The following is a 66979-nucleotide window of genomic DNA, read 5'->3' on the forward strand; positions in this document are numbered from 1 at the left end:
AGAAAGATAAGAGGAGAGAGAAAGAACCAGACATCACTCTGGCACATGTGCTGCCGGGGATTGAACTCAGGACCTCATGCTTGAGAGTGCAAAGCTTTATCACTGCACCACCTCTCGGACCGCTTTTTTTTTTTTTAAAGATTTTGTTTATTAATGAGAAAGATAGGAGGAGAGGGAAAGAACCAGATATCACCCTGGTACATGTGCTGCTGGGGCTTGAACTCAGGACCTCATGCTTGAGAGTTTAGTGCTTTATCCACTGAGCCATCTCCCAGACCACAACAGATTTTTACTGTTGATGGGGAAGGAGCCCTCAAGTGCAATGGCGGGTCTCCAAAGGGGGCTCCAGGTACCTACAGTGGCGTGTGCCCCTGGATGAGCCGGCAGCCTAGCCCTCAGGACAGAGGCGATGGTGTGCAGGTGATGGTTCAACGACTGGCTCCTGGGAAGCTGGCCTGTCGTACTAATTTCAGGATGTAAATACTCCCACCTGGCTGATTTCAAGCCACCGGATCACAGCACTCAAGAAGGAGCTGGGAAGAGACGCACAGTCTGCTTAGCACTGCTATGATCTGCTTCAGGTCAGCACCCCGCTCCCCAAGATACATGGACCCCTTTTCTAACAGTGCCCTAAGGCAAAGACAGTCTCCCAGCCCCCTTTCTTCCCATTCCATTGTTTTGTTGTTGTTGCTGCATCTGAACCGCCCTGGGCTGACTTTTTCAGACAGAGACAGGGAAAGAAAAAAAAAAATACACCACAGCACTGAACCTTTCTCTAGTGTGGTGGGGACTGGGCGCGAACCTGGGTGGTATCTATAGCAAACAGGTGAGTTATCTTGGCAGCCTGACACCGGTATTTTTAACCAGAGCATTGTTGAGTTCTAGCTAATGATGGTGTGGGGATTGAACTTTTATGCGGTCTTAGGCAGAAAGTCTGTTGCTTAGAGCACTATGCTATTTTCCCCAGTCCAGTGGGGTTTGTTTGTTTGTTTGTTTTTCCCTACAGGATTTTCTCTGGAGCTTTGCACCTGCAAGATGCCACAGTTCCTGCTGGAGTGTGTGTGTGTGTGTGTGTGTGTGTGTGTGTGTGTTTTGTAATTGAGGGTAAGAAATGGAGAAATGGAGAAAGAGAGAAAGAGACAGAAGGAGCCACTCCAGCACCACTCCACCAGCACCCCCTGCAGGTTCTCTTTTGCATGATATGCCCATACGCTGGCTGAAGGCTCGAACTCAGGTCTGCGTGCATGGTAGTGTGTGCTCTGCCAGGTGAACTATTTCCCAGGCCCTTGTTTTGTCTTTGTATTGGATAGAGATAGAAATTGAGAGGGAAGAGGGAGAGATGCCTGCAGCACTGTTTCAGTGCTCATGAAACTTTCCCCCTGAAGGTGGGAACCAGGGGCTTGAGCCCTCATTGCACATTGTAACATGTACACTCAACCAGGTGTGCTACCACCTGGTCCCTGGTTTTGTTTTTTGACCAAGGCACTGTTTAGCTCTGGCTTATGGTGATACTGTGTATTGAACCTGGGACTTCCAAGTATCAGGCACAAAAAGCTGTTGCTTAAATGACTATGCTATTTCCTTGCCCGCCCCCCAGCCCCTCTATTTGGCCTAAGCCTTGCCACAGCCTTACCAGTCACTTGGAGCATCTTCCACTGTGGTTCCAACTGCTGTCTCAGGTACATCAGGGCCTGCATGTCCTCGGGGAAGGGCACAGAGAAGGGGCCCAGACTGGGGGGTGCCTCTCCATGCAGCACCTGGGCCAGTACCCCAGCAAACTTGGGTGTGGACTCCTGGGCCAGAGTCAGAGTGAGAAGCAGGGAGTTCCCGGTTTCCCGTCACCCTCCCCACACCACGTCAACCCCCTAACTCACCTCTTCAACCAGGACCAAGATTCGGCCCCCTGCTGGACCTTGGAGCAGTGCAGTCAGGAGTGCAGGCTGTGGACCCTGGAGGCCGTGGGTCCGCCCAAGCACCACCAATGTAAGGTCAGGCTGGTACCCATAGGCCAGGGGCAGCACCAGAGACAGGACACAGTTCAGGAACCCGCCAGTTGTCTGTACGAAAGATACAGTATAGTTCCAGCCCCTCATCTTGGGAGTAGCTCCAAGTCTCAGGTTGGGTAGCCATACCAACAAATCCCCTCAGGAAGCCTACGAGCACAGGGAAGGCCAGGAGCCTGGCCTCCAGCCCTGTGGCATTACCACTCACCCCATGCAGAGGCATGGAGACCTGGAACATGGACAGAGCAGTGGCCTCCTTGCCCCCGATGTGCAGCCACAGACTCCTCCTTCAGGAAGAGATCAAGAGGAGGGGAGGTGGAGGAGAGTTAGGAGGAGAGGTGCTGGGATGGCTGTGCCTCTGTGACACACACCTGACTGGCATTGCACTCGCCAACATAGCTACCTGAGGACCCTCTGCTAAACTCCAACTGCGGGGGGCCCCAGCCTACCCGCCACACCTGGGATTCCAGTCCTGTGCCCATCCACAGCGCTGGACTGGATTTGCACATACCCATCATTGGCAAGGTCCGGGGGCCGATCCAGTTGCCCCATGGTCACACAGAACAGCCTGGAGGAAGAGTCAGCTCCAGGACCTGCTCCCCCAAACACCCACCTGGAGCCCACTCCCTGCTCAGCCAGTGAGGCTCACCTCTGAGTTCCGTGGGACAGGCTTCGCCGAATGACTACATCGAGAGTGGCATTCAGAGTAGGGGCTGGGGTGGCTGCAATACCGCTGCCCACCTACAGGTGAGACAGCAGGGGGAGGTCACCCCCAAGCCAGCAAGTTCCCAGTATGCTCCGTTTGTGTGTGTGTGTGTGTGTGTGTGTGTGTGTGTGTGGCGCCAGTTTACTGCTCAGATCCAGCTGGTGGTGCCTAGGGTTGACCTGGGACCTCTGGTGCCTGATAAATAAATCAAAGTCTGTTGTGTTATCTCCCCAGCTCAGCTTGCTCCTTTTGGTCCCTGTCCATATGGCTGTCACCAGTCCTTCTTGTGCTGACATCAAATTGCTCCATTCCTGAAGATAACAGGTTTAATGCTACTCTATCAGCACACAAAGTAGCACAGTGGGCTAAGTGCTGGACCCTCAAGCATGAGGTCCCAAGTTCAATTATCAGCATCACATATGCCAGACTGATGTTCTAGTTCTCTCTTTCTCTCCCCCTAATAACAATTTTTAAAGATGCACTTTTTTGGGAGTTAGGCGGTAGCACAGTGGGTTAAGCGCATGTGGCGCAAAGCGCAAGGATCAGCGTAAGGATCCCAGTTCAAGCCCCCGGCTCCCCACCTGCAGGGGAGTCGCTTTACAAGCGGTGAAGCAGGTCTGCAGGTGTCTGTCTTTCTCTCCCCCTCTGTCTTCCCCTCCTCTCTCCATTTCTCTCTGTCCTGTCCAACAACAACGACATGAATACCAACAATAAATACAACAATAAAAACAAGGGCAACAAAAAGGAAAATTTTTTTTTTAAATGCACTTTTTTTTTTTAAACCAGAGTACTGCTCAGCTCTGGTTTATGGTGATGCAGGGGACTGAAGACTCTGCAGCCTCAGGTATGAGAATCTCTTTGTATAACCATTATGCTATCGCCCTGGCTCAAAGAGGAACATTTTATTTTTCCTCCAGGGTTATCACTGGGGCTCGGTGCAGGCACTACAAACCCACTGCTCCTGGCAGCCATTTGTTTTCCTTTTTGGATAGGAGAAAGAGAAACTAAGAGGAGAAGGAGATTTAGAGGGAGAAAGACACCTGCAGGCCTCGTTCACCACTGGTGAAGTGCCCCCCCCCCACAAGTGAAGCAGGAACTCAAACCTAGATCCTTGCACGGCACTTCATACTGTGTGCGCTTAACTGGGTGCACCACCGCCTCGTCCCCAAAAAGAACACTTTAAATCATTCATTCACCTCTGTGCCAAAGAGCTTCCTCTAAGCAGGGGAGACAGATGGCACTTGATGATACATACAACATAGTAACACATAACTTAAAGAATAGTGAACCTGCACACTTAAAACATATATACAGCCCCAGCAATAACCCTGCTGCTGGCAAAAAATATTTAAAAATTAATATTAAAAAAGAAAACTGAAACAAGGAGTCACCTCAATAGTATCACATACGTGCAAGGCTCTGGGTTGATTCCCCGGACAACATTAAAAAAAAAAGGGGGGGGTCGGGGGTCGGGCGGTGGCGCAGTGGGTTAAGCGCATGTGGCGCAAAGCGCAGGGACCGGCGTAAGGATCCCAGTTCGAGCCCCCGGCTCCCCACCTGCAGGGGAGTCGCTTCACGGGCGGTGAAGCAGGTCTGCAGGTGTCTATCTTTCTCTCCCCCTCTCTCTCTGTCTTCCCCTCCTCTCTCCATTTCTCTCTGTCCTATCCAACAACAAAGCAACGTCAACAATGGCAATAATAACCGCAACGAGGCTGCAACAACTAGGGCAACAAAAAGGGGGAAAAATGGCCTCCAGGAGCGGTAGATTCATGGTGCAGGCACCGAGCCCAGCAATAACCCTGGAGGGAAAAAAAAAAAAGGGGGGGAAGTCGGGCGGTAGCGCAGCAGGTCAAGTGCAGGTGGCGCAAAGCACAAGGACCGGCATGAGGATCCTGGCTCAAAACCACGGCTGGTCTGCCGTGGCAGTGAAGCTGGTCTGCAGGTGTCTGTCTTCCTCTCCCCCTCCCTGTCTTCCCCTCCTCTCTCCATTTCTCTCTGTCCTACCCAACGACATCAATAACAACAATAACTACAACAATAAAACAAGGGCAAAAAAAGGGAATAAATATTTTTTTAAAAAGGGAGGGGCTGGTGGTGGCACACCTAGTTGAGTGTACACATTACAGGGCCCAAGGACCCCATTGCAAGCCCCCAGTCCCTACCTGCAGGGGGAAGCTTTGTGAGTGGTGGAGCAGTGCTACAAGTTCTCTTTTTTCTCTCCCTATCTCCCTTCCCCCTTTCAACTTCTGTCTCTATAAAAAATAAATAGGGGGTGAGGTGGTAGCGCAGCAGGTTAAGTGCACGTGGCGCAAAGCGCAAGGACAAGCGTAAAAATCCTGGTTCGAGCCCCCGGCTCCCCACCTTCAGGGGAGTTGCTTCACAGGCGGTCTTATCTTTCTCTCCCCCCTCTGCCTTCCTCTCCTCTCTCCATTTCTCTCTGTCCTAACAAACAACAACAATAATAACCACAACAAGGCTACAACCAGGGCAACAAAAGGGAAAAAAAATGGCCTCCAGGAGCAGTGGATTCATGGTGCAGGCACTAAGCCCCAGCAATAATCCTGGAGGCAAAAAATAAATAAATAAAAATAAACAAGTCAGGAGTCGGGCAGTAGCGCAGCAAATTAAGCGCACGAAGCACAAAGCGCAAGGACCGTTGTAAGGATCCCAGTTCAAGCCCCCGGCTCCCCACCTGCAGGGGAGTCGCTTCACAAGCGGTGAAGCAGGTCTGCAGGTGTCTTATCTTTCACTCCCCCTCCCTGTCTTCCCCTCCTCTCTCCATTTCTCTCTGTCCTATCCAATAGCAATAATAACCACAACAATAATAAAACAATAAGGGCAGTGGTAAAGCTTTGGACTCTCAAGCATGAGGTCCCGGGTTCGATCCCCGGCAGCACATGTGCCAGAGTGATGTCTGGTTCTTTCTCTCTCCTATCTTTCTCATAAATAAATAAAATCTTTAAAAAAAAAAAAAAAGACAACAAAATGGGAAAAAATGACCTCTAGGAGCGGTGAATTCATGGTGTAGGCACTGAGCCCCAGCAACAACCCTGGAGGCAAAAATAAATAAGTAAATCAGGAGCCAGGCAGTAGTACACCTGGTTGGGCACAAACTACAGATTCAAGCCCCTGGTCCCCACCTGCAGGAGGAGTGTTTGATAGCAGTGAGGCAGGGCTGCAGATGTCTCTCTCCTCTCTCTCTCTTCTTCCCTTTTTTTTTTATTTTTAAGTTTCAGCATTTATTTATTTGATAAAGACAGCCAGAAATCAAGAGGAAGGGGGATACAGAGAAGGAGAGAAACAGACACCTGCAGCCCTACTTCACTGCTCGTGAAGCTTTCCCCCCCGCAGGTGGCGACCGGGGGCTTGAACCCAGATCTTTGTGCTTTGTAACGTGCACTCAACCAGGCGTGCCACCACCTGGCCCCTCTCTCCTCTATCTCCCGTTTCCCTCTCAGTTTCTCTGTCTCTATCCAAAAAATAAATGAATAAAATAATTTAATAAAAAAAAGAGCAAAAACTTTAAAACAATCTTTAAAAAGAAAAAAAAAGACACTGGAGAGACAGTTTACTGGGGTGCCAAGCACAATCCAGGTTCAAGTTCTGAAAGAACCTAGAAAGTGCTATACCACTGAGGTGTCTCTACTTCTGTGGTATCTATTTCCTTCTGTGGTATCTATTTCTTCTGTCTCTCTGTCTAAATGAAAAAATGGCCCAGGAGCAGTGAAATCCCACATGTTGAAGGCCCTGGCTCCATGAAGCGTGTACACACACACACACACACACACACACACACACATCAGAGAGCACCTAATTGAGGGAACTAAGAAGGGATTCTCCTGAAGTCCACCCTTGGGTCATTTTGGAAGGGGTCCCAGTGCAGACAACATTCATATCCGCGTGGTTCTGTGCCACCCTGCCCTCCCTTGGGCCAGACCTCCTCCTCGGTGGCCCTACCTGCCCATCCAGAATCTTGTCTAGAAGATACAGGACTTGCCCCAGTGGAGTAAGGGCCTGGTCCTGGGTCAGAGACTCGTGTGGCCTGAGGTGGATAAAGCAGGAACACACGAGCATAGAATGGCGTGCAGAGGACAGGTGGGTCCCACGCTGACTCGTGTATGGACAGTTGACCTCTTCCCCAGACCTTCTCCACCCACCTTGTCCAGGCCTGAGTCTCCTGAGTTGACCCCTCCAGATGGAGGATGTCAGGGGGCAGCACCAAGGCAGCATCCAGTGGGGTCAGGGCAGCAGCCGTGTGGACAGCTGACCTGGGGTGGAGGCACAGCTGGTCCAGGAGGGAGCTCAGCGCAGACACTGCATGAGCCGCAGCTGTCTTCAGTTCAAGCCCCGCGGGCAGCAGAGTTGAGGGTCGCCCCTCCAGGGAGTGGGTGCCAGAACTCAGCCTGGGGGTTGCACCTAGGGGGTTAGTTCAGAGTCATGGCCACTGTGTGGGAACCGAGATGATAGTCCTCCAGCCTGGCCTGAATCACACTGACCTTGGAGCTGCAGGCTCTTCCAGTAAGGGGCCTGGGCTGCCCGGACACTCTGGATTGACTCCAGGGCACTATGGGAAGAAGCAGACCAGTGAGGCCTGGCCTTGAACCCTCAGCCCTCCCCACCCTCCTGCCCCTCGAACCTTTGACACGGAACCATGGGCCCTGACAGGGGTGGAGTGGGGTCGCCCAGCAGCGCCTGAACCATCATGCACACAGACTGGGAGAGTGACTCCAGGTGGTAGCCTCCCTGGGAGGAGGGAGGAGTGAGGAGGGCCGAGGCAGGGAGGAGGGAGGAGTGAGGGGGACCAGGCAGGGTGTTACTGGGGTGAGTACTCAGGAGGCCCCGCCCTATGGCCCATGTGGCTGTCCAGCCCATGCAGCCCTCCTGTGGGTCACAGTCACCTCCAGCACTGCACAGACCCGGCCACCAGCCAGCACCTGCAGCAGGCGTGTGAGGTGTGCAAAGCACTCTGGGGTAGCCTGCATCTGCCCCTGGAAACACAGTCACATGTGACATATGACAGGAGATGGGAGCCCAGGACTCATGCCGCCACCCTGCCTCCACCCCCAGGGCAAGTCCTCACCTCTGGGTCTCTGATCGCTGAGTCAAATCCTGCCGAGATGAGCACCAGCTCAGGATCAAACTGTGGACAGGACAGTGGAGAGAGGCTGGAGCAGGATTGGCAGGGGACCCTTCCAGAAACTTTCCCCACCCCCCAGGAAGGAGGAGAGACTCCTCCCCTCTAAAGAGGCTCATCCCCCACTTGTCCCGGCTTTTTTGCACATGCACACTACCACTGTGGAGTGGCCTAAGGTCAACTCGTTCATTCTTTATTTTGGAGAGAGAGAAGGAAGAGGGGGGGGGCACAAAGAGGCCCCAGACACCAGAGACAGTGCTTCTCTACCACTCACGGCTCTCCCTTGTGGTGCCAGGGTCACCCACACAGTAAGACACGTGCTCTAAGGGTGAGCCATCTCTCACTGCCCTCTCTGCCCACTTGCTGTCTTAGAGTGGGATGCTGGTGCCCAACCCCCAGCCCAGTCACCTCGAAGGCCAGCGGAAGCAGCACGTGCAGGAAGGCAGCCACATAGTCAGCATTTCCCATCCCGACCTGTGGCCATGGGGCATTCATGTTGAGTCCTACCAGGGGGCACTGCAGGGCCCTCCCCCTGGGGCCTTACTCTGGGGTGGTCCCAGCAAAGACCCTGGACTACACTCAGGATGCCCAGAGCTGTGGAGTAGAGGTAGGGAAGATGGGGCTTTGGGGAAAGCTGGGCACCTGATTCCAGGGCAAGTTGACAGTGAAACCACGGCCCTGGCCCTGCCCAACAACATCCGCATCAGAATCTCGAAGGTGAGGCCAGAACTGCGCATGTTCATAACGGTGCCAGGAGAAGTACAGAATGCTGCAGACAGGGCTAGGGGTCAGAGGTCGGACCCCTCAGCCCTGCAGCTCCTCACACAACCCCAACTCGCAGGCACACAGTCACATGTCTCCACCCAGATTGCACCTGGCCAGAATGTGCAGACCCAAATGTGGGGTTATAGGGCCGTGTCCCTACCCTCAGCATACCTGGGGTCATCCTCAAAGACATACTGGATGCCCTGGCCGTGGTGGATATCCCAATCAACAATGAGGATCCTGGGGACAGACAGCACAGCACCGTGGTCACTGAGGGCTAGGAGCTCTGCTCAGGAAGGCGCTGGTGGTAGGGGTTCTCTTTGAGGCCCCGGGGGTGTGGACCTGCACAGCCCGTGTTTCTGCTTAGCGTGTTTGGCTGCTATGGCCACGTTGTTGAACACGCAGAATCCATTTGCAGCTGCCCGCTGGCTGTGGTGCCCAGGAGGCCTAGGAGAGAGGGACGTGTCTCGAGCATGTTAAGGTCATTTTGTGCCCACAGATGGGGGTGTCCTGGTGAGGGGGGTACCTCTCACCTCACTAGGGCGAGCCCATTGTGCACAGTCCCAGTCAGCACAGCATCCACCAGCTGCAATGTGGCTCCCACAGCCAGCCGGGCACAGTGGAAGGTACTCTGTGGGGGCAGGGGTTGCTGCTGAGACTCTGTAGGCTGCCTCGTGCACCCTCCGCCCTCTGCCCAAGCCTAGAGGCAGTGAACGGGAATAGTGCACGGCCTGAGCTGAGGTTCCCAGTGTGTGTGTGTGTGTGTGTGTGTGTGTGTGTGTGTGCGCACACGCGCGCTCACGCCCTCTCGAGGGTGAGTGCATTAACCATACGCACTGGATGAAAGTAGACCGCATCGTACTGTCCAGACAGTGCTTGGAGCTCTCCTGTGTCCAAGGCTTGGGTTCCCCGCACCAGGCCCACATATTCAGGGCTGCAGAGCAGAAGGCAGGCAAGGTGGCTCGAACAGCAGGAGCAGGGAGAGGAATGACAAGTGGAAGCAATTCCGCCATGGGCCGAGGTATTGCTATCTCACCCACCCACCCACCTCACTGCGAAGCCTCTCTGACTGCAAAAACGGGGGCTGTGGGTGGTCCCCACACACACAACCGGACTAGGTTGCCCCTGCGGGGATCTGACCTGTGCACCAGGCCCAGCGCTGCCTCGGAGGCCTCTTGGGCTACCAGGCGTTGGCATCTCTGCTGCAGGCCACTCTGCTGCAGGCGCTCCAGGATGGCGGTCAGGCGCTCGGGACACTCGAGCTCACACTCTGGGCTGAAGGGACAGGGGGGTTCGAGCCAGAGTCCCTCCCTGCTGCCTCCCCTCTCACCGCCTCGGCCTAATCACACTTACTCGTCCCAGAGCAGCCTGGCGGTGGTCATGTCCTCGTGGTACACGAGCGCGGTCCCCATGGCCTGGCTGTGGTCGCCCCACTCTGGAGGGAGTGCCCCACCCCCCTCGCAGCCCAACCACCCCAAGGGGTGCGCGGGGTGCCAGGCCGGGACAGAAAGCCCGGACTGATGGGCACCGTGGGGAGCGCAGCTGGGACCGCAGGGCGGCTTCCGGCTTCCTCCGACCCGCACCGCGCGGTCCCGCCCCGCCGTCCCAGCGCGCCCCAGGCCTCACCCCGGCGTCCCGGCCCCGAGCTTTTCCAGGCTCCGCCCGGCGGCGTCACGCCTCCTCGACGCCCTGGCTGCGTCTCCTCCTCCCGCCGCCAGGAGGCGCTGGCAGACCGCCGGGCCCGGTTCCGAAGAGCCGGGAGGGTGGGAGACAGGTGTGAGGGCGCGGGCCAGGGTCTGAGCCCAAACTCCCCCAATCCCACGGCGGATACAGGTCCCGGGGTCTGACGTGGCAGCAGTCCATTACGACAACAATAAGACAAGGGCAACAAAAGGGAATAATTTTTTTTTTTAAATGCAGCTTTTTCGGGAGTCGGGCGGTGGCGCAGCGGGTTAAGTGCACATGGCACAAGGTGCAAGGACCTACCTAAGGATCCTGGTTCGAGCCCCCGGCTCCCCACCTGCAGGGGAGTCGCTTCACAAGCGGTGAAGCAGGTCTGCAGGTGTCTTTCTCTCCCCATCTCTGTCTTCCCCTCCTCTCTCCATTTCTCTCTGTCCTATCCAACAACAACGACATCAATAACCACAACAGTGTTAAACAAGGGCAGCAAAAGGGAAAATAAATAATGCAGCTTTTTAAAATTTTTATTTATTTATTCCCTTTTGTTGCCCTTGTTGTTTTATTGTTGTCGTAGTTGTTGGATAGGACAGAGAGAAATGGAGAGAGGTGGGGAAGACAGAGAGGGGGACAGAAAGATAGACACCTGCAGACCTGCTTCACCGCTTGTGAAGTGACTCCCCTGCAGGTGGGGTGTCAGGGCTCGAACCGGGATCCTCATGCCGGTCCTTGTGCTTTGCGCCACCTGCGCTTAACCTGCTGTGCTACAGCCCGACTCCCAGCTTTTTCTTATCTAACAATCTTATCTGAAAATTTTGTGGAGGCTTCTTGAGAAAGATAGCATCTGCACAAGCAACCTCTCCCCAGCCCCTAATCTCCCTATCTCTTAACTTTATTGAGGGTCAGGAGATGGCACATTGGATAAAGTGCTAAACTTGCAGGCCTGAGGTCCTGGCTCCAATCTCTGGCATTTTATGTGCTATGAGTGGTGCTTGGGTCCTCTCGTACTAATAAATTTTATACATGCAAAATACATACATTGAGTTGTCAGATAAGTCATTTTTATTTTATTTAATATATATTAAAATATTTATTTTTCCCTTTTGTTGCCCTTGTTTTTCATTGTTGTTGTAGTTATTATTGTTGTTATTGATGTTGTCGTTGTTGGATAGGACAGAGAGAAATGGAGAGAGGAGGGGAAGACAGAGAGGGGGAGAGAAAGACAGACACCGGCAGACCTGCTTCACCGCCTGTGAAGCGACCCCCCTGCAGGTGGGGAGCCGGGGTGCTACCGCCCGACTCCCTAAATATTTTTTACTATCTTCATTTATTGTATAGACAGACAGAAATTGAGAGGAAGGAAGAAATAGAGGAGAAAGACAGACACATGCAGCCCTACTTTGCCACTTACGAAGCTTTCCCCCTGCTGGGGGGGACTAGGGGCTTGAACCTGGGTCCCTGAATATTCTAACATAAGCATTCAACCAGGGATGCCATTGTCCTACCCCATGTTATATTTTTGTATGCAAAAATGTGTCATGACTTTTCTTAACAACTCAATATACACGCCCCTCCCCCCCATACACACACTGCTCACATCACTATCTGGAATGTTAAGATGTTTTCTAAGGCTGTACTGGCATCTGATTATCTGGGTTTTTTTTGGGGGGGGCAGACTGGGGAGATAGTATAATAGCTTTGCAAAAAGACTTTCCTGGGAGTCGGGCTGTAGTGCAGCAGGTTAAGCGCAGGTGACGCAAAGCACAAGGACCGGCATAAGGATCCCGGTTCGAACCCCGGCTCCCCACCTGCAGGGGAGTCGCTTCACAGGCGGTGAAGCAGGTCTGCAGGCGTCTGTCTTTCTCTCCCTCTCTCTGTCTTCCCCTCCTCTCTCTGTTTCTCTCTGTCCTATCCAACAACAACGACAATAATAACTACAACAATAAAACAACAAGGGCAACAAAAGGGAATAAATAAAATAAAAACATTTTTAAAAATTAAAAAAAAAAGACTTTCCTGTCTGAAGCACTAAAGATCCTAGGTTCAATCCCCAGCAACGCCATAAACCAGAGCTAAGCAGTGCTCTGGTAAAAATAAAATGTGTGGAATTGGCGTATTGCAACAAAGTAAAAGACTCTGGTGTGGGTGGGGGCGGAGAATACAGATCCAAGAAGGATGACAGAGGACCTAGTGGTGGTTGTATTGTTATGTGGAAAACTGGGAAATGTTATGCATGTACAAACTATTGTATTTACTGTCGAATGTAAAACATTAATTCCCCAATAAAGAAATTTAAAAAATAAAATGTGTTTTGTTTTTTTTAACCAGAGTACTGCTTAGCTCTGGTTATGGTGGTGCAAGGGATTGAATTTGGGACTTCAGAGCCTCAGGCCTGAGAGTCTGTTTGTTTTGTTTGTTTTCCACTACTTAGCTCTGATTTATGGTGGTATGGAGAATTGAACCTGAGACCTTGGAGCCTCAGGCATGAAAATCTTTTTGCTTAACCATCAAGCTCTCTCCCCCCCACTTAACCATCATGCTATCTACCCCCACTTTTTTTTCCCTCCAGGGTTATCACTGGGACACGGTGCCTCCACTACAAATTCACTGCTTCTGGAGGCCATCCTTTTCCATTGTTGTTGTTGTTATTGTTGGTGGTGGTGGATAGGACAGAGAGAAATTTAGAGGAGGGGAAGACAGAGGGGGACAGAGATAGACAATGAAGCAGGTGGGAAGCCAGGGACTCGAACTGGGATCCTTGAACTTCGTTCGCACTCTGCACTTAACTCGGTGCACTACTGCCCGGACCCCACTCCCCCTTTTTTTTTTAAAAAAATTTATATGTATTTGTTTTTATTATATTTTATTTTTTGTTGCCCTTTTGTTTTTTTATTGCTGTAGTTATTATTGCTGTTGTCGTCATCCTTGTTGGATAGGACAGAGAGAAATGGAGAGAGGAGGGGAAGACAAGGAGGGGGAGAGAAAGACAGACACCTGCAGACCTGCTTCACCGCTTGTGAAGTGACTCCCCTGTAGGTGGGGAGCCGGGAGCTCAAACTGGGATCCTACCGCCAGGCTCCTTTTTTTTTTTTTTAACATGTATGCTCTACCAGGTACACCACTGCCTTACTTTTCTTTTCCTTTTAAAAAATATGTTTATCGGGAGTCAGGCTGTAGCGCACCGGGTTAAGCGCAGGTGGCGCAAAGCACAAGGACCAGCATAAGGATCCCGGTTCGAACCCCGGCTCCCCACCTGCAGAGGAGTCGCTTCACAGGCGGTGAAGCAGGTCTGCAGGTGTCTATCTTTCTCTCCCCCTTTCTGTCTTCCCCTCCTCTCTCCGTTTCTCTCTGTCCTATCCAACAACGACGACGACAACAACAATAATAACCACAACAATAAAACAACAAGGGCAACAAAAGGGAATACATAAATAAAATAAAATATTAAAAAATATATATATATGTTTATCATGCTCCAGGAGGTGGCACAATGGATAGTGTTGAGGTCCTGAGTTTGGTCCCCAGCAGCACATGTGCCAGAATGATGTCTGGTTCTTTCTCTCTCACCTCCTACCCTTCTTTTAAACAAATAAATATTTTTAAAAAATTTAAGAAATGATTTATTAAAAAAATATATTCTTGGATATTTGGGGGCCGAGCCAAGATGGCGGACTGAGAAGTAGCTTCTGGTCTGAGTTCCGACAACAACTGCTGGAAACACCACCAGGTTCCAGATGCCATCAGGGTGCCAGCCAGGCTTCCCTGGACTGAAGACCCCACCAATGCATCCTGGAGCTCCGCTTCCCCAGAGACCCACCCTACTAGGGAAAGAGAGAGGCAGACTGGGAGTATGGATCAACCAGTCAACGCCCATGTTCAGCGGGGAAGCAATTACAGAAGCCAGACCTCCTACCTTCTGCAACCCACAATGACCCTGGGTCCATGCTCCCAGAGGGATAGAGAATGGGAAAGCTATTGGGGAGGGGGTTGGATATGGAGATTGGGTGGTGGGAACTGTGTGGAGTTGTACCACCCCATCCTACGGTTTTGTTAATGTCTCCTTTCTTAAATAAATAAATAAAACTTTTTAAAAAGCTGATATTTCTCCCCCCAAATATATATATATATATTTGGCACAAGTGGTGAAGCAGGTCTGCAGGTGTCTTTCTCTCCCCCGTCTCCCCTCCTTTCTTGATTTCTCCCTGTCCTATCCAACAACAGCAAAAACAACAATAATAATAACCACAACAATGATAAAACAACAAAGGCAACAAAAGGGGAAAAAATGGTCTCCAGGAGCATTGGATTCATGGTGCAGGCACCGAGCCCCAGCAGTAACTCTGGAGGCAAAAAAATACATATATATTTTTGGGGGAGTAGGGCAGTTAGTGCAGCAAGTTAAGTGCACATGGCACAAAGCCCAAGGACTGGCCTAAGGACCCCAGTTCGAGCCCCTGGCTCCCCACCTGCAGGGGAGTCGCTTCACAAGAGGTGAAGCAGGTCTACAGGTGTCTTTCTCTCCCCCTCTCTGTCTTCCCTTCCTCTCTCCATTTCTCTCTGTCCTATCTAACAATGATGACATCAGTAACAACAACAATAACTACAACAACAATAAAAGAAAAAAACAAGGGTAACAAAAGGGAAGATATATATATGTATATATATATGTGTATATGTATATATATATATATACTCTTTTAATTTTGATGAGTGAGAGACACAGGGAAAGATAGGGACAGAGAAGGACCAGAGCACTGTCCAGCTCTGGCTTATGGTAGTACTAGAGGTTGAAACTGGGTCCTTGGAGCCTCAGGCATGAAAGTCTTTCTACACCAGTCTGCCATGTCCCCAGCTCCAGGGTTTTTTTTAAAGAAGTATTTATTAATAAGAGAGGAATTATTATTATTATCATTAATAAGAGCATCACTGTAACACGTGATTTTAAAAAATATTTTGGATAGACAGAGAAATTGAGAGGGATAGGAGAAATAGATGCCTGAAGTTCTTGCCTCCAGGGTTATCGATGGGGCTGGGCGCCTGCACTACAAATCCACTGCTCCTGGAGGCCATTTTTTCCCCTTTAGTTGCCATTGTTGCTTATTGTTGTTATTGCTGTTGTGGTTGGATAGCACAGAGAGAAATTGAGAGAGGATGATAAGACAGAGGGGGAGAAAAAGATAGACACCTGCAGACCTGCTTCACCACCTATGAAGCGACACCCCTACAAGTGGGGAGCCAGGGGTTCGAACCGGGATCCTTCACACCAGTCCTGGGGGTTTGCACCATATGTGCTTAACCCACTGCGTTACCACCCAGCCCCCATGCCTGAAGTTCTATTTCACCACTTGTGAAGCTTCCCCCACCCTGCAGGTGGGGACTAGGAGTTTGAACCCCGTCTTTGAGTGTTGTAATATGTATGCTGTTCTTTTCTTTTTTTTTTTTTTTTGCCACGAGAGCAATAGGTGTTCTTTTTTTTTAGCCACTACACACTGGCTACGGAAGAAGGGCAAACGCTAGAAGAAGCAGCCACTAGAGCACTGATCAGCTCTGGCTTAAGGTGGTGTGGGGGATTGTTTTCTTTCTTTTATTGTCCTTTTTGTTGCCCTTGTTTTTTTGTTTTGTTTTTTTTTGTATTTATTACTGATGTTGTTGTTGTTAGGACAGAGGAAAATGGAGAAATGGAGAGAGAAGGGGAAGACAGAGGGGGGAGAGAAAGATCGACACCTGCAGACCTGCTCCACCGCTTGTGAAGTGACCCCCCTTCAGGTGGGGAACTGGGGGTTCAAACTGGGGGCTTGAACCGGAATCCTTAGGCCAGTCCTTGTGCTTGGAGTCGCGTGTACTTAACCTGCTGTGCTACCGCCCTGTACCAGGTGTTTTACAGCCTGATCCCAGCACGTGTGATGTTGGGGACAGAACTCAGGACCTCAAGCTTGAGAACCCATTTCCCACTTTCCCACCTCCTGGGATGCTAAACTCTATTTTTTTGTTTTTGCCTCCAGGGTTCTCACTGGCGCTCAGCACTACAGATCCACTGCTCCTGGAGGCTATTTTTCTCATTTTGTTGCCCTTCTTGTGGTATTATTGTTGCTGGATAGGACAGAGAGAAATCGAGAGAGGAGGGGAGACAGAGAAGGGGAGAGAAAGATAAGACACCTGCAGACCTGCATCACCACCTGCGAAGCGACTCCCCTGCAGGTGGGGAGCCGGGGGCTCAAACTGGGATCATTGTGCCGGTCCTTGCACTTTGTGCCATGTGCACTTAACCCGCTGTGCTACCGCCCAGCCCCCTAAACTGTTTTCCTTTTATTTTTTTGCCTCCAGGGTTATTGCTGGGGCTCGGTGCCTGCACCACGAATCCACCGCTCCTGGAGGCCATTTTTTTCCCCTTTTGTTGCCCTTGTTGTAGCCTTGTTGTGGTTATTATTGTTGATGTTGATTTTGTTCGTTGTTGGATAGGACAGAGAGAAATGGAGAGAGGAGGGGAAGACAGGAGAGGGGGAGAGAAAGATAGACACCTGCAGACCTGCTTCACCGCCTGTGAAGCGACTCCCCTGCAAGTGGGGAGCCGGGGGCTTGAACCAGGATCCTTACACAGGTCCTTGTGCTTTGTGCCACATGTGCTTAACCCACTGCGCTACCGCCCCACCCCCAACTGTTTTTCTTATATCAATCCTCACCTCTTGATTTATTGACTGTTTGTACTTAACTGTCTTTCAGTGACAATTGCAGCGTAGGGCTGGCCCCCACAAAGGGAGGGGCAGGCTGAAACTCTGATAGAACCCCACTATCCAGTAAGGTAGAAAGCCACACCTCCAGTGGGCCTGGGGGAAGACTCCAGTGGGGCAGGAGTTAATCACTGCAGTTGGGATAATGTCATGCTTGAGTAGGCTTCCTGGGTCACTATTCTCAAGAGGGGCACATCACCGTTCCTTGGCATGAAAGAACCAAGGGTGTAGACAAGGGTCAGTCCCAGGGGCAAAGAAGGTACCCTGCAGAGAGAAGCTCAGGGCCCACTGTGTGTCTCATCTGATTGCATTTGGCCGGGCATGTCCACAAAAACTCCAGGCTGAGAGAAAGGGGGACAATGGAACATTCTGTCTGCCCCACTTACAGGCCTAGCCACAACTCAGAGGCCCCACCCCCTGAGATCCACCCCAAGATCCAGGAAGCAAAGTCAGAGTAGCATGTCTACAAAAGGGTTTATTTCCTCCCAGTCATACTACATGGCCCATGTACATTCTGAGTTGGGAGTGCAGGAGAGACCCTGACTACCCCACTCCCCTAGAACAGACATCCCTGAGTGGACACCCTGCCCAGTCCTGTCCTTCCCTCTGTGACCCATGCTGGGTCTCAGGACTATAAGCAGACAGGGCTCAGAAGACAGGCCTGGACCCAAAGTCCCAGCCATACCCCAAAAGCCCTAAGGTTTTCTTGTTGCCCTCTGGGGTAGGGGACCACTTCTCAGAGGTCAGAGGCTAGGCCCAGCACAGGCAGTGGGTTGTCCAGAAAGCCCAGATGCTCCTCCAAGGTTCAGCTGAGGTAGGAGCCTGAGAGCAGAGGTGCGGTACAGGGAGTGAGAGATCGTCTGGGACACACACCACAGCTAAGGTCACAGTGGTCACCAGGAGTTCCCCTCCAGGTAGAAGGCCAATGTGAGAAGCCACATCCAGGGTCCTCAGGCATCCTCACTGCCATCCTTGGGGCCCATGGGTCTTCACAGTGCCGTCTCCTTGGAGACTCTGGCCCCTGGCTGCCGGGGAGGCTTGAAGCTGAGCACCTCTTTATACGTGACACCTGAGGAGAAGTAAGAGAGATGTCACAGGGGAAAGGGACACCATCAGCCACCAGAATCAGTTCACACACTGCACACCAGTTGCAGGAGCCAGGAGTCCAAGACAGGATACTGGACAGGCCATGAGGCCTGAGAATCCACTAGGAGCAGGAGAACTCCAGGCCCAGTGCACAACTTATCAGCCCGACTTACAGGCTCAACCCCAAAACATCAAGGTCAGAGGTTACGGCTGGTTGAGTCCTTTTGTCCCATACCTGCAACTTCAACGCAGACACACCCCTCCATCCACAGGGAATGTCAACCTTGACAGGGCACCTGTCACCCAAGCCTGCTATTCTAGAGCGATCTCACAGTGTCACATTTATCTCAGGGCAAAAAGGACACCCGCCCCCACTTTTCCACCCCCAGGATCCAGGACAACTCACCCCTTTCCTCATCCAGAATTTCTACAAAGACTGAATTACATGAGGAGAATTTTCACCTACAACAGATTCCCCTTCCTTTGCCTGAGGAGCCTGCCCCTGAACTGTGTCCAGAGCAGGCATCCTGAAGCAAAGGCAGGAGAGGCCTCTGTTCCCCTAGTCTAGTCTGTGAGGGCTCCCATATATCCTCACATCTGCCTGGTCAGCACAGTGCCCGCCCGGGAAAGACCAAAGGCCCACACAGAGGCCCGTCCGGGAAACACTGTGTAGAGCCGGCATTCTGTGGATTCTCTGGGCCCCTGCAGTCCCCCAGGTCCTTCACTGTACCCAGGGGCCCAGTCACACAGGAAACGTGTGCATGAGGCCAGTGCTTGAAAGCTGCTTTTCCCATAGACAGAAGATAAGAGCGTGTGGTCTCGACGTGTGGTCTCGACAGGGGGCTCCGTCACAAACTGCTCGTGTCCAGTATGGTCTGTTGTTCAAAGCAAAAGCTCATGGTGGTTTATGTGGGAAGGGACCACAGAAAGGATTTTGTGGTGTGTGGGTTTCTGTTATTTTGTTGTTGCTGTTGATGTTTTGTTTTTCAGCAGAAATTTTTCATCAAACCCAACCTAACTTACAAACTCAAAACACAGCTTGGGATAAAGGTGGGGTCCCTGCTGGTGGCCCCAAGGAACCCAGTCACCCTGAGGAACACAGGTTTGAGAACTACCACCAATGTGGTCCCAAACCCATGTGCAGAATCAAAGCTCTGAGTCTGAGGCAGAGCCAGGATGGGACTCAGGACAAAGTGACAGGCACATATCATGCCTCAGTGGCGCTCGCTGCACTCCAGGCATCAGCGCAGTCTCACTCAAGTTCTGTAGCCCTGAGAGTAAGACCTCGGTCCAGCCCTGATGTCCTTCCTGCACTATGAAGAGAGACCACAGGTCAATTCCAGCACATTCGTGGCTTTTGGACTACACAGGAGTGAGGCTGAGGACAGGTGCCAACCAGCACCAAGCTAAGAGAGCCAGTGTGAAGTGCTCAGAGGGAATGAAGGGGGCAGGCAAGTATGCTGAGCAGGAGGCCCTGAGGGGTGCTGGGTAAACCTCATCCTGCCTGCAGGACATGGGCTGTGCAGGTGTGAGGTGAGGGCACATGTCTAAGAGGTAGCACATGGGTTCAAGGTTGCAGGTGGCCTGTGCCTCAGGCTGGAGCAGGTGTGGGCAGGGACATGGGGCCACACTGTCTGGCTGCAGAGTAACACCCACTTTCTAGAACCACCTCACACTCTTGTTGCTCTAAGAATATCCTTCCTTTTCTCTCTTTCTCTTATTTATTTATTTATTTATTTATTTATTTTTTGCCTCCAGGGTTATTGCCGGGGCTCAGTGCCTGCACCACGAATCCACTGCTCCTGGAGACCATTTTTCCCCTTTTGTTGCCCTTGTTGTTTTATCATTCTTATAGTTATTCTTATCGTTGTTGTTGGATAGGACAGAGAGAAACTGAGAGGGGAGGGGAGACAGAGAGGGGGAGAGAAAGACAGACACCTACAGACCTGCTTCACCGCCTGTGAAGCAACTCCCCTGCAGGTGGGGAGCCGGGAGCTCGAACCGGGATCCTTACACTGGTTCTTGCACTTTGCACCATGTGTGCTTAACCCACTGTGCTACCGCCTGACTCCCCTTCCTTTTCTTTCTACTCCCACCACCAGAGGTCACCTTTGCCAGGGAGCCAGCCAGCCAGTAGGCTGCCTTCTGAAGTCAGGTGGGTTCCTTCTGAGGACTCAGGATGCTGAGTTCTGCCCTCAGGGCCCACGGTCTTCAGTCACAGGCCCTGCCCTGAGCCCCACTCACGCTTCCACTCATCCAGCGTGCGGTCCATGGCATCAAAGGACTCGTCATACTGCTGGGCCTGGGGCTCGTCTTCTGTATCTTGCAGGGACTCAAAATAGGGGTGGGTCAGCGCCTCAGCTGCTGTCACCCGCTGCTCCGAGTCCAGCACCAGCATCTTCTCTAGGAGGTTCACAGCTGGGGGGGGTCAAGCCTGGTCAAGGGAGGGGTCTCACCCAGTACCCTAGCTTCCCCACTCACTGACCCATGTTCCCATCCCCAGCCCCAGGCCATCCCTACCCAGAGGGCTGGCATTGGTCAGGATGGAGGCAAAATCCTGCTTCTCCAACTCAGGGAGGCCCTTCATGTAGTTCTTGGCCTGTGTGGTGGGGAGAAAGAGTGAGGGCCAGTCTCCGCCCTGCCCCACCCCCGCCCCACCCGCTCAGCTCCCCACTGACTTCCACACTCTGCAGCCTTTGCACAAACTCCTCAGGCGGGGTGCCCGTCACCTTCATGATCTCCTTCAGCTGGTCCAGGTCTGGCTGAGGTCAGGAGCACAGCATGGGAACAGAGTGGGGCTCACCCACCCACCTGGCCTGGGGACCCTGCTCCAGCCTGCTCCCCACAGGTGGAAGAGAAGCTGCCCTGCCCCCACACTCCCCCACAGATGGAGGATACGGTCGTTGCCCTTGAACAGCGTCTTTCCCGTGATCATCTCCGCCATGATGCAGCCCACCGACCAGATGTCCACTGAGACAGAAGCCCCCACACATCAGAGCTCTGTGGACTGGGGAGGGCAGGAACACAGGGTACGGGGGTGGGAGGCAGGGACACAGGGGCTATCTAGCCAGCCACACCCTTGCTCAGTGCCCACTCCAGCCTCCCCAGAAGCAGCCACCATGGGGCCTCCCAAGAGATGGGAAGGAGGCAGGCAAGCGTAGCCTAGGCGGGGGCAGGGGCGGGGACGAGGGCTCCCACCTCTGGGCAGTTCCTCACCTGTCTGTGTGTATCGCATCCAGTTCAAGATGACCTCAGGCGCCCGGTACCACCTGGTCACCACATACCCCGTCATCTCGCTGTCTGCCTGCCTGGCCAGGCCAAAGTCCAGGATCTGCAGTCGGAATGAGGAAGGTGGGGCAAAGGGGGCTCCAAGAGAGTAGGTAAGGGGGACCCCAAGAGACTGGGATCTCCTGTCAACCACCCCGTGGGTTTCTCCCCATGGCAAGGGCACCTAGTCCACCAGTGTTGTCTCCTCCATCCTTAAAAATCTGCACCCCAGTGGGACTTCTCTCCCTGCTGACACCCAGTCTCAACACTTTTTTATTGTTGTTGTTAAGATTTTATTTATTTACTAATGAGAAAGATAGGAGGATTTGTAGTTCTGGCACCAATCCCCAGCAATAACCTGGAGGCAAAAAAAAAAGGGGGGGAGGGGGCCTGGGTGCTAGTTCAGCCGGTTAAGCACACATGGCATGAAGTGCAAGGACTGGCATAAGGATCCTGGTTCGAGCCCCCGACTCCCTACCTGCAGGGGAGTCGCTTCACAGGCGGTGAAGCAGGTCTGCAGGTATCTTTCTCTCCCCCTCTCTGTCTTCCCCTCCTCTCTCCATTTCTCTCTGACCTATCCAACAACAACAACATCAATAACTACAACAATAAGACAACAAGGGCAACAAAAGGGAATAAATAAATAAACATTAAAAGAGAGAGAGAGAGATGGAGAAAAAGGACACTGCCTAGACAACTGGGGGTGGGGAAAGGGGTCTCTGCCTGCAACTAAGCAGCCCAGCTCTGAGACTGAGACCACAGGAGCCCAGGCAACAGGCAGGTGGCGACACACACCTTCAGCTCACAGTCCTCATTCACCGCCAGGTTACCAGGCTTCAGGTCCTAGGTGTAAAGACAAGGTGACCATTGCAACTGCCTGCCAGGGTGGGCCAGTGGCACCCCCCCAAGAGGGCAGGTTTAAGCAGGGCGACATATACATGCCCACTCCGCCCTGTCATGCCCTTTACAGCTAAGAAGCAAAGAACCAGGGGCACAGCCCCTCGCTTCCCAGGCAGTCAGGAAAGGCCAGGACTTACCCTGTGGATGATACCAGCAGCGTGGATATACTGCAGGGACAGAGAGAGGGTCAGCAGTGGTCAGTTCACTGAGCTGCTGCCCTCCCCCTTCCTGCAGCCCTCCCCCTTCCTACAGCCCTCCTGCAAGGCCCCACCTTCAGCCCCTTCAGCATCTGGTAGACAAGAAACTGGATTCGGTCTTCACTCAGCTTCTCGTGCTTCATGAGCTTGCCGAGGTCTGTGCCCATGAATGGCATCACCAAGTAGCTGCAGGAAGGTGGGTGTAGGCAGCAGTCGCACCACTGGATCCAGCCGGTGGTACAGAAACGCTGCCTAGAGAATGCCTATCATCCCCACCCCGCCCGTGAACACAGCAAGACCAGAACAGCAGGAAGATTCTGGCCAGGGAGGGAGAGCAGCAGGACATCTGGGTTGGAGAGGAAGGTCAGGAAGTGGGGGTAAGAGAGAGACAGAGGGTCAATACTTAGCACCTCAAGACAGAGGCCAAGGTCAGATGACAGAAGCCTGTGGGTCTTCCCACACTCCCCAGACCCAGTGTATGGTTCTTGGCCGATAGCTATATGGGTCCAGGAGTGGCTGCCCAGGTCCCACAGGGCAGGCTCAACCCAGCAGAGGCAGCTAGGGGTCCTCCTGGCCATTTCCCGACCCTGCCCACACATTTGGTGCCAGGGTCCCAGAACACAGGACCTGCCAGTTAGAAAATACCCAACTGCCCAGGCACGATGAGAGGAGTAGACAGTGATGTGGGGAGGGAGAGGGCACCCAACCCTCGCTCTCCAGAGCCTGGCACCTACAAGTCTGTGAAGTCATCCAGGGTCTCGTCAGGAGTGAACACATCCAGCAGTCCAATCACCTGGGGAGGGGTGAAAGAACGAGGTGAGGTGGGGAGCAGGGTGTTGGGCAGGCCCCAAAGACTGGCACTGTGCTTCAGGTAGGAAAGTCCCCTCAGAGCCAGCCCATCTTCCCCCCCCAACACACACAGTCCACTGAGCCTGGCTCTGCCTATCAGCAGTCGCGCCCAGGCCTGGCACACATGTCCACAGGCTATTTTTGGATAGTGACAGCCCAAGTTCCCTGGGGGAGGGGCAGGCTCAGGTCCTACTCAACTCCCAGCTGTCCAAGAAGCTCCATTCCCTCGGCCCTTCCTCCCCTTCTTCCTCTCCCCAGTGGAGACATCGGGGACCAGCCAGAGTGGGGAGTCTCCAGGGGAGGAGAGTCAGAGGGACCGGGGAGGAGAGTCAGAGGGACCGAAGAGGAACTCAACAACCAGGTGAAGGGGAGTCACCTAGAAGGGGTTTAAACAGATAGGTACTGAAGACTCGGTGGGAAAAACATGAGCAATGAGGGCTGGGCGGTGGCACAGCAGGTTAAGCGCACATGGCACAAAGCACAAGAACTGGTGTAAGGATCCCAGTTCGAGGCCCCGGCTCCCTACCTGAAAAAGGGTCGATTCACAGGCGGTGAAGCAGGTCTGCAGGTGTCTATCTTTCTCTCCCCGTCTTCCCCTCCTCTCTCTATTTCTCTCTGTCCTATCTAACAACAACTATAAGAACAATAACAACCACAACAAGGGCAACAAAAATGGGAAAAATAGCCTCCAGGAGCAGTGGATTCATAGTGCTGGCACTGAGCCTCAGTGATAACCTTGGAGGCAAAAATAAATAAATAAATAAATAAGTAAAATCTGAGTGATAAAGTAGAGGGACAGCTAGAGATGCTGCAGCCACTAGGGCCAGAACCCAAGGTGAGGGTGGAAGAAATGAGAGGGTATCATGTAGGGCCTAGGGGCGGGTGAGGCCTGAGCACTGGTGTGTGAGCCGCAGTGAGGAAGAGCAGGAGTCTCATTCAGCTTGATGCTCAAGGCCTGAAGTAGGACTAAAGTGGAGGGGCGTGGGGAGCAGGTAGGGGTCTATGCAATTTCTCCACCTGCCACTCCGTTCAGCCTCAGAGTCCTGTTATTCCCCAGGAAGACGCAGCAGTGCCTGCTGCCGGTGGGTGACGGCTGGGGGCCCCACCAGCACAGTGGACAAGACCCCAGTGCTGGCTGGGGGAATAGGTCTCAGGAGGGGGCTCGGCCTGGTCAGGATGAGAGGTGATTGGACAGAGCCTTTGCGGGACAAGTACGTGGATGGAAGAGAAGGTAGATAAATAGAGCAGGTTGGTGGTTGACGAGGTGGCACAGTGACTGGACTTACAAACATGGGGTCCTGGGTTTGATCCCCAGCCCCAAATATACTAGAGTGATGCTCTGGTTTGTTCTCTCTCTTTCTCCCTCTCTTCTCCTTCTATCATTAACAAATAGTGGCCTGACAGGAGGCACAGTGATAAAAACTTGGGCTTAAAAACACAAGATCCTGAGTCTGATCCCGGCATTACATCCATCAGAATGAGGCTGTTTCTCTCTCTCTCTCTCTAGTGTTACTGAGGAATTGTCAATCTCCACTGCCACCATATGTCAGAGCTGATCAGCGCTCTCATAAATATAATAGTAATAGCAAATAAATACAGAGAAAAGGTGGGGCTAGACCGTGGTTCAGCCAGTTGGGCAGACATATCATGCTCAAGGACTCAGGTTCAAGCCCCCACTCTCCACTTGCAGGGTGATACTTCATGAGCAGTAGAGCAGATCTATTGGTGTTTCTCTCTTCCTATCTTCCCCCAACACCACCACCACCATCAATTTCTCTCTGTCCTAGCAAATAAAATAGGAAGGGAAAAAAAGGAGGGGGGGTGGGGAAGGCCACCAGGAAAAGTGGATTCGTAGTTCTGGTAGGCACAGAGCCCAAACAATAACCCTGGTGTAGGGAGTCGGGCTGTAGTACAGCAGGCTAAGCGCAGGTGGCGCAAAGCACAAAGACCGGCATAAGGATCCCGGTTCGAACCCCGGCTCCCCACCTGCAGGGGAGTCGCTTCACAGGCGGTGAAGCAGGTCTGCAGGTGTCTATCTTTCTCTCCTCCTCTCTGTCTTCCCCTCCCTCTCTCCATTTCTCTCTGTCCTATCCAACAACAACAACAACAATAATAAATACAACAATAAAACAACAAGAGCAACAAAAGGGAAAAAAAAAAAAAAAAAAAAAAAAAAAACCCTGGTGTAAGGAGAATAAAGAAAAGGGAGAGTGGGCAGAGGGTAGACAGCATAATGGTTATGCAAAGAGACTCTCAATCCTGAGGCTCCAAAAAGAAAGAGAAAAGGGGGGAGTCGGGCAGTAACACAGTGGGTTAAGCACAGGTGGCACAAAGTGCAAGGACCAGCATTAAGGATCCGGTTCGAGTCCCCAGCTCCCCACCTGCAGGGTAGACCCTTCACAGGGTCTGCAGGTGTCTGTCTTTCTCTCTCCCCATCTTCCCCTCCTCTCTCCATTTCTCTCTGTCCTATCCAACAACGATGAAATCAACAACAACTACAATAATAACTACAATAACAATAAAAAAAAAAAGGGCAACAAAAGGGAATAAATACTTTAAAAAAAAAAAAAAAGGAGAGAGGGAGTAATCTATACTCATGGGACTAAGTCCAGATGTGGCCAAGTACAGCTGGGTGGTGGAAGGTTGGGGTTGAGTTAGTGTTCAGAATGAATACATTATTTATTTATTCATTCATTCATTTCTTTTCTTTTTTTTTTTTTTTTTTTACCAGAGCACTGTTCAGCTCTGGCTCATGGTGGTGCAGGGGATTGAACCTGGGACTCTGGAGCCTCAGGCACAAGTCTCTGCAAAACCATTATGCTATCTAACCTTCGCCCAAGAATGAATACGTTCTGTCCAGGAAAGGCCAAATTCAGGGACAGGAAGTCTGAGAGAATGGCTAAGGAGGGAACCCAGAAGGAGGACGTGTTTCCTGGCAGTCAAGGCCTTGTTCTCTTGGGGGAAAGTGGCTGGCTCTATAGCCCTGACCATCTCAGGCACATGACTAGCTAGGGCCTGGGAGCCTGGATCATGAACCCTCAGACGGTTGACACAGGAGATATTTGTGGGGATGGGAGCAGAGGCCACTGTCCCAGGAGGAAGTGCATCACGAAAATTCCTCTAGTACAGTTGAGCTTAACCAGCAGAATCTGGTTCAACCCCCTGAATTATATGTGCCAGAGTAATGCTCTGGTTTCTGTCACTCTTTTTCACACATGTCTCATGAGAAACTCCCTATCTCATTTATAATACATAAATCCCCCCTTTTTTAAACTTAAAAAATTATTAATAAGAAAAAGGAAAGAGAAAAACCAAAGTATTACTCTGGCACATGCAGTGCTAGGGACTGAACTGGGGACTTTATGCTTGAGAATCCAATGTTTTATCTACTATGCCATCCCAGATGGATAACACAAATCTCTTTTAAAAAATGATTTAGGGTGGTCCGGGAGGTGGCGCAGTTGATAGGGCATCAAATTCTTGAGCATGAGGTCCTGAGTTCAATCCCCGGCAGCACACGTACCAGGGTGATGCCTGGTTCTTTCTCTCTCCTCCTATGTTTCTCATTAATAAATAAATAAAATGTTAAAAGAAATGATTTAGGGTGGTCCAGGAGGTGGCACAGTGGTAAAGCTTTGGACTCTCAAGCATGAGGTCCCGAGTTTGATCCCCGCAGCACATGTGCCAGAGTGACGTCTGGTTCTTTCTCTCTCCTCCTATCTTTCTCATAAATAAATAAAATCTTTTAAAAAAAATGATTTAGAGGGAGTTGGGCGGTAGCACAGTGAGTTAAGCGCAGGTGGCGCAAAGCACAAGGACCGGTGTAAGAATCCCAGTTTGAGCCCCTGGCTCCCCACCTGCAGGGGAGTCGCTTCACAGGCGGTGAAGCAGGTCTGCAGGTGTCTATCTCTCCTCCTCTGTCTTCCCCTCCTCTCTCCATTTTGCTCTGTCATATCCAACAACGGCAACATCAAAAACAACAGCAATAATAACTACAACAATAAAACAACAAGGGCCACAAAAGGGAATAAATATTTTAAAATAATAATAATAATTTAGGGAGTTGAACGGTAGCATAGCGGGTTAAGCGCAGGTGATGCAAACTGAGAGGACCGGCATAAGGATCCCAGTTCGAGTCCCCTGCTCCCCACCTGCAGGGGAGTCGCTTCACAGGTGGTGAAGCAGGTCTGCAGGTGTCTATCTTTCTCTCCCCTCTCTGTCTTCCCCTCCTCTCTCCATTTCTCTCTGTCCAATCCAACAACGATGACATCAGTAAAACAACAATAAAAAGGGCAACAAAAGGGAATAAATATTTTTAAAATAATAGTAATAATAATTTTTAAAAAGGGGGTTGGGCAGTAGTGCAGCGGGTTAAGCAAACATGGCATGAATTGCAGGGACCAGTGCAGGTATCCCAGTTAGAGCCCCCGGCTCCCCACCTGCAAGGGGGAGTCACTTCACAGGCAGTGAAGCAGGTCTGCAGGTGTCTTTCTCCCTCTCTCTATTTCTCTCTGTCCTATCCAACAACAATAACTACAATAATAGTAATAACAACAAGGGCAACAAAATGGGAAAACTGGCTACCAGGAGCAGTGGATTCATAGTGCAGGCACTGAGCCCCAGAGATAACCCTGGAGACAAAATAATAATAATAATAATAATAATAATAATAATAATAATAACCTGAAAAATCAAATGAAATGATTTGGCCTATAAAAAACTAGGGAAAAAGAGGGTCTAGATTCAAGTCCTAGAACACCACCCGAGATCACGGGGGAGGAGGGAATCCACCAACTATGGAGTGGCGCCACACTGCCTGTCTTTGTCTGGGTCTCTGTCTAGGGCAGGAGAGGGGGGACAAGATCCACATCCCTCCAACAACCCTCTCCCCCAAGGCAACCATGGGTGTGTCTTAGAATTCAATAGATATAAGGTTAAGGAGATAGCATAATGGTTATTCAAAAAGACTTTCAAAGGCCCCAGGTTCAATCCCCAGCACCACCAAAACTGAGCAGCAATCTGGTAAAAAAAAAAAAAGGGGGGGGGGAGATGGTGGCACACCTGGTTGAGCGCACACATGGCAGTGTCCAAGCCCATTTCCCACCTGCAGAGGGAAAGCTTCACAAGTGATAAAGCAGGGCTGTAGATGTCTCTCTTCACTCTCCCTTACCTTTCAACTTTTCTCTGTCTCTCTACCCAATAAAACAAATGGAAGACAAATGGGGGCGGGCGGTAGCACAGCAAGTTAAGTGCACATGGCTCAAACGCAAGGACCAGCATAAGGATACCAGTTCAAGTCCCTAGCTCCCCACCTGCCGGGGGGTTGGGGTGGGTTGCTTCACAAACGGTGAAGCAGGTCTGCAGGTGTCTATCTTCCTCTCCCCCCCTCTGCCTTCCTCTCCTTTCTCAATTTCTCTCTGTCCTGTCCAACAACAATAACAATAATAACAACAAGGGCAACAAAAATGGTCTGTAGGAGTAGTAGATTCCTGGTGCAAGCCCCAGTGATAACCCTGGAGGTAAAAAGAAAAGAAAAGAAATGCAGTTTATTTTCATCAAGTGCTAATTTTTAAAGGATTTCATCTGTGTATTAACAAGAAAGACAGGAAGAGAGAGAAAGAACCAGACATCACTCTAGTGGTACATGTGCTGCCAGGTATTGAACTAGAGACCTCATGCTTGAGAGTCCAATGCTTTATCCACTAAGCCACCTCCCAGACTACTCCAGTGCTAATTTGTAAGCTGATAATTTCAGGTGGACTTCAGAGTGGGGTCAGAAGAGAGGACTGGGGGATCAGACGGTAGCACAGCGGGTTAAGCACACGTGGCGCAAAGCACAAGGACCGGCATAAGGATCCCAGTTTGAGCCCCCGGCTCCCCACCTGCAGGGGAGTCGCTTCACAGGCGGTGAAGCAAGTCTGCAGGTGTCTTTCTCTCCCCCTCTCTGTCTTCCCTTCTCTCCATTTTGCTCTGTCCTATCCAACAATGACGACAATAATAACAATGATAATAATAACCACAACAACGGTAAAACAACCAGGGTAACAAAAGGGAAAAAATGGCCTCCAGGAGCTCAGACAATAACCCTGGAGGCAAAAAAAAGGAGAGGACTGGAGGACCACAGAGGCTGCCTAGAAAAAGGTGAAGTAAGAGGCAGGAATAGATAGCATAATGGTTATGCAAAGAGACTCTCATATCTGAGACTCCAAAGTTCCAGGTTCAATCCCTCACACCACCATACCACCATAAGCCAGAGCTGAGCAGTGCTCTGGTAAAAAAAAAAAAAAAAGTGAAGTAAGAACCTTTTGCAAAGTGGCCTAGGCAGTGGTGCAGGAGCTTAACTAATGAACTTCTAAACAGGAGATCCTGTGTTGGGTAGTATGCCAGCTCCCCCTGGCTTCTGCTTAACCAAGCACCGGTATGCCTGTATAGGGATTGGTTTGATCCCACTCAAAGATGTGGTCTATTTACATAAATCACTTTTACATTTACATAAAGCACCACCCTCCCTCCAGGGCATTGGTGGTTCAGTGGTAGAATTCTCACCTGCTCCACCCCCTCTCTTGTCACACCCTGATTTTCACCAGTCACTTTTCTCTCCACCCTCCTTATGTCACATCCTGTTCACACCCTACTTGGGAAGTATATATGAAGACAACATTGTTCGTTTTAGTTAGTTTTTTAGTTTAGCTTAGCTGCGTCCAGCATGAATAAAGAGATACTGCATACAACCCAGCCATAAGTTCCGGGTCGTCTGTCTCCCGTCAGTGAAGCTAAGCCCGACAATCCTGAGTTCAATCTCTTGCAGCACATGTGCCAGAGTGATGCTCTGATTCTCTCTGTGCCATCAATAAGTAAAAAAAAATCTTTGGGGGCCAGAGAAGGACTCCTTGCAGAAAAATAGCTCCTCCAAGGGCTGTGCGGTGGTCACAGGTGATTAAATGGACGTGTTACCATGAGCAAGGGCCTGGGTTCAAGCTCCTGGCCTACACCTGCACAGGGAAAGCTTCACAAGTGGTGAAGCAGTGCTGCAGGTATCTGTCTCTCTATCCTCCTCCCCTCTCAATTTTCTCTGTCCTATCAAATAATTTTAAAAACTAATGAGTCAGTCAGTTAACTAATTAAAATGACCCCTCCCACCTGGAGCATCTTCTCACCACTGTGGGTTTCTGTTGGAGGCATGGTTTGGGAGATGTTCCCTGACCAAACGAACCTGAAGACGCCCAGAAAACCTTGCCAAGAACTGCCCCAGGGGGGCCAGGTGGTGGCGCACCTGTTACAATGTGCAAGGACCCGGGTTCAAGCCCCCAGTCCCCACTTGTAGGAGGGAAGCTTCACGAATGGTGAAGCAGTTCTGCAAGTGTCTCTCTCTTCCTCTTCGTCTCCCCACTCCCCTCTAGATTTCTGCCTGTCTCTATCCAATAAGTAAAGGTAATTGACAATGATGATGATGATGATGATGATAATAATAATAATAAAAATAAAAGGAGCTGTCCCAGAGGGGATGTCGCTCTAGAAGTGCTCCAGTCTTCTGGGGAACACTGCTTTGCCCCACCGCGCCCAACAACCCTCCCCTGCCCCTTCCCCAGAGGGTGGCGGGCTGGGGGCTGGAGGAGGGCGCAGCCTCACTCACGTTGTCGTGGCGCATGTGCTTGAGCAGGCGCAGCTCTCGGTAGGCGCGCTTGGCGTACAGCTCCGACTGGAAGGGCCGGTGCAGCTTCTTGATGGCCACTTTGACGCCGGTGCGGCTGTCCACCGCCGAGCTGCGGGACACAGAGCTCAGTCGGGGGTCGGGGAGCCCTCCCCGCCGGCCCCCCGCGCCCGCGCTCACCACACGGCGCCGTAAGCGCCCGAGCCCACGGGCTGTAGGTCCCGGTACACGGCGCGCACTTCCCAGGCCGTCTTGGTCACCTCCTGGCGGTAAAAGCCCCTCCGCGCCGGCGGCGGCGAACTCATGGCGCGCCCGGCACCGCGCCCCAGGGCGGGGGTGACCTCCCGGGCCCCGCTGCACGCGCCCGAGGTGCTCCCGCTCGCCGCCCTCGGGGATCCCCGAGCCGCAGCCCCCGCCACGTCCGACCGCCGAGTCCCGGGAGCGAGTCTCCTCCCCCGCAGCGAGCCAACCGGCCCCGGCGGCGCGCACGTGACGCCCCCGCCCGGCCTGCTGCCCCTCCGGAAACCCGAGGCGGCCAGGGGGGTGCGGCCGGGGAGGAGGAGGAGGGGGGCGCCTCGGAACCCAGGCTGAGCTTCCCCCACCGGCTCGGGGCGCCTTTGCAAGAACCCCGTGGAGCCCCGGTGTCTTCTTTGCTAAGCAGCCCCCAGGGCGCTGGGCCACTTCTGCGCAGCCTGAGCCCCGAGCTCTGTCCCCAGTCCCCTGCACTGAGCGCTGCTCCAGATGTCCACTCCCATCCCCACGGTGCCCACCCCCCACATCTCCCCAGCACCTGTCTTGCATACATCCCCCTCTCCGTGTCGGGGGTAGTAGTCTCTTAAACTTGGGCCCTCCCTGTGGGGTCTGACCCCAGATCTCCCAACCTGAGCCTGGGCTTTGAGCACCCTCTGCCCCCTCCTCTCACCCACTGGCAGGTGGAAGCTGACTCCAAGCATTTCCAAGTCTCTCTCCCTGTCCCACCCTTGACCAGGTTATACCCTGCTATTTGGCCTTCAAACCCTGGCCACTATCCTAGAAACTGCCAGAACAGGGAGTGGGGGACATGGACTGCCTAGGTCAGCACTACCCTCTCCTCAGGGTGGCACGTCATCCCGGACCGGTGGCTCCTAGAGGTGGGAGCCCTCAGCCCCTCCCACATCCTTCCCATCAGGGCCACCCCAGTGTGAGGAAGAAGTGAGCGAAGAGGGGGCTCCTCCTCCTCCTCCGTGCCCCGCCCACCCGCCATGAATCAGCAGCTCAGCTCTGCGGGCTGCCAGAGCAGCTTTACACCTGGGCCCGGCAGGCTGTGCCCAGCTGGGGACTAGTCAGCGCTGACAGCCTGGGGTCACCGGAGCCACAGCTACTTGAGCCCCTTGCCCTTCGTGCCCTGGCCTGCCTGCAGCACCCCTTTCCTCCTTCAGAAGGCAACCCCCAGCTCACTCCTCCCTATGGTGGCTCCCAGGACCCATGAGGGTCTGTGTCAGACCCCCAGATAGGCTATGTCTCAGTTCCTCCCCGACCCCCACCCACATGGGGGTTTGCCTAGGATACCCCCACCCACATGGGGGTTTGCCCTCCTCCAGCTTCTGGGGAGGGGGGGTTCAACTCCCACGTGCTCTGTCCCTGCAGCCCGAGGGCAGTGGGACAGAATGGCCATGTCCTGGAAAGACCCCTGCTGATTCTTTGTAGAGGCCACTTCCCTGGTTGTCCTGAGCAAAAATGTGTGTGGCCCTCCTTCTCAACAAGGAAGGAAATCCCACCCTGCCTGGCTGGAGAACGGTATGCCTGTTCCCAGAGAGCCTCAGCTGCACCTCTGGCCCCTGACCAGCGCCCTCTCCAGACAACCGAGCAGACTCAGTGCTGAATCAGAAGCTTGTTCAGTGACTGTCCAGCAGGGCTCAGTGAGTGTCCATCACTCATCACTCCAAGAGCCTGATGGCCCGGATGAGGACATGTACACACACACCATCTGTCTTCTGGGTGCTGGCAGCATAGTGCTGAAGTTGGCTGCTTTCATGACAGAGGCACAGGGAGCCTGGTCAGTGCAGGGATCAGGTGAGGTCAGGCCAGCTGGGAGGTGATGCATGGAGATCCAGTCTCCCCTCCAGGCTGTAGGTGCAGCCTGGGACAGGAGCTGAGCCAGAAGGAACCCCCCCTTTATTGCATAACTCTGGTGCAGGCACTTGACATCCAGACCTCCCCGGGTGCTATGAACTGAAAGGTCCCCACCCCATCCCTGAAGGAGCGTCTAATAATACCACCCCTCTCCATCTCCCGCGGGTCCTATCCAGAGGTGTTAGGCTAGCTCCTTTCTGGAAAGAGGGAGGGTGAGTGTCAACCCCGGACCAGAGCACTGAAGCTCAGCCAGCGCCAGAGGTAGCAGTGGAGATTTCTCAGCTCTGGGCTAAGGTCCTGGGCAGAAGCATCAGAGTCCAAGTTCACATTTTGTTCTGCCTGCTTCAGCATCCTCAAGACTGTAGCCTCCAGCTGGCGCCGGGCCCTCAGGCCTCCAAAAGCTGCAGCAGCTCCCATACCACAGGAGGAAGCCAGGCTTCTGCTCACGTGGTGGACCCTTTGCCACCTGAGCCCCAGCAGGGTGCACAGCAGGATCTTGGTACCCTATGGCATCAGGATATAGAGGGAGACTTACTGCCACCGCACCCTGGTCAGGACCCTTGGTGCCCACGCTCCTGCTCTGCTGTGGGAGTCCCGGCAATGAGCTCACAGCACCAAGAGCACACAGTCCAGGCAGGCTTTCAGAGTTGACATCTGGCACTTGTCCCCTCTCTGCTGCCTTCCCCTGGGGGTCCTGGCTCCAGTGTACCACCCCTCCCCGGACATCCCTCTGGGCTGGAGAGATCTGAGACAAACATAGTACCCAACGGGAGCCCCCTTAGCAGCCAGGCCCCCACAGTGAGACCCTGGCTTGCTGAGAGGGGAAGGCCAATCAGGGAACTGGAAATGCTCTGACCAGACTTCCAGGGGACCCCAGGCCAACAGGGTGTTAGAGGCACCCCTGAAGGGACTCCAGCAGTGCTGAGGGAGGGTGGCCGGCTCAGTCCCTTCCTCCACCCAGTGTGGCTGGCAGGCAGCACCTCACTGCTTGACTTCCAGGCTGTTAGGTGGCTGTGGTGGCTCTGGGGGTTTGAAGCTGAGGACTTCCTGGTAGGTGAGCTCTGGGAGGTAAGGAGAGAGTAAGATCACTCTGACATCAATATTGCACAAACTCCCCCATCCCCCCAGCACCAGCCCACGCCCACCACCTTTGGCCACTGGGCCTCCTTCCAGAGCCTGGTGCCTCCAAGCTTCTGCTGCAGACAGACATTCAGCCCCACTTACACCTTTCTGGCCCCAGAGAGGGACTGCTGTTCCCCTTCCTAGAGCACTGAGGAGTGGTGCACCCCTTGCAAGAGATGGGCAGCACTGGATGCTGGGGGATGCAGTCCTCAGGCCTCGCCACCCCTTCTGTCTTCCCCACACCTACCCTTCCACTCCTCCACTGTGCGTTCCTTGGCCTCTACACTCTCATCGTAGGGCTCAGCCTCAGGCTCATCATCAGGGTCATGGTATTGGCTGAAGTAGGCGTGGGCCAGAGCCTCGGCTGCACTGACCCTCTGGTCACTGTCCAGCACCAGCATTCTTTCTAGCAGGTCCACAGCTACAGGGTGGTCAGGGGGGTGTGGGTGTGAGTCAGTCCTGTAGCCAGGGTCAGATGTGCAGCCCAGCCCCAGACCCTGGGCCCATCCTCACCCAATGGGTTGGCTCTGTGAAAGATGGTCCTGAGGTCCTTCTGGGGCATGGGTGGCAGAGACTGGATGTAGGTCCGGGCCTGAGGATACATGAGAAGGGCTTCCCCAATCTGGCCAGGGGCTTGCCAATAGGAGCCCCCAGACTCCTTCACGACAGTGCTCCAGATGCCTCCACCCTTTGGGCTCTGATGCCTCCAGCGCCTCACCTGGTCCTCTGACTTCAGGTGCTATCCCCCTGTCCCTGGCCACGACACCACTTGCTGGCTCTGATTTTGTCATTGCTGTCCTTTAAGGTACCCCCATGCCCTACTGAAGAGGTCATCCAGGCCTGGACTCTATTTCACTACACCCCATGCCCCCCTTGGCCTCACACAGCGCCCATACCACTCCCTCCTCCATAGTGCCGGGGGGCCTGGGGGCCTGGTCAGCAAACTCACATGCTCCGAGGATATCTTTGCCAGAACCTCAGGGCTGGGGGTGCCCACCACCTCCATGATGCGCTTCAGCTGGTCAATGTCTGCCAGGCTCAGGAAACACCCATGTGCCAAGCATGGATACTTTCCAGGCCCCCAGACCCCCAACCTTGGGGCACCAACTCTTTCTTACAGCTGGGGACAGTAAGCCCAAGGTGGCATGGCAGGTGTGGGACACAGTGGGCAAGCCTGCTTCCCCCGCCCCCACCCCTCAGGGAGGGACTCTGGCCCCATCCTCCTCCCAACGTGGGCCAAGGATACAGTCGTTTCCAGGGAAGAGGGCCTTCCCCTGGAGCAGTTCAGCCATGATGCAGCCCACAGACCAGATGTCCACTGTTGGGAAGGAATCTCCATCAGTCTGCCCACCCCAAGTCCCTCCTCAGCTATCTAGGCTGCTCCTAACATGCCAGCCCAGAGACCTCTGAGTCACACCCAGACCACTGCCGTGCTTGTTACAGGGCACGTAGACAAGCTGTAGCTCAGTCATGGGGTGGTGGTGGTGGAGGATAGCCCCAGATCCACCACGCCTACTTCCTTCGCTCCTTCCTCCCTCCTTGCCCCCCCCCCCTCCTCTTTTTCTTCCTTCCTTCTTGCTCACTTCTTCCTTTGCCATTTTTTTCCTGAGCCTGGGCCTTATGCAGTCATAATCTCACTATTCTCAACTTTTGCATTCAGATAAATAGAAGACAGAGAGAGGGGGAGTTGGGTGGTGGCGCAGTGGGTTAAGCGAAGGTGGCGCAAAGTGCAAGGACCGGCGGAAGGATCCCGTTTGGAGCCCCCGGCTCCCCACCTGCAGGGGAGTCGCTTCACAGGCGGTGAAGCAGGTCTGCAGGTGTCTGTCTTTCTCTCCCCCTCTCTGTCTTCCCCTCTTCTCTCCATTTCTCTCTGTCCTATCTAACAATGACATAAATAACAACAACAATAACTACAACAACAATAAAAAACAACCAGGGCAACAAAAGGGAAAATAAATATTTAAAAAATTTAAAAAAAAAAAGACAGAGAGAGGGTGCTAGGGTCTGAATCGGGGCCGGGTGCATGGCAGAGCCGCGAGCTCTCTCTCTGAACCCTAAAATGTATCCCCCGTCCTTAAAAAATCTAAAGACGGGGAGCTGGGTGGTAGTGCAGTGGGTTAAGCACAGGTGACGCAAAGTGCAAAGACCAGCATAAATTAAAAAATAAAAAAAAACAGAAACAAAAAAAGTTTTGGGTCTATTTATTTATTTATTCCCTTTTGTTGCCCTTGTTGTTTTTTTTTTTTTATTGTTGTAGTTATCGTTGTTGTTATTGATGTCGTCATTGTTAGATAGGACAGAGAGAAATGGAAAGAGGAAGGCAAGACAAAGAAGGGGAGAGAAATACAGATACCTGGGGAGTTGGGCGGTAGCGCGGTGGGTTAAGTGCACGTGGCACAAAGCTCAAGAACTGGCATAAGGATCCGGGTTCGAGCCCAGCCTCCCCACCTGTAGGGGAGTTGCTTCACAGGCAGTGAAACAGGTCTGCAGGTGTCTATCTTTCTCTGTCCCTTTCTGTCTTCCCCTCTTCTCTCCATTTCTCTCTGTTCTATCTAACAATGACATCAATAACAACAACAACTACAACAATAATACAAAACAAGGGTAACAAAAGGGAAAATAAATATAAAAAAATTAAATATTTGTGGTCCGGGAGGTGGCGCAGTGGATAAAGTGTTGAGCTCTCAAGTTATGAGGGCCTGAGTTCAATCCCTGGCAGCACATGTACCAGAGTGATGTCTAGTTCTTTCTCTCTCTCCTCCTATCCCTCTCATTAATAAATTTTAAAAATACTTTTTAAAAAATAAAATATTTATTTAAAAAAGTGATAGACACCTGCAGACCTGCTTCACAGCCTGTGAATCGACTCCATCGCAGGTGGGAAGCCTGGGGCTCGAACCGGGATCCTTCCGCTGGTCCTTGTGCTTTGCGCCATGTGCGCTTATCCCGCTGTGCTACCGCCCAACTCCCCGTTTTGTTTTTTTTAATTGCCATCAGGGTTATCACTGGGGCTCACTGCCAACACTACAAATCTACCACTCCCAGTAGCCATTTTTTCCTTTTCCTTTATATTCTATTTGCTAGGAGAAAGTGAAATTGAGAAGGGAGAGAAAGGGAGATAGAGAGGGAGAGATAGGCTGGGTGGTGGTGCACTTGGTTAAGTCCATCTATTACCAGGCACAAGGAACCAGATTCAAGCCCCCAGTCCCCACCTGCAGGGGGAAAGCTTCATGAGTAATGAAGCACTGCTACCAGTGTCTTTCTGCGTCTCTCTCTCAATTTTTCTTTATTCTATCAAATAAAAGAAAGAAAGAGACAGAAAGAGAGAGACAGAAAGAAAGAAGGAGGAAGAAAGAAAGAAAGACAGAAAGAAAGAAAAGAAAGAGAGAAAGGGAAAGACACCTGCAGACCTGCTTCACCACTCGTGACGCATCCTCCCTACAGGTGTGAAGCAAGGGCTCAAACCCAGGTCCTTGTGCATAGTAACGTGTGTTCACCTGGGTGGGCCACCCCCCACCCCCCAAAGGATTTTCATGTTTGAGGCTCCAAAGTTCCAGGTTCAGCCCTCTGAACCACTACAACCAGAGGCGAGCAGTGCTCTCATTTAAAAATACATACTGGCTTACAAGACGGTATGTTTTCCGGGCACAATTTCATGCCACTTTGATATATGTTACCATAACACACCTACCACCAAAGCAACTCTCCACCAAAGTCTACTGCACGCCCTCCACCCTTCCACCTGGCTTGCCTCCCCTTAGTGGCGCCAGTTCTGCAGACAGTCTAAAGGCTTGTTCCCCTTTACTTTGTTCACTGACTTTGTTCTGTTCATCCCACATATCCGTGAGATCACTGGTACTCGTCCTTCTCTTGAAGTTCTATTTTGGAATCCCAGTCCCAGACCTTTCCTATTCCCCAAGAACGGGCCCCCTCCGCCCAAGGCCCTTGGCCTTTTGCCTCGCCCCACCTGTCCTCTCCAGACCCTGCAGTGAGCTCTATCTGCCCACTGGTCCTCAGGCCACCTTCTAAGGGTTGACATCACCTGTCTGGTTATAGTGCATCCAGTTCAGCATGATCTCAGGCGCCCGGTACCAGCGGGTAGCCACATAGCCCGTCATCTCTTCGTCGGCCTGGCGCGCTAGCCCGAAGTCGAGGATCTAGAACAACACCAGGCAAAATCAGCGTCCCCCCACCCCATATGCTGCACTCCCTTCCCTTCCACTGCTGGCAGCCACTCACCCTGAGCTCACAGTCCTCGTTCACTGCCACATTGCTGGGCTTCAGGTCCTGCACAGGGCGGGCCACATAAGTGCAGCAGGGGACGAGTGCTGGCCGACAGGAGCCCTGACCCTCACCCCACACCTACCCGGTGTATGATCCCTGCAGAGTGGATGTACTGCAAGGGGGAGACAGCAGCAAGCATCAGGCACCTCCCAGCCCTGTCCTGCCACGCCAGCCTGGCATCCCCAACCCCATGTCTACCTAGTGGCCCACAACCCTCACCTTCAGCCCTCGCAGCAGCTGGTAAACCAGGAACTGGACATGCTCATCACTCAGCACCTGGCACTTGACAATGTTGTTCAGGTCGGCACCCATCAGGGTGGTCACCAGGTACCTAGGGGGGATAGCAGGGGTCAGAGCAGAGCTCTGCAGTCCCTCCCCAGCTGTGCCACCATCAGGGTGGTCACCAGGTACCTGGGGGGGGGATAGCAGGGGTCAGAACAGAGCTCTGCAGTCCCTCCCCCAGCTGTGCCACCCCACCGTGTTGCTCACACTTCACTGAAGTTCTCGATGGAGGTAGCCGGCGTGAAGACGTCCAGCAGTCCGATGACCTGGGCAGAGAGAGAGGGCAGTCAGTGCTGGTGGTTTAGTGGTAGGCAATACCCTTTTGATTCAGGTCTGAAGATCTTGCGTGCCCACGGGGTGCCCCCTCTCACCAGCCTCTGGATGGACCCTGCCACTCACGTTCTCATGCTTGAGGTGTTTGAGCAGCCGCAGTTCACGGTATGTCCTCCGTGCGTGTATCAGCGACTGGAAAGGGCGAGACAGCTTCTTCACCGCCACTTTCTGGCGCAGTCCTGTATCATATGCGGAGCTGGAAGGTGGGCGAGCAAGCCTCAGACTCTATATGCCTCCAGCTTATGGCCGGTCTGCTCACAGAAGCAGACCTGTCCTGCCTGGGAGCATCCAGTGCCCGCCTCCACCACTGCTCAGCCCCTGGTCTCGTCCTTAGCCGTGCCCTGTGACAGAGCCTGGGGCCAGACTGGCAGAAGCACATAGATGGAGTCCCTGGTGCAGGAGCACCATTCCCCACACCAGAACAAGGAGGCACTCTGGCAACAGGATTTTCTAAAAGCTCTCTCTCCTCTGCGCCTCCTGCTCCTTCCTCCAGAGGCAACCTATCCTCCATGCATCTCTTCTTCCCACTCCTCAGCTGCTACACCCGGAAGCCAGGGCAGGAGCTGGTTCTTTTGTCTCCTTGTCCCCAAGTTAGGGTAAGGCTCTTTCAGCAGGGTCAGAAATGACGCCAGGAAACTGACCACAAACTGTACCCACAGCAAAAGTCCTTCCTTCCCCAAAGGGTGACCAGATCCCAGAAGTTTCTTAGGGGTTGCACAATAGTCTCCAAGGTAGCTGGCTTCCCCAATGCCTACTAGAATTCAAAATATGGCAGTAAGTATTCAAACAGGAGTCAGGTGGTAGCGCAGCAGGTTAAGCGCACATGGAGCAAAGCACAAGGACCAGTGTGAGGATCCGGGTTGGAGCCCCCGGCTCCCCACCTGCAGGGAAGTCGATTCACAGGTGGTGAAGCAGGTCTGCAGGTGTCTATCTTTCTCTCCCCCTCTGTCTTCTCCTCCTCTCTCCGTTTCTCTCTGTTCTACCCAGCAACAATGACATCAGTAACAACAATAACTACAACAATAAAACAACAAGGGCAACAAAAGGGAATAAATAAATATTTAAAAATAAAAATAAAAAAAGTATTCACAGGTGTTTACTGAATCTGTACTTATTATTATCACTCAATAATATCTATGTCAGGATGGCCAAGTGTTCTAAGTTTTCAGGCTCAACATTATTATTATTGTTATTATTATTATTATTTGCCTCCAGGGTTATCACTGGGGCTCGGTGCCTGCATTATGAATGCACTGCTCCTGGAAGCTATTTTTCCCATTTTTCTGCCCTTGTTGTGGTTATTGTTGTTATAGCTGTTGTTACTGTTGGATAAGACAGAGAGAAATCGAGAAAGGAGGGGAAGACAAGAGGAGGAGAGAAAGACAGACACCTGCAGACCTGCTTCACCGCTTGTGAAGTGACCCCCTTGCAGGTGGGGAGCCGGGGGCTCTAACCGGGATCCTTACGCCTGTCCTTGTGCTTTGCACCATGTGGCTTAGCCCCCACCCCCACCCCCGCCACCTTTTTTTTCCCTTTTAGCTAGAGAGTAAGAGAGTGAGAGGGAGGAGTGGTCCGGGAGGTGGTGCAGTGGATAAAGCATTGGATTCTCAACCAGTTCACTCCCTGCAGCACATGTACCAGAGTGATGTCTGGTTCTTTCTCTCTCTCCCTGTCTTTCTCATGAATAAATAAATTCTTTAAAAAAAAAAAGTACAAATGTCATACATCAGAAAAGGTAACAGCAGCAAATGCTGGAGAGGGTGTGGGGTCAAAGGAACCCTCCTACATTGCTGGTGTATGTAAATTGGTCCAACCTCTGTGGAGAACAGTCTGGAGAACTCTCAGAAGGCTAGAAATGGACCTACCCTATGATCCTGCAATTCCTCTCTTGGGGATATATCCTAAGGAACCCAACACATCCACCCAAAAAGATCTGTGTACACATATGTTCTTGGCAGCATAATTTGTAATAGCCAAAACCTGGAAGCAATGCAGGTGTCCAACAACAGATGAGTGGCTGAGCAAGTTGTGGTATATATACACAATGGAATACTACTTAGTTATAAAAAATGGTGACTTCACCATTTTCAGCCGATCTTGGATGGACCTTGAAAAATTCATGTTAAGTGAAATAAGTCAGAAACAGAAGGATGAATATGGGATGATCTCACTCTCAGGCAGAAGTTGAAAAACAAGATCAGAAAAGAAAACACAAGTAGAACCTGAACTGGAATTGGCATATTACACCAAAGTAAAAGACTCTGGGGTGGGTGGGTGGGGAGAATACAGGTCCAAGAAGGATGACAGAGGACCTAGCAGGGATTATATTGTTATATGGGAAACTGGGGAATGTTATGCATGTACAAACTATTGTATTTACTGTTGAATGTAAAAAATTAATTCCCCAATAAAGAAATTAAAAAAAAAAGTACAGTGGATTGTAGCTTCATTTATTAAAAGAGAGAAAGAGCAAGTGAGGACACCACTGCGCCACCCCACCACATGCCAAGCACCCTCTGTGCAAGTGCTTTTACGAGGTGGCCCGAGGCTCAAGCTCGGGGGCTTGCCCATGGTGATATGTGCACTCTACCAGGTGAGCCACTGTTGGCACGTTTGCATCCTTTTTTGATTTTTAAAAATATTTTAATTTATTCATTACTGGATAGAGACAGAGAGAAATTGAGAAGGGAGGGGAAGATAGAGAAGGAGAGAGACAGAGAGACATCTGCAGCCCTGCCTCACCACTCATGAAGCTTTTCCTCTGCAGGTGGGGAACCAGGAGCTTGAACCTGGGTCTTTGCACACTGTAATGTGTGCACCTAGTCACATTTTAAAAAAATAATTTATTAATTAACACAAGATAAAGAGAGCGGGAGCAAAGGGAATTAGATCATAACTCTGGCACATGGGATGCAGGACATCAAACTCAGGACCTCACGCTCCCAAGTCCAGTGCTTTATCCACTATGTCATCTCCAAGGCCCCTACAACAGTATTTTTAACAGTAAAAAATCTGGAGGGAGTTGGGTGGTAGCACAGCAGGTTAAGCGCACGTGGTGCTAATCGCAAGAACCAGTTTGTGCCCCCAGGCTCCCCACCTGCAGGGGAGTCGCTTCACAGGCGGTGAAGCAGGTCAGCAGGTGTCTATCTTTCTCTCTCCTCTCTGTCTTCCCCTTCTCTCTCCACTTCTTTCTGTCCTATCCAACAACGACAACAGTAACTACAACAAGAAAACAAGGGCAACAAAAGGGAATAAATTTTTTTTAAATCTTTTTAAAAAATCTGGACATATACATATTTTCCTTTGCCCAAGTCCACTCCCCGGAGGTCCAGACCCTGTATCACCAACTGTCCATCACAGAAGATGAAACTGAGACTGGCATCGCCCTCAAGTGCAAATGGCACAATCAACTCCACCCTCAAAGTCCCACTGCCCTCAGGAGCTGGCACTACTGGAAGCCTTGCCTGGCACAGGTGGTTCTCTCTGGCTGACGCTGCCCTCCTCCCTCACTCCCACTTCACCCATCTGTGGGATATGGCTCCCCAAGAGTGGAGCCCCAGGTCACATGCACTCCCCATGCTCATCCAGCCTGTGGAGCAGTTACTGCAGGGGAGGAAAGTCAGTGCAGGGCCATCTGTGTCCCTCCCCCAGCCTCTGACTCCCGGGGAAAGGTCCAAGTCACTTCTGATATGGGAAGAGAGAGATCCTTTTGCCTAAGTGCATCTGTACAGCTGAGAGATAGAACGGACACTTGCCAACCTCACCAGAGAAGGCAGCCCAGGAGAGAGTCCGCACCTGCATCAGGGCCTGTGTGAGGCAAGTGCAGTGGAGAGGCTGCCTGTGGGGAGCTTGGCACTCCTTAGAAGCTTTCAGAAGGCGACTGGGCCAGAGGTGATTTCAACATAGGCTTTGTCCAGGTTCAAGGGGTTACTCATAAACTGTCCCTGATTCTCTTTCTGCCTTTGAAGTTTTAGAGATGAAACAGGGGGGGGGGGAAGCCAGCCTGAGGCTCCAGTCTGCTAAGTGACGAGATAGAAGAGGTGAGATCTGTAGCCAAGCCCCTACCCCAGGCTCCAGGCCCCAGGCTCCCAGCTCCTGGCTCCAGCACTGAGCTTCTGAAGGGCCTCTGGGGACCTCAATCCTAATGCAACCTGAAGGACCCCCGCCTGCTCCCCCTAGCCCTACAATGGACAGCAGCCACCTGCAACCAGCCAGGTAGTTCCCACTGGAACTGGGAGGGGCACATCCACGTGAAGCTGCAATGCAACTCAGGAGTCCCTGGAACGAACTACCTCACCCAAAGCTGCTCTTCCAGCGACCCCATCTTCCCAGTCACCCCTGCCCCAATCAGGCAGGATAACGAATGCTGCCTCCCAGCCTTCCCTTCCCCAGCCAGACTCCATCAGTCTGGTCCCCAGGTCTAGATATGGGGCTCTGGGCTCTGGCATGAGTCCTCTGGGTTGGAATCTAAACCCCTGAAAAGATAAAAATGGTACAGCTAGTTGTCTTTTTGTTGTTCTTCCATCCAAGTATTAAGCAGGTCCCACCCTACTGAGCTTCCAGATCAGATGAGATCAGCATTCAAACAAAAGCACCCACCCTAGGGCGGGGGCGCCCACGAGAAGGGGGCCCCTGGACATCCATCATCGTCTGGGGCTGCCTGACCCCTTCCTGCGCCCGGGATGCTCGCTCCGACCTCGGGGGTCCAGGAGCCCTGCCCGTCTAGACTGCGATGCTGCAGCAGGGCGCGGGGGTCAGCCCAGGCGGGAGCACGACACCCCCCACCTTCCGCGCAGAGCCGCGGCTGGCGGAAAAGTTTCCTTCACGCCCCCACCTCCCACCCCCCATTCCCTGCGCGGGTCCGCCGAGGGCCGAGGGGAGGAGGCAGGGTGAGGCCCCTCCCCACGCCGGGAACCCCGCGCCGGGCGGGGAGGGGGCGCGCTCAGTCCCGCCCTGGGGTCCCCCCGCGCCACCCCCCGCGCCACCCCCCGCCCCTACCAGACGGAGCCGTAAGCGCCGGAGCCCACCGGCCTCAGCCCCTGCAGCCGCTGCGGGACTTCCCACACCGTCTTGTTCAGCTCCTGGCGGTAGAAGCCGGCGCGGGGCCCCGACATGTTCGGAGCGGACAGCACCCCCCGCGCCCCGCGCCCCCCGCCCCGCGCCGGAGCCGGAGCCGGAGCCGAGCCAGGAGGAGCGGCGGGGCGGGGCGGGGCGGCGGGCGGAGCCGCGAGGGGTTCCCAGGCCGGGCGGCCGAGGAGGGGCGGGGGTTCCCGGACACCGGCGGGCTGCTTCCTGCGCCTCAGTGGCCGCGGCCCAGCGGAAATCCGCGCTGCTCCCCCCTCCCCGGGGCGTTCCCGCCTCGGGCTCCCACTGACCACCCTCACCCCACCCTCACCCCACCCCGCCCCCACCTGCCGGGGTGCACGCACTGCCCCCAATACCCACCCTTCACCGCCCGGGTGAGGCCGCCTCCTCAGGCCCTGCTGTTTGCACCCCAGCTCCCACCCTCCGACCTGCATCCCTGTCTCCCCCATTCCTGCATTTGCACCCCCACATTTTCAGCCTGCTCTGGCCCTTGCAACCTTCTGCCCCACCTGCCTCAGGCCCCTGCACCCTCTCTCCCACCCTGCTTTCTCAAAAAGAGATAAAGCCCTCAAATAATTATAAAAGAAGCGAGAAGGCAAACCTTGGGCTATATATCTTCATCAATATAGAAAGTACTACCAGGGGCGGGAAGTTCTCTCAGCGCTTTAGAACTCAAGGACTCACATACTGGAGAACTGAGCTTCCATCACTGGCACTTTCCTATGTCATTCCAGAGCTGACTGCTGCTCTGGCCTGTTTCTCTCTTTTATTTTATTTTTATTTATTTATTAATGAGAAAGATAGGAGACAGAGAAAGAACCAGACATCACTCTGATGAATGTGCTGCTGGGGACAGAACTCAAGACCTCATGCTTGAGAGTCCAGTGCCCTAGCCACTGCGCCACCTCCCGGACCACTGGTCTGTTTCTCTCTTAAAAACAAATAAATACCCGGTTAGAGCCGCTGGCTCCCCACCTGCAGGGGAGTCGCTTCACAGGCGGTGAAGCAGGTCTGCAGGTGTCTTTCTCTCCCCCTCTCTGTCTTCCCCTTCTCTCTACATTTCTCTCTGTCCTAACAACGACATCAATAACAACAACAATAACTACAACAATAAAACAAGGGCAACAAAAAGGAAAACACACACACACACACACACACACACACACACACCCTTGGCTGGGAAGACAGCACAATGGTTATACAAACGCCTTTTATTCCTGAGGCTCTGAATTCCAAGGTCTAGTCCCCAGCATCACCATAAATCAGAGCTGAACTTTGTTCTGGTAAAAATTAATTTAAATTAAAATCTTTATAAGAAAATCTAGTAGAGAGTCAGGCACTTGGTTAAAAACCAGCTGAAAAGCGTTGGTCCCTCTGCAGAGGTCAGTGCCTTGGATCTTGGGCTAACGTGGGTGGTGGGGATGGGGGTGGGGGTGTAGGCGAGTAGGAGTCTTAGGGTTTGTGGTTTCCCTCGCAGAAAGACCTCCCCTCAGTAGTACCCCACAGGACTGGCCCAACTGTTCTACTCAGCGGGATACGTGGGTCTAGACCTGGGGACCAGACCTCTTAGGACCAGGGACAGCGGCAGCTCCAAAGGACCTTAGAGGTGTGGTGTCTATATGAAATTTTCTCCCAGTGAGTCCTTTGGTGTTTGAGACCCCCAACCCAATCACTTTATTGAAGAAACATACATTTCAAGACTGTTGTTGTAGGAGTAGTTTCACATCTCTCCAGGATAACCATTCTTCCTTTTTTGTTTTTTTTTAGAGAGGCAGAGAGAGTGAAAGAGACCACAACACCGAAACTTCCTTCAATGTAGTGAGGCTCGGTTTGAACCTAGGTCAAGCACATGGCAAAGCAGCATACTACTCAAGTGAGCTATTCTGAAACAGCCACCTCAGTTGTCACCTCTTCCAGGAAGCCCACCTTTTTTTTTTTTTCCCCTCCAGGGTTATCACTGTTGTTATTGTTGTTGGATAGGACAGAGAGAACTCGAGAGAGAAAGGGAAGACAGAGGGGGAGAAAAAGACAACTGGGTGGGAGTAGATAGCATAGGTTATCCAAACAGACTCTCATGCCTGAGGCTCTGAAGTCCCAGGTTCAATCTCCCACACCAACATAAACCAGAGCTGAGCAGTGCTCTGGTTAAAAAAAAGGGGGTGGGGGGGGGGAAGCAGTGACACACCTGGTTAAGCGTATACATTACAGTGTTCAATGTCCTAGGTTCAAGCCCCTGGTCTCTCTCCCTCTTGATCCCCCCCATCCCTCTCAATTTCCGTCTCTATTCAATAATAAATAAACAAATACAATGAAAAAGAAAAAAGAAAAAGAAATATAGACACCTGCTTCACCTCTTGTGAAGCAACCTCCCTACAGGTGGGGGGGGGGGGCTCAAGCTGGGATCCTTATGCCGGTCCTTGCGCTCCAGCCATGTGCACTTAACCCCATGCAGCACTGTCCAGACTCCCACCCTTACTGACTTTCTTTCTTTATTCCCTTCTTCCTTCCTTCTTCTCCTCCCTCTCCTTCTTCTTCTTATTTTGATATTTTGTTTTATTTTAATAGGAGAGAGATACAGAGAAAGACACAGAGAGAAAGACCAGAGCACTGCTCAGCTCTGGTTTATGGTGGTACAGGGGATTGAACCTAGAACTTTGGAGCCTCAGGCATGAGAGTCCATTTGCACAACCATTGTGCTATCTAGCAGGGGCTCCTGTACCACCGACTTAAAAAAAAAAATTTTATTATATTTATTTACAGAATGGAGACAGCCAGAAATCAGGAGGGTGGGGGAGATAGAGAGGAGAGAGAAAGAGACACCTTCAGCCCTGCTTCACCACTTGCAAAGCTTTCCCTCTGCAGGTGGGGACTGGGGGCTTGAACCCTGGTCCTTGAACACTGTGACATGTGCGCTCAATCAGGTGCGCCACCACCCAGTCCCTTCCCTGAATTTAAGAAAAATATTTATTTATTTCCTTTTGTTGCCCTTGTTGTTTTATTGTTGTAGTTACTGTTGTTGTTATTGATGTTGTTGTTGTTGGATAGGACAGAGAGAAATGGAGAGAGGAGAGGAAGACAGAAATAGGGAGAGAAAGACACCTGCAGACCTGATCACCGCCTGTGAAGCGACTCCCCTGCAGGTGGAGAGCCGGGGGGCTTGAATCGGGATCCTTACACCAGTCCTTGAGTGTGCTTCTTCTTCTTCTGGCGTTTGCCCTTGAGTGTGCTTAACCCGCTGTGTTACGGCCTAATGCCCTCACGCTGACTTTCTAATTGAAATCTCATCTGGGGACTGGGTGGTGGTGCAGCCACTTAAATGTACATATTACCATGTACAAGAATCTGGGTTCAAGTCCCCAGTCCCTACCTTCAGAGGGAAAGCTTCACAAGCAGTGAAACAATGCTGCAGGTATCTCTCCCCCTTCTCTCTCAATTTCTCTCTGCTCTGTCAGATTAAGTAAATAAAGTTAAAAAAAAAAAAAAGAAGAAGAAGAAGTTCTATCTGCCACCAGCCAAACGGACATGACAGGAACCTAGTCTCCATCATCCCAGCCTCAGTTTCCCCTCTGGGGAGCAGGGGTTGCTAGTGCAATGGACAGCATAAGAATACCCCAACCCCCTGAGGGGTGCCCCCCACCCACAACCCCGGCAAGATCAACATGGTAATATGCCTTCAGTGAAGGGATTTTTTTTGAGGGTGGGGGGATCCGTCTACACATTCTGGGAACCGCTTTTGTTTGAGCTCAGCTAGACTGGGTGGGAGTCACGTTTCCATGGCGACTGGCCCCGCCCCTGCCCAGCGCTGCTGGTTCCACCCCTGTGGTGGTGGGGGGTAAGGATCTGCTGATTGGGAGAGTATCACCCCTCCCCGTCCTGGCGGGCTGGCAGTGATCCGGATTCAACTTGAATGGCTCTGGGAACCCGCTGCGTGGAGGCCCCTCCCCCTCCCCTTCTGCAGCCCCACTGGATGTCTCTTCCCTCCCCCCCACCCCCCCTCCTCACCCCTGTCCCTGTTCCACTCCCACTGTGCCTTCTGGGGAGGGTTTAGGGGGCTGTAGTGCCACAGGGGAGTTGCTGGATGGGAGGGGAAGGCACAGTCTGAAGTCACCTAGAGGTGACATACCAAGAGACCTGCATCTACTGCGCTTAACTTGAACAGAAAGGTGAGTGGTGGTGGGCTTGGGGGGGGGGGGTGAAGGGGTGATCAGCGGGTCAGGATGGCCGATGTTCTTGGGGTGATGGGCGCCTCTGCTGGGCGCTTTCACTGCTTAGTCCCAGTCTACGTGGGCACCCTCTGTAGCTGTCTTGAGAAGGACAGGGCGTGGCCGTCATGTGGCAGGTGTGAACAGGTGCTATGGGGACTCAGAGAAGTACCTTGTTCTCAGGCCCCCACGTGACTCTTTCACCTGCGACTGGGATTCCTGTTCTGCCCAAATGTTAAGACTCCAAATGTTAAGACCCCACTTCATCTTTCCACACCCTTTCCCCACTTTGACTCAGTCCTTTCAGCCTCAGCAGCCTGCTCTTCACCCAGCAGTCAGAATGAATGTTCAAAAAGAGAGAGAGGGTAGGGCCGGCAGTGAGATACCTGGTTGAGTGCACGTTACAGTGTGCAAGGACGTGGGTTCAAGCCTCGGTTCCCCACCTGCAGGGGAAAAGCTTCACAAGTGTTGAAGCAGGGCTGCAGGTGTCCCTCTCCCTCTCGATTTCTGGCTGCCTCTATCCATTAAATACAGATAATTATGGTAGCGCAGTGGGTTAAGCTCAGGTGGCGCAAAAGCTCAAGGAGCCGCTTAAGGATCCTGGTGCGAGCCCCCAGGCTCCCCACCTGCAGGGAGTCACTTCACAGGTGGTGAAGCAGGTCTGCTGGTGTCTTTCTCTCCCTTCTCTGTCTTCCCCTCCTCTCTCCATTTCTCTCTGTCCTATCCAACAATGACGACAGCAATAAAACTACAATAAAAAACAAGGGCAATGGGAGTCGGGTGATAGCGCAGCTGGTTAAGCGCAGGGACCGGCATAAGGATCCCGGTTAGAGCCTCCGGCTCCCCACCTGCAGGGGAGTCGCTTCACAGGCGGTGAAGCAGGTCTGCAGGTGTCTGTCTTTCTCTCCTCCTCTCTTGTCTTCCCCTCCTCTCTCCATTTCTTTCTGTCCTATCTAACAACGACAACAAAAATAATAACTACGACAACAATAAAAAACAAGGACAACAAAAGGGAAATAAAAAAATAAAAAAGAAGTGGTCCAGGAGGTGGCTCAGTGGCTAAGGCACTAGACTGTCAAGCATGAGGTCCTGAGTTCGATCCCTGGCAGCACATGTACCAGAGTGATGGCTGGTTCTTTCTCTCCTCCTATCTTTCTCATGAATAAATAAATAAATTCTTTAAAAAAAATAATAAAAAAGAAAACAAACAAACAAAACAAGGGCAACAAAAGGGAATAAATATAAAAAAACTTATTAAAATAGATAATTAGCGTATCGCACCAAAGTAAAAGTGGGTGGGTGGGTGGGTGGGGAGAATACAGGTCCAAGAAGGATTCAGAGGACCTAGTGAGGGTTGTATTGTTATATGGGAAACTGGGGAATGTTATGCATGTACAAACTATTGTACTTACTGTTGAATGTAAAACATTCCCCAATAAAAAAATTTAAAAAAAGAAAAAGATAATTAAAAATTTTTTAAAAAATTGCTCAACTAGTGACAAGGCCACCAGGGCAGGTGGCTTAGAGAGGATTCACACCCTGGAAGAGCAATCCGGATGTGGCTTGGGGCTGATTTCTGCAACTCCAGAGGAAAGGGAAGGGCATTGATGTTGCTTTGAGCACCCTGCCCCTCTCCCCCACCCCATTCCCTGCCACTTCCTCTTCTCACTGCTTTGGGGGTGGAAAAAAAAGGGACGTGAAGAGCCATTTACTGATGAGAATCTGCTAGCATCCTCCCCATTCCCACGCACCCCAACATACACACCCAATTTTCACCCTTCACTAGCTCTGTGTATGCCTTGTCCCTGGATTCTTTATATTGTGTGTGGGAGAGAGAGAGAGAGAGGTACAAACTCTTGGGCTTGCAACCCTTTCTTCTGTCTGCCTACCTGGCTGTCCAGCAGGGAAGGCATGGAAGTGGTTTGCAGGGGTCCACTCTGGAAGTGGTCTCTGCTTTCCTGTCTTCCTTTCTCCAGTCCAGCATTCCCAGACTGTGCCCTTCTACTCACTTAGTACCTGCCTTGTTCATTTTCAGACCAGCTGGATCTCTGGGAAGGGGGAGAACCCAGGGTGGGCCCCAGCACTGTCAACTGAAGTTCCCTGTAGTTGGGGGATATTAGTGGTCTGTTTGGCACCCTTTCTTTGTGGGAGACTCACCCTGGTTCCTGAGTCTGACTGCTGCCTCCCAGGTGGAGGCGGCTGCTTATCCAGGCTAGTAAGACTCAGCCACGCTGATGTGCCCCAAGTGGAGGGGCCTTAGGCTGATACTGCCTGCCCCCAGAGTCTTGCTGTCCTGAGAGCCCAGACAGATAGATGAGCAGGGCCCAGCTCTAACTGAAGTTGGCATCTCTAGTTGCTTGAAAGGGAGCCACTCAAGCCCCTTCCTGCTGGGGTCAGTATTCTTGGGGCACAAACCCAAGGGGTCCCACAGGGCATGCTGTCTGTTCTGACTGATGCTGATGTGCATGCATGTATGTGAACACACACGTGCCTGACGACTGGCTGCGGGACGCACACCCAGGGCTCCAGCCCCAAGACAAGGACTCAATGGGTGGGGGCATCTCCCACCCCCTGGACAATTTCCTCCCTCTGGCATCAGCTCATAGGTGCCACTTCATTTAAGTCTGAAGCTTACTTTCCGCTACTGCCATTCTCCTTCTCCTTTGTTTTTGCTGCCAGGGTTTTCACTGGGGCTTTCACCCATACCACTCCACCATTCCTGGTGAACCATTCCATTTTCCAGATGGAAGATCGGGGAAGAGACACGGGAAGAGGAGACACCACAGCACTTTTTTTTTTAACCAAAGCATTACTCAGCTCTGGCTGACAGTGAACTGCCCCCAGTTTAGGAAGAATCAGGACTGTGGATGTCCGTACTGCATGCAGGCTCACACAACCACCAGGTGGCGCCTGAGTTAGGCCAAACCCCATGATAGGGGGGCTGCCTCTTGGCCCCCTCTGCAGTCAGTTTCAGGATCACACTCCCAGCCCATGGACATCTGGTTCTACACTTGTGGATCTCAGTTGAAAAGCCTGGGGTCACTCCCAAGAGATCTCCCAGATCTGAGCAGAGGGGGGCAGCAAGAAAGACGTGGACTCAGTTTAGGGGACGGCTCTTCACCCTCAGCGGTTCAGCCCCAAGCCCTGCTGGCAGGTATGGTCTGGGTTGGGGAGGTGGGGGTGCGAGGGCACACCGGGGGGAAGGCGAGACACTAGGCTGTAAGGAAAGGGCATTTAGCAGCCCCAGGAGGAACCCAGACAGTCGGCAGAGATAAAAAGACAACTGTATTTGATTTACAATTAAGCTATACAAAAGGGAGAGGGGATGTCTTGGTAGAGCTGCCTCTGGCCCCCCCAGATCTGGGCTTGGCCTCTTGGACAGCCTGTTTGACAGGACCAAGACCAGGACCCTCATTCTGCTGGGTCCCCTCTGGCCACCTGGGCCTCTGACGTCTGACGTCCAGCTTGACCTTTGAGGTGGGGTCCTGGACCTGGAGTCCATGCCCGCGGGGCGGGCCAGGTGAGGTCAGGAAGGCATCGTACCACTTTTTCACTTTTCTCCTTCGGTTCCCGGAGGGGCAGACAGAAGGACACAGTCTGGGCACTAGGCCCCAGGGGCCACAGGCACTCTGACCCCAGCCAGAGAGGCCAAACCCAAAAATGTGAGGTGGCTGCTGGTGCTGGGGAGGGGGCTGAGGCCTGAACGCCCCCAGAGATCCAGCATGGCGCCAGAGGCCTAAGGCACGTTTGCGAATCGAGTTGAATCGCTCAGGAGACTTGAGTGGAGACAACACCGGATGCTGGTTCTGCAGGAGGGAGAGCTGGTGCTGGTGTATTGCTCAGGAGGAAGATGCTACTTGGCTACGAACATCGAGTTGGGTCCCCGCTCTGCCTGTGTTCAGATGCTGGAGGCTGGTCCTTGGCTGTAAGAGAGCAGAGCGGAGCCCTGCAGACTGGTCCGCGTGCCTTGGAAGCTCTCCCCAATGCCTGGCATCGCTCCGGGCACCGGGCCCCACGCACCTGCACCCTGCCACTGGGGTGGCGGAGGTGGGAGGTCAGAGGTCTGTGACCTTGTTCTCCAGCGCAGCCGCAATCTGCTGGAGGCGATAGGCCAGCTGCATCTTCTGGGCGGCGGGATCCCCCTCCAGGGCGTTGATGATCTGGGGGTGGGGTGGGGTCAGACCACAGGTCAGGTGAGGGGCTGCCCTAGCACTGCTGCCACCGCCCCTCTGCCCCGGGGTTGGGGGGGGGAGCAACCCCCTACCTCGTCGTAGTACTTCTGTGTGTACTGGTAGAGTTGATGCAGGGCAACGAGGGTGTTGAGAGAGTCTGTGTGTGCCTGCAGGGGAGGTGGCACTGAGGGAGCCTGTAGGCAGGAGGCCAACCCCAGGGGGGCTGCCAAGGGGCACACGGGCATGGGCACACACACACCATGACCCTCACAATGCCCAGCCCTAGATTTAAGGGACACTGGTATCCATGGATAGACAGGGCACCCCCTGCAGACAAGGCTGACTCCGAGCTGCTCATAACGTACGCCCCCCTGGACCTACCCTCCGCTCCTCCTCAGCCCCACTCAGCCTGGGGGGAAAGGGTGAGGTTCCCTCGCAGTCCCTTACCCGGGAAATCTCTGCCAAGTGTGTGTTCATGTCTTGGTCGCTGACCTGCACCATCTGTCTGATCCCCTTGTAGTAACTGTGGGGTGGGGGTAGAGGCTACTGGTCATACGAGGTGGGCCATGGAGCCTGAGTCCCATAGGCCCACCAGGGTCCTCCTCTCCCCCCGCCCCCCCCGTCACAGATCTGAGCCGTGCCCCGTGTCCCCCCACCCCACCCCACGGGGCGGGGAAGTGGAGGTAGGTGGCACTCACTCCTCCACCATCTTCTTGTAGGTGGAGATCTCCTTGGCGTAGAGCAGCTTGTTGCTTGGTGAGTCCTGTGGGGGTCAGGGCAAGTGACACAGAGGACGGGGGGGGGGGGGGGGGGGCGGTCAGTTCCCTGATCTCAGTTCCAAGGGAGCCAGGCTCATCCCCCTTCAGGATACCCAGAGTAAGGAGGGTGTGTGGGGTAGATGTGTCTGCCCAGCTGCAGATGTGACTGGCACTCATGATACTTTTTGTTTGTAAGAAAACTCATTTCCCAGGGGCCAGGTGGTTAATCACACACACTACAGTGAGCAAGGGCTAGAGTTCAAGCCCCTGGTTCCCACCTACAGGGGAAAAGCTTCCTGACTGGTGAAGCAGGGCTGCGTGTGTCTCTCTCCCTTTCCCCTCCCGATTTCTCTGTCTCTATCCAATAATAAATAATAAAAAAAAAATTTTTTTAAAGTCTGTGGAGAAAAAACTCACTTCCTTCGGAAAGTTGGTGGTGGCATACTTGGTAGAGCGCACATGCTATAATGTGCAAGGACCTGGGCTCAGGCCCCTGGTTTCCACCTGCAGGGGGGAAGCTTCACGAGTGGTGAAGCAGTGCTGCAGGTAGCTTTCTCTTTCCTTCTCTCTTTCTCTGTTAATTCACTGTCTTTATATTTATTGGATAGACAGCCAGATATCAAATGGGAAGGGGGAGACAGAGCGGGAGAGAGATAGAGAGACACCTATAGCCCTGCTTCACTATTCGCAAAGCTTTCCCCCTGCAGGTAGGGGCTGGGGGCTCAAACACAGGTCCTTGCACATTGTAACAAGTGTGCTCAACCAGGTGTGCCACCACCTGGCCCCTCTCTTTCTCCACCTGCCGGGGAAGGGGGGGGTCACTTCATGGGCGGTGAAGCGGGTCTGCAGGTGTCCATCTTTCTCTCCCCCTCTGTCTTCTTCTCCTCTCTCCATTTCTCTGTCCTATCTAACAACGACAACATCAATAACAACAATAACTATAACAACAATAAAAATAATAAGGGCAACAAAAAGGAAGTATTTTAAAAAAAATCTTAAGGGAGTCGGGCGGTAGCGCAGCGGGTTAAGTGCACGTGGCACAAAGTGCAAGGACCGATGTAAGGATCCCAGTTCGAGCCCCCAGCTCCCCACCTGCAGGGGAGTCACTTCATAGGCAGTAAGGCAGGTCTGCAGGTGTCTATCTTTCTCTCTCCCTCTCTTTCTTCTCCTCCTCTCTCCATTTCTCTCCTATCCAACAATGATGACATCATCAACAACAACAACAATACAACAACAATGAAAAACAACAAGGGCAAAAAAAAGGGAAAAAAAAATTTTTTTTTAAATCTTAAAAAAAAAATAGAGACAGCCAGAAATTGAGAGGTGATGCTGAGGAATTATACCTGGGGGCAGAGACTGCATCAGAATAATTCCTCAGCATCAGAGGGAAGGGAGTGATAGGGAGAGAGGGCGGAGGGAAGATAGCATAATGGTTATGCAAACAGACTCTCATGCCTGAGGCTTTGAAATTCCAAGTTCAATTCCCCGCACCACCATAAGCCAGAGTTGAACAGTGCTCTGGTGTGAAAATAAAATAATAATAATAAAAAACCCTCTCTTTCTCCCTCTTCCCTCTCAATTTCTCTTTTTAGCCAATAAATACATAAAAAATAACAGTATTAAGAAATCCCTTCTCTCTAAAGGGAGGGGCCTGTGGGAAGGACTGGAAGGCACAGGTGCTAGGCCCTCTCCTCTCCTCTCCTCAAGGTGGGCAGGTGGGTGAAGTCAGCCCCATAGTCTGTTACCCACCTCCATCCCAAACTCCAGCCCAAAGGTGCAAATCCATGCCCCCTCCTACCACGCTCCACCATCCCGGTGCACCCACCCTGCTCAGCTTGTGCTCTGTGCGTGTGCAGGCGTCCATGAATGTCTGTGCGATGACGGACAGGGAGGCGTCCACCACCTCGTGGACGTGCACATCAAAGATGAAGTGCGGGTTCTTGAGAATGTTCACCCAGAAGCGGAGCGGTAAACTGAGGCAGAGCGACAGGGAGTGAGAGACGGCTTTGCTGGGGGGGGGTGTATGTGAGGGGCAGGTGGCAGGACAGGGAGCCCCACCTGTTGGTCTTCCAGATATGGATGGTGTCCTCATCCTTGATGTCGTGCTTTTCTGCCTGCTCGTCCAGGAAGTCGAAAAAGTACTTGACAGCAGGTGGCACCGAGTGCCCGGGTGCCAGCACACTCTGGAAGAAGTTGTCCACAAACTGCTGCAGGGTGCCCTGTGGGTGCAAGACGGTCAGTTGGGGGGGGGGGCAGACCCGGTTGAGCGCACATGTTACTATGGACAAGGACCTGGGTTCAAGACTGTCTCCACTCAGAGGGGGAAGTTTCACAAGTGGAGCAGCAAGTGCTTGCAGGTGTCTGTCTGTCTGTCTCTCTCTCTCTCTCTCTCACTCTATCTCCCCCTCTCCTCTCAATTGATATCTGCCCTACCAAGTACAGAAGAGAAAAAAAAAATTTAAAAAGGAAAAAATGGTCACTGGGAGTGGTAGATTCCCACGCAGGGCACCAAGCCCCGGTGATAACCCCGGTGGCAAAAAAGAAAAAAAGACAAAGTGTGTCAGCTGGGAGGGGTCTTTGCTGCACAGGGGTTGGCGACTCAGTGAGGAGGGCTCAGCACCCCGCTGCCCACCTTGACGGAGAGCAGGCGGGTCAGGTAGATCTCTGTGATGGCCTTGGTGCGCTCTTTCTCCTTCACGCTGCCCCGCTTGGACTTGCCCTCATCCACCTCGTCCGTGGGCCGTACCAGGTGCCACACCCGGTTCTCCTCCTCCAGGAGGGCGTGGCCTGCGGGGCAGAGGGGAACTGGAGTCACAGGTCTCAGGGCCCTTTCTGTGCTGGGCAGCCCCCCTTGGCAGCTCCCCTGCAAACAACAGCACAGGCGCGCGTAAAGCACTCACGCTCCCCAGGCAGGTCCTGCTGGCTGTCCTCAGGCTGCTGCGAGACCCCCACTTTGGACAGGATGAGGGTGGCTCCATCCCGGACCTAGGGAAGCACAGCCATCAGGGTCGGCCCAGCTTCCCACCCCACACTTTCATTTTTCAAGCAGCAAAGGCTTATTATGGCTGAAGCGAAAGTACAGGTGTACTGCCAAAGTGAGAGTGAACGCCACAGACTGTGGGGCAGGCTGTCCCAGGGCAGGGCGGAAGGCGGCCCCGCACTCACGTTGTAGTGCATCAGGGTGTTGATGCGTTTCCAGCGGCCCTCCCGCTGAGAGGTCAGGTCCAGGTCTGACAGGATCTGGGCAGTGGACCCAGGACGCCACTCTGTGGGAGGACACAGCCTAGCTTCTGGACTTGGGCCGCAGACGGCTGGCCAAAATACTCCCTTCTCGCTGACCCCGTCCCACCTACCCTCCTGCCTCTCCCACGCCAGGGCGCTTCACAGGATGGGGCTGGGGGCCCTGCTCACCAAGAACCACACTGTCAGCCTTGGGCCAGCGGGAGCAAGGCTGCGTGCGGTACACCTGGTCAATGATCTTCTCCTTGACCTGGGAGATGGTGTCACAGTTGAGGACCTTGACAGGGATGGCATCCAGTCCCTCGTCCTGGACAATCACGTTCACTGTCTGACGGAGAGGAGGGGAGGGCACGGGGCAGTGAGAACAGGACTGCACACTCACTAGCCCACATAGGAAGCAGCCTCTGCCCCATATTGTGGGAGGACCGAGCCCCTCAACATTCAGGGCCACTATGGCAGATTATACAATGTCATGGAAACACATAAGCATATGCTACACACTGCGTCTCCCACATGCAGAGCTTAGTAGCAGACGTGTGTGTGCAGGGCCCTCCCCCACGTGTACGTGCGCCTTGCCTGTGCAAACATAGCAAGACAGGTGCCCAGGGAAAGCTAAAGACCCCAGCTCCAGGCCCTCCTTGAAGGCGGCTGCTCCCAGCACAGGGAATGGCTTTGGACACAAATCCGCCGGGGAGCAGCATTGACTTCAGCCCACACTGAGCATGCCCACCCCTCCCTGCAGCCCACCTAGTCCCGGGGAGCTCACCAGGGGTGCATATTCCACGTCGTCCCCCAGCAGCCCTGTGTCATTGAGGGTGTACTTGGCCTTCTTCTGCACAGCATCCACAGGCCCCTTTTCCACCTGGTGCTTGATGGCCTTGAACAGCTTATACAGTGGCTCACCGGCACTGTCCTGGAGTGGGAATGCAGGGAGGGTGAGGGGCTGGCCTTGTGGCCCTTGCCAGAGCAAAAGCAAATCCATCCCTGTCAGCCAGGGATCTGGAGCTGCTGGATGGCAGGGGAGATGGAGGTGGGGAGAGGTTCCAGCAGGGGAAGTCCTAGCACTGCCCTTGTTCCCCAGCCTTGTCCTAGGCCACAAGCAACCCACCTTGAGGTACTGGTACAGACAGATAGACATCCAGTTGGACAGCATTCTCTCCACCACTGTCTCAGACCTGGTAACACAAAGATTTGTAATACCACCTGTTAAAAAATATTTTATTTATTTATTTATTGGACAGAGAGAAATCAAGAGAGAAGTAGGGACAAGAGGCCTGAACCCAGATCCTTGCACACCGTAGAGACTGCTCGGGGGCCGTGTGGTGGCACACCCAGTTAAGCACACATAGTACTAAGTGCGAAGACCCGTGTAAGCATCCGGTTTGATCCCCCACCGCCCACATGCAGGGGGTTGCTTCACAGGCAGTGAAGCAGGTCTGCAGGTGTCTATCTTTTTCTCTCTCCGTCCTCTCAATATCTCTTTGTCCTAGCCAATAAAATAGAAAAAAAAAAAAAAAAGGAAAAATGGCTGCCAGGAGCAGGGAATTCGTAGTGTCAGCACCAAGCCCCAGCAATAACCCTAGAGTGCCGGGGGCCAGCCCCAGCAGGTTATAAGGGCATCCTGGAGGAGGAGGGGCGTCGGCGAAGAATGAATGAGAGACGAGTGAGTTGATGCTGAATCCAGCTCAAGCAGGCATCTCTGTCTAACCTAAGCAGAACTTTACTTTTAGAGTCTCATAAGGCTTAGATCATTCAAACAAAAACCACCAAGATATTGATTATTAAAACAAAAATCACCAAGGCTTTGATTATTGAAACAAAAATCACCAAGTAAGAACAGCACAGGTAGGGAACACCTCCTGCCCTAGAGATCACATCACTGTTTCCGTGTCTTTTGTTTTTCCTGTACCTGTGTGCTAGGCAAATGTCCTATTGATTAAGATGAATATTCTACCTTTTATGCCATTCTCTTGGCCCTGTGCATCAGAAGACAACGGTGTATAGAAAGTTCAAGCCTGGGAGTCGGGCTGCAGCACAGCGGGTTAAGCGCAGGTGGCGCAAAGCACAAGGACCGGCATAAGGATCCCGGTTCGAATCCCGGCTCCACACCTGCAGGGGAGTCGCTTCGCAGGCGGTGAAGCAGGTCTGCAGGTGTCTATCTTTCTCTCCCCCTCTCTGTCTTCCCCTCCTCTCTGCATTTCTCTCTCTCCTATCCAACAACGACAACAACAATAAAACAAGGGTAACAAAAGGGAATAAATAAATAAAATAAATATTTAAAAAAAAAAAAGAAAGTTCAAGCCTGTTATGTGTCTAGGGGCCTTAAACAAATCGAGCAGCCCATTTTTCACAAAATCTGTTCCATTGTTTGATCAAGGAGTTTTGTTTTATTTTGTTCCAAGTTAAACTCTCTAGCTAGAATCCATCTTCTGTGTGTGCTCACTGTGTGACCTAGGTTCTCGTGTACTATTCCTGCATAAGGAGGTGGGAGCATAGTGGTGGATGGTAGATTAAAAGGCCCATTGTATCTAGGCAGGTACCATAACTTTCCATTAATTATTTATGTAAGGTGGCCCCTCCACTGTGGGAACCACCAATCTTTCTCTATATTTTAGGGGGAATACTAAAGGAAGTGGTGTAGATAAAGGGGAAAACATTTCTTCCTATTGGGGCCTCCTGAAAAACTCTGCATTACTGATACTGCTTGTTCCATTATGTTCAACCTTACAGAGTGCAGTGCAGGTTTTGTCATTATTTTTGTCATTTGGTCAGGCTCTGAGCCTGGCCATAGGTAAATATTATTAAGACCACACAGAGCTGAATCATGGCAAAAGGCGAGATGGTTTCAGTTTGGCCTGGAGAGTCCAGCCGTGCTGAACTTCCTGCGAAGCTGGTACCGTGTCAAGCAGCTCGCATGGCGGTGCCTGCGCCACTAGAGGGGGAAATATATATATATCAGGAATGTCACCACTGGGGCTAGGTGGTGCACCTGGTTAAGCACTCACATTACAGTGCACAAGGACCCAGGTTCCCACCTGTAGGGGGAAAGCTTCATGAGTGGTGAAGCAGGGCTGCAGGGCTGTCTCTCCCTCTCTCTCTCCTCCTCTGTACCACCCCCTTCTCAATTTCTCTGTTCTATCAAATAAATAAAGTTAAAAAAAAAAAAAAGAAGAAAGACCACCCTCCTGGCTCTCGCCCTTGCCCTATGCACCTGCGCAGCATCAGTTTGGGGTTCTTGGCCACCACGTACTGCTCCATCAGCTCGAGAAAGAGCGTGCGCATGATGTCGGTGTAGTACTCCAGCTTCCCGTGCAGCGCCACCGTCAGCAGAGATGCGAAGTAGACCTTGGCGCGGGCCGAGAACTCTCGCTGGTTCTCCAGGGTGTGGATGAACTGCGGAGTAGGTGGGGGAGCCAGGTCACGCCTCAGCCCCTTTGGGGACCTACTCCCCCGGCCTTCCTGGCCCCCCAACCCCCACTCACATTGATGAGGAAGGACTTGCTGTTGAGCAGGTTGGAGAACTGGTACAGGGCTTGCTCCATGGTGGGCCGCCGGGACTCGGGGATGTCCAGCTTGCCCGTAATCATCACGTCCTTGTCCCCGTCCTTGGAGGGCAGGAAGAATACCCGGTCGGTGTAGGTCTTATAGTCCAGCACCGGGATGCCCGCCTCGTGCACGTCGCTGGTCTGGTCCTCCATCTCAATCATCAGGTCTGGGGGGAGGCCGGGGTCAGGCAGCCCGTTTCTGTACCTCCAGGCTTGTGATCCCCTCAAGGTACCTCCCCCACCCCCGGGGTCATGGCCGTGAGCCAGTACCTGTGAATTCCTTCTTGCAGCGGTCCCTTACACTCTCCTCCAAGCCCTCCAGCTGGGATTTGATCTTCTCGTACTCCCGCTCCGCCTGCTGGCTCTTTCTCCTGGGGACACGGGAAGGTTACCGGGGCCTGGCACGGGGCAGGTCCAGGTGGTAGCTGAGGGCCTGTTTTGCACTGGGCAGTGGCAGGTGCCGAGGCTGCTCACCAGTAGCAGTAGATGGACACGGCAATGACCAGCACCATGGGCACAATGACCAGAGGCAGGATGAGGCCTAGGGGCATGTCACCCGGTCGTGTGTCGTACTCAACGCGGCCCAGCACCCACTCCCGGGAGCCGAACTTGACCTGTGTGGAGGGGCGGGCTCATCAGGGATCATAGCCAACAAGCTTGCCTGGTCCCAGCCCCTCCTCTACCTTGTCCCAGGTCTGCCCACACCCACGATGAACTCGGGTAGGTTGTGTGTTGTGTCCCGCTTCTGACGCCGCTTGGGAGGTGGCTGCACTTCTGGGGGCTCACAGTACAGGTCGGTCTCTGTCAGGGTCTTCATGGCACATTGCTCAGCACCCACGAAGGCCTCGGCCTCTTGCAATGTCATGGCCTTGTTCAGATTGGTGCCCTGGGGGATGTGTGGGTGTCACAGTGACTGGGAGGGGTCAGGGACACCTGCCCAGCATCCTCCCGCCACGTACCCTTGGGTCAGACCCAGAGCCTGGTCAGTCCTTACCCGGGCGTGGATGAGCTTGTTGACCTGCTTCTTGACACCCCCGGTGAAATTCTCGAAGGTGGGGTCGGCCACATACTCGAAGGCGCCAGCCTCGGTGCGGAGCAGGGCACGGTGCCCGTCCATTTGGATGAGCACCGTGAGGTTGTAGGCCTCGGGCTCCTCGGGGACGGCTGGGGACAGGAACGACACCTTGGAGTCGTTGTAGCGCTGGTAGTTGGTCCCTACCACCTGTGGGTGGAGACCAGGCAGTCAGACGCCCTGGCGAAGTCCCCTACCCGCCCTCACTCCCCCCATCGGACCACACAACTGACCGTGGTGGCCTGCAGGGGTCCTGACTCCCGGCGTTGCTGCCAGGACTGCAAGGGCTCAGCGATGACCACCATGGAGAAGTTCTGAATCAGGCTGAAGCCCTGCCCCGTGACATTGATGCTCCGGCCTCCACTGTGGGTGGGAGGGAGGTGCCTGAGTGCGCAAGCTGGGTGAGGTAGGCTGTGCGACCACCACCACCACCACCACCACCACCACCACCCCCCCCCCCCCCCCCGCCAGCTCTGGCCCCGTGATGGACTCAAGGCAGGCAGAACTTAGACCCCTCCCACTCCTGTGGCCTCCCAGTGAAGGGTGGGGTGGGGCACACCCTTCTTGTGGTTTATTGCTAGTTTCAGTTTCTACCAGAGCCCTGGTAGCACTGGGGATTGAACCTGGGACCTCAGAGCCTCGGGCAGGGAGTCTTTTTGCAGAACCATTAATCTGTCTCCCCAGGCCCACTCTTTTGACTTTCTAGGAACTGATCTGGGGGTGCTCACAGTTTTCCTCCTGTCACCAGGCAAGTCCTATACCCTCAACAGATAGGGAGGCAGAGGGAAGGTCGCTGACTGGGTGGGGCAGCGGGCAGGTGGGGGGCGCTGGGCAGGGAGCAAGAGGTCAGTCACACCTGACGAAGCTCCGCATGGGCTCGAAGGCCTGCAGCACAGGATTCTCGCGGTAGGTGAAGACGACATCATTGCTGGACACCGTGGAGCCCCCGTAGCAGATCTCCAAGGGCAGCTCCTCAACAGAGGTGTGGGGGCCAGTGACGCACTGCAGCTGCTCTCCAAACTGTGTCCTGGGGGTGGGGTGGGGCGGGGCAGGGCGTTGCTGTCAGCATCACCTTACCCTGGGACCACTCCCCAGTTCTGGGTCAGTGGGTCAGGCTGGTTTTGCAGCCTCCCTCCAGAGCACACCCACTGCCCCCTTGCCCCCACCGGGACCAGGGCAGACCAGAGACACCCCCTCCCTCCGTGCCAGGGGAGACACGCACACGTTACAAGGGACGCCAGCGATGGTCACCCGCACGTCTTCCTCAGAGCCTGTGTCCAGGTGGATGCCATTGATGGTCAGCACGGTGCCACCTGCCAGCGGCCCCTGCTTGGGCTCCACGCTTGTGGGCTGGGGCTCCTGGAGGAGGGTGGGGTTTGGGGGTCAGGTTTTTTTTGGGGGGCCCCCTCCAAGATCTTGTCAGAAGGTGGCAGAGGGACTGTTCCCACTTGGATCCATCCCAACCTGGCTACACGGGGCTGATGCTTACTTGGTACGTGAACTGGACATGGGGCGGAGAATGGCCAAGCTTCCCATTGACATCCACCTCAATGCCCCCGGTGAGGGACGTCTCCGCCGCCTCGATGACACACACAATCCTGGAGGTTTCAAGCAGAGAAGACATTCCTAAGCCTCCCTGGACCTGCCACATTGGCAGATCCCTGAGTATGTGGGTCTCCTGGCCCCCTCGGGGTGCAAATTGTGGGCTCTCCACTCACCGAGTGGAGACGGAGTACTGCTCTGGTTTAAAGACACAGTTCTGGCCTGCCACGGTGACACTCTTGACGTCCTCTGCTCTGACTCCCAGATTGGAGCCAAGGATGGTGAGGCGGATGTCCCCGCCCAGCGGGCCCGTCTCAGGCTGAATCTGCAATAGCGGAGCCCAGCTGACCCGCAGGGTTGGTGATCACGGTCGGGGGGAGACTTAGGGGCAGCTGGGATTAAGCTGCCACCCCCTGTAGCCCAGAGGGCAGGGGCACTTCTGGGAGGCTCACCCTGGTGATGACAGGAGGCGGGCACTCGGACGTGGTGTTGCTGCACAGGGCCTCGTACACGCACCCGGTCTGACTGCCACACCACACGCACTTGTAGGCAGGGTCGGCGGCCAGGCACAGGCTGCAGTCGCTGCGGCCGAAGGAGCAGTTGTAGAGTGTGACTGCAGAGAGAGCTCTGTCAGCAGGGCTGTCCACCTCTTCCCTCAACCCCGCAGCTGCCCGCCCCCACCCCCACACACTGACTGGACCACTGGCACTGCCTGCTCCCCATGCCACACCTTGGAGCTTGCTGTCAATGTTCTTGCCAAAGGATTTGACGTACAGATGCAGTGGCAGCGTCTCATTGGCATCATGGGACAGCTGGGGAGTGGGGGACACACACAGCAACAGGTTATATTCCTTGCTCCTGCCCAAATACCCAGGAGGGGACCACCATGCCCGGGAGCCCCTCAGAGCCAAGGTGCTTGGAAGCTGGAGCCTCAGATGTGCAGATGGTTGATTTTACTCTGCAGAGGTGGAGGGGGGGACTGCAGATACCTCGAGGTCACCCGTGACTTCCTCAGGAGGCAACTTCCCCCTCAACCTACAGAGGTGACTGTTCCCCAGGGCTTAGTAACCCAGGCTGCCCTCCCCAGGAGTCACACCTTTGGAGTCTGGAAAGAGAAGGTGCCCGTCTCTCTCATGGTCACTTGCTCCTCAAACTTGAGCAAATCACTGCCCACGTGCAGGGAGGAGACCTGTAAGACAGTCTGGTCAGAACACCCTGGACAGACCAGCCCGAGCCCCAGGACTGGCAGTGCTGGGGCCTCTCCTGTCCCATACCCCCGAGGTCAGATTTAGCACTGCCATCCCAGCTGGGCCCACAGCCACCAGTCCACCCACAGTCCAGCGCCTGAGCACGTTCCTCAGTGGCCTGCCAGTTGCCGGGTCTCATAATCCTGTGACTTGCAGCCTTCTCCTCTCTTCGTTTCCCAAAGCCTGCAGCTATGCTGGCTGGCCCCCTTGTGTGCTAGGCCCTAGATGGGTCATGGTTCTAATTTAGGTTTTGCAGGATTCCCTCCCCCCCCCCCCTTTAAATAGGGCACTGCTCAGCTCTAGCTTATGGTGGTACTGGGGATTGAACCTGGGACCCATGGTTATGAAAGTCTTTTTGTATAACAAGTATGCTATCTCCCTGACCCATAAAACTTTTAAAAACATATTTTTAAGCTTTTAAAAAATATTTATTTATTCCTTTTTGCTGCCCTTGTTGTTTTATTGCTGTAGTTATGATTGATGTCGTTGTTGTTCGATAGGACAGAGAGAAATGGAGAGAGGAGGGGAAGACAGAGAGGGGGAGAGAAAGACAGACACCTACAGACCTGCTTCACTGCTAGTGAAGTGACTCCCCTGCAGGTGGGCAGCTGTGGGCTTGAACCGGGATCCTTACTTCGGTCCTTGCACTTTGTGCCACCTGCACTTAACCCATTGCACTACCATCCAACTCCCCGAAATATATATTTTTAAAATATTTTTTTAACTTTTAAAATATTTATTTATTCCCTAGGGGAGTTGGGCGGCAGCGCACTGGGTTAAGCGCACGTGGCGCAAAGCGCAAGGACTGGCGTAAGGATCCCGGTTCGAGCCCCCAGCTCCCCACCTGCAGGGGAGTAGCTTCACAGGCGGTGAAGCAGTCTGCAGGTGTCTGTCTTTCTCTCCCCCTCTCTGTCTTCTCCTCCTCTCTGCATTTCTCTCTGTCCTATCCAACAACGGCGACATCAATAATAACTACAACAATAAAACAACAAGGGCAACAAAAGGGAATAAAATCAATATATTGATTTATTTTATTCCCTTTTGTTGCCCTTGTTGTTTTATTGTTCTAGTTATTGCTGTTGTTGTTGGATAGGACAGAGAGAAATGGAGAGGAGGGGAAGACAGAGAGGAGGGAGAGAAAGACAGACACCTGCAGACCTGCTTCACCGTCTGTGAAGGGACTCCCTTGCAGGTGGGGAGCCAGAGGCTTGAACTGGGATTCTTACACTGGTCATTGAGCTTTGTGCCACCTGTGCTTAACCTGCTGCACTACTGCCTGATTCCCTTAAAAATATTTTCTTTTATTTTAATAATAATATATAGATATAGATACACACACACATTTTGCCTCCAGGGTTATTGCTGGGGCTCAGAGCCTGCATTACGAATTTACTGCTCCTGGAGGCTATTTTCTTTTTTTCTTTTACATACTTATTTATTTCCTTTTGTTGCCCTTGTTGTTTTATTATTGTTGTTACTGATGTCATCGTTGTTGGATAGGACAGAGAGATAGAGAGAGGAGGGCAAGACAGAGAGGGGAGAGAAAGATAAGACACCTGCAGACCTGCTTCACCACTTGTGAAGCGACTCCCCTGTAAGTGGGGAGCCAGGGGCTTGAACCGGAATCCTTTCACTGGTCCCTGTGCTTTGTGCCACCTGCACATAATCCGCTGCGCTACTGCCTGACTCCCGGCTATTTTCTGTTGTTGCCCTTGTCATTGATCATTGTTCATTGTTGTTGTTATTATTGTTACTGCTATCATTGTTGTTGAACAGGATAGAGAAAAACTGAGAGGAGGGGAAGACAGAGAGAGGGAGAAAAAGACACCTGAAGACCCGCTTTACTACCTGTGAGGTGACCCCCCCTGCAGGTGGGGAGCTGGGGGCTCAAACCAGGATCCTTATGCCAGCCCTTGTATTTACACCATGTGCGCTTAACATACTGTGCCCAGCCCCCGTATACATATATTTTAATAAAACATACAGACCAGAGCAATGCTCATTGATTCTGGGACTTTGGAGCCTCAGGCATAGAAGTCTTTTTGCAGAAGCACTATGCTGTCTCCCCAGCCCGCAGAACAAACTCAACAGAGACTCAAGCAGCTGCCCTGCTCTCAGCCCTACCTTAACTGTGTCCAGGTTCTGGCCCTGGAAGGTCACCTCTGTTTCGTGGTTCATGGGGATGACGAGAGGCTTGGGGTCCAGGAACTGGGGGCAGTTGTCCTCCTAGAGAATAAAGCTGGTCAGCTGCTGCCTGGCTGTGGCTGAGCAGCCGGTGGCCCCCCACCGTACACTACGAGGACCCCCTCACCATGTGGGCTGGGATGATGCCCTCTTCAGGGTTGGGTGAGGCCTCCCGACACTCATGGTAGCGCAGGTCCCACTGACAAGTCCAACGGTTGCTGGCACAGGAGATGCACCTGAGGGAAGTGGGAGTGAAGGACTTGGGGTGGGGGTGGGGGTCTTGGCAGAGCATGATGGGGGCGTGGGGCAGGCAGGGACACTCACGGCAAGTTCTCCACTAGGCTCATGGCTTCTCTGCAGTCATAGAAGGGGTACAGGTGGGAGGTGAGGAAGACGTTGTCACGTCTGAACAGCAGCTGGATGTTCACAGCCACGTGGTCTGCAGGCAGCCAGTGGGGACAGTGTCAGGTGGGGACCGCAGAATGCAGGGAAAAGCATGCACACTGGGGCAAGAGGACAGGAAGGCCTGGAACTGGGCCCCCCATTCCCAACTCCCGCTATAGCTCCCCGAGACCCAGGGAGCATGAAGGAAACATGCAGACCCTGGTCTCTGTGTGGGGATGGCAGGGCCCTACCCACTTGCCCTGGCTCAGGTCCCTGCACAGCCATCAGATCTGGGCTCAGGTGTCTGCTCCCTGGGCAGGGCTCACATTGCTCCCTGGGCTCTGTGCTGTCGGGCCCTCTCTCTTGTCCCTGCAGGCATCAAGGGCTTTGGTGTCTGGGGCCCAGTGCCCTGCCAGCTCCCTGACGTCACTGTGGGCCCCCTTCACCAACGA

The 66979-nt window shown here is 53.2% G+C and overlaps 4 protein-coding genes across 15 annotated transcripts in view; all 4 read right to left on the bottom strand.

The window, feature by feature from the left end:
• Positions 1-123: 123 nt before the first annotated feature.
• On the bottom strand, positions 124-10165 carry HDAC10 (histone deacetylase 10). Of its 5 annotated transcripts, XM_016186582.2 has the most exons (20): positions 9962-10165; positions 9749-9883; positions 9446-9542; positions 9142-9239; positions 8951-9055; positions 8780-8848; positions 8486-8612; positions 8252-8317; positions 7790-7849; positions 7608-7697; positions 7346-7452; positions 7206-7273; positions 6867-7125; positions 6667-6751; positions 2653-2744; positions 2515-2571; positions 2212-2290; positions 1875-2057; positions 1634-1793; positions 124-533 (listed from the first exon to the last, which is right to left on the bottom strand). In XM_016186582.2, exons 1-20 carry the CDS (start codon positions 10018-10020, stop codon positions 523-525), a joined length of 2007 nt encoding a protein of 668 aa, XP_016042068.1. In that variant the 5' UTR covers positions 10021-10165; the 3' UTR covers positions 124-522. The 5 variants fall into 5 exon arrangements, with proteins under 5 accessions (XP_016042068.1, XP_060044841.1, XP_060044843.1 ...); XM_060188858.1 differs by lacking the exon at positions 9446-9542 and having other exon boundaries at positions 9962-10116; XM_060188859.1 differs by lacking the exons at positions 124-533; positions 1634-1793 and having other exon boundaries at positions 1903-2057; positions 2453-2571.
• Positions 10166-17468: 7303 nt separating this feature from the next.
• MAPK12 (mitogen-activated protein kinase 12) lies at positions 17469-32670 on the bottom strand. Its single transcript, XM_007519375.3, has 12 exons — positions 31144-32670; positions 30946-31075; positions 23198-23256; positions 22538-22649; positions 22404-22433; positions 22162-22209; positions 21316-21430; positions 20998-21069; positions 20778-20857; positions 20620-20698; positions 20344-20517; positions 17469-18082 (listed from the first exon to the last, which is right to left on the bottom strand). Exons 1-12 carry the CDS (start codon positions 31266-31268, stop codon positions 18003-18005), a joined length of 1104 nt encoding a protein of 367 aa, XP_007519437.1. The 5' UTR covers positions 31269-32670; the 3' UTR covers positions 17469-18002.
• A 151-nt stretch (positions 32671-32821) lies between these two features.
• On the bottom strand, positions 32822-44384 carry MAPK11 (mitogen-activated protein kinase 11). Of its 2 annotated transcripts, XM_007519374.3 has the most exons (13): positions 44095-44337; positions 39163-39292; positions 38971-39029; positions 38701-38812; positions 38564-38593; positions 38437-38484; positions 38240-38354; positions 35444-35515; positions 35147-35226; positions 34711-34789; positions 34445-34618; positions 34056-34136; positions 33445-33579 (listed from the first exon to the last, which is right to left on the bottom strand). In XM_007519374.3, the coding sequence occupies exons 1-12, from the start codon at positions 44208-44210 to the stop codon at positions 34057-34059; spliced, it is 1095 nt and encodes a 364-aa protein (XP_007519436.1). In that variant the 5' UTR covers positions 44211-44337; the 3' UTR covers positions 33445-33579; position 34056. The 2 variants fall into 2 exon arrangements, with proteins under 2 accessions (XP_060044853.1, XP_007519436.1); XM_060188870.1 differs by lacking the exon at positions 34056-34136 and having other exon boundaries at positions 32822-33579; positions 44095-44384.
• Positions 44385-51655: 7271 nt separating this feature from the next.
• The window catches only part of PLXNB2 (plexin B2), a 42981-nt gene continuing 27657 nt past the window's right edge, over positions 51656-66979 (bottom strand). For 4 of the 7 annotated variants that reach the window (XM_060188837.1, XM_060188834.1, XM_060188835.1 and 1 more), the window contains 29 exons: positions 66468-66582; positions 66271-66379; positions 66084-66185; positions 63809-63901; positions 63443-63524; positions 63165-63325; positions 62889-63037; positions 62660-62768; positions 62393-62529; positions 62027-62197; positions 61404-61533; positions 61093-61320; positions 60808-60984; positions 60573-60712; positions 60369-60469; positions 60036-60265; positions 59765-59946; positions 57662-57728; positions 57320-57466; positions 56725-56881; positions 56479-56579; positions 56214-56298; positions 55946-56100; positions 55372-55532; positions 55139-55286; positions 53254-53318; positions 53003-53078; positions 52648-52722; positions 51656-52543 (listed from right to left, as the gene is read on the bottom strand). In XM_060188837.1, coding sequence (XP_060044820.1) covers positions 52439-52543; positions 52648-52722; positions 53003-53078; positions 53254-53318; positions 55139-55286; positions 55372-55532; positions 55946-56100; positions 56214-56298; positions 56479-56579; positions 56725-56881; positions 57320-57466; positions 57662-57728; positions 59765-59946; positions 60036-60265; positions 60369-60469; positions 60573-60712; positions 60808-60984; positions 61093-61320; positions 61404-61533; positions 62027-62197; positions 62393-62529; positions 62660-62768; positions 62889-63037; positions 63165-63325; positions 63443-63524; positions 63809-63901; positions 66084-66185; positions 66271-66379; positions 66468-66582 — 3758 coding nt within the window. In that variant the 3' untranslated portion in view covers positions 51656-52438. The remainder of the gene's footprint in view (positions 52544-52647; positions 52723-53002; positions 53079-53253; positions 53319-55138; positions 55287-55371; positions 55533-55945; positions 56101-56213; positions 56299-56478; positions 56580-56724; positions 56882-57319; positions 57467-57661; positions 57729-59764; positions 59947-60035; positions 60266-60368; positions 60470-60572; positions 60713-60807; positions 60985-61092; positions 61321-61403; positions 61534-62026; positions 62198-62392; positions 62530-62659; positions 62769-62888; positions 63038-63164; positions 63326-63442; positions 63525-63808; positions 63902-66083; positions 66186-66270; positions 66380-66467; positions 66583-66979) is intronic. The other 3 variants (XM_060188838.1, XM_060188833.1, XM_060188839.1) reach the window with 3 other exon arrangements.

This window comes from Erinaceus europaeus, chromosome 4 (assembly GCF_950295315.1).
Source record: "Erinaceus europaeus chromosome 4, mEriEur2.1, whole genome shotgun sequence".
Taxonomy (NCBI): Eukaryota; Metazoa; Chordata; class Mammalia; order Eulipotyphla; family Erinaceidae; genus Erinaceus; species Erinaceus europaeus.

Excerpts from the sequence above, each read along its gene's own strand:
- MAPK11 (XM_060188870.1), bottom strand. The coding sequence starts at position 44,210 with ATGTCGGGGCCCCGCGCCGGCTTCTACCGCCAGGAGCTGAACAAGACG. Across the intron at positions 39,293-44,094 it reads GGCGCTTACGGCTCCGTCTG|CTCCGCATATGATACAGGAC; the intron begins GTAGGGGCGGGG and ends CCCACCTTCCAG. Across the intron at positions 34,790-35,146 it reads CAAAGATATCCTCGGAGCAT|GCCCGGACCTACATCCAGTC; the intron begins GTGAGTTTGCTG and ends ATGTATCCTCAG.
- MAPK12 (XM_007519375.3), bottom strand. The coding sequence starts at position 31,268 with ATGAGTTCGCCGCCGCCGGCGCGGAGGGGCTTTTACCGCCAGGAGGTG. Across the intron at positions 23,257-30,945 it reads AGCACATGCGCCACGACAAC|GTGATTGGACTGCTGGATGT; the intron begins GTGAGTGAGGCT and ends ACCCCTCCCCAG. Across the intron at positions 20,858-20,997 it reads GCTGTTCAAGGGCAACGACC|ACCTGGACCAGCTGAAGGAG; the intron begins GTATCCTCCATC and ends GACCTCAGCCAG.
- HDAC10 (XM_016186582.2), bottom strand. The coding sequence starts at position 10,020 with ATGGGGACCGCGCTCGTGTACCACGAGGACATGACCACCGCCAGGCTG. Across the intron at positions 9,884-9,961 it reads GCCAGGCTGCTCTGGGACGA|CCCAGAGTGTGAGCTCGAGT; the intron begins GTAAGTGTGATT and ends CTGTCCCTTCAG. Across the intron at positions 6,752-6,866 it reads GAGACTCAGGCCTGGACAAG|GCCACACGAGTCTCTGACCC; the intron begins GTGGGTGGAGAA and ends TATCCACCTCAG.